The sequence below is a fragment of the Lactuca sativa genome, chromosome 3, assembly GCF_002870075.4.
Source record: "Lactuca sativa cultivar Salinas chromosome 3, Lsat_Salinas_v11, whole genome shotgun sequence".
Taxonomy (NCBI): Eukaryota; Viridiplantae; Streptophyta; class Magnoliopsida; order Asterales; family Asteraceae; genus Lactuca; species Lactuca sativa.
The window spans coordinates 78,330,329-78,402,417 of record NC_056625.2 but is presented as its reverse complement, the minus strand read 5'-3'; the positions used below and the strand labels follow the sequence as shown (position 1 = coordinate 78,402,417).

The 72,089-nt window shown below is 37.1% G+C and overlaps 2 protein-coding genes and 1 long non-coding RNA gene across 3 annotated transcripts; 1 reads left to right on the top strand and 2 right to left on the bottom strand.

Annotated features, from left to right (window-relative positions):
- Positions 1-16,640: 16,640 nt before the first annotated feature.
- On the bottom strand, positions 16,641-24,117 carry LOC122197019 (uncharacterized). The gene is made up of 4 exons (XR_006189798.2): positions 23,877-24,117; positions 23,544-23,790; positions 23,350-23,462; positions 16,641-16,858 (listed from the first exon to the last, which is right to left on the bottom strand). It is a non-coding gene; the product is annotated as an uncharacterized LOC122197019 (long non-coding RNA).
- A 225-nt stretch (positions 24,118-24,342) lies between these two features.
- LOC111907560 (transcription factor ALC) lies at positions 24,343-29,698 on the bottom strand. The gene is made up of 6 exons (XM_042900203.2): positions 29,294-29,698; positions 28,959-29,060; positions 28,058-28,123; positions 27,865-27,930; positions 26,645-26,838; positions 24,343-26,517 (listed from the first exon to the last, which is right to left on the bottom strand). Exons 1-5 carry the CDS (start codon positions 29,567-29,569, stop codon positions 26,653-26,655), a joined length of 696 nt encoding a protein of 231 aa, XP_042756137.1. The 5' UTR covers positions 29,570-29,698; the 3' UTR covers positions 24,343-26,517; positions 26,645-26,652.
- Positions 29,699-38,110: 8,412 nt separating this feature from the next.
- LOC111909171 (protein FAR1-RELATED SEQUENCE 5-like) lies at positions 38,111-49,177 on the top strand. The gene is made up of 6 exons (XM_052769735.1): positions 38,111-38,267; positions 38,675-39,506; positions 39,618-39,876; positions 47,835-48,277; positions 48,325-48,403; positions 48,566-49,177. Exons 1-6 carry the CDS (start codon positions 38,111-38,113, stop codon positions 49,175-49,177), a joined length of 2,382 nt encoding a protein of 793 aa, XP_052625695.1.
- The last annotated feature ends 22,912 nt before the right edge of the window (positions 49,178-72,089 follow it).

Genomic DNA, 72,089 nt, shown 5'->3' with positions numbered 1-72,089 from the left:
ATAATCATCATGTTAGTGGGAGCATGATAATTATGATAAGTATTGCAAGTTAGCAATGTTAATTATAGAAAACAAAAGTTTCAATTGGGAAAGAGTTGTTTTGCTATAATTAAGGGAGAGGAAATTATACTTCATCTCAAATCTAAAAGCTTAGATTGAGGTTTTAATTGTATTTAGTCAAGGATATATATATATATATATATATATATATATATATATATATATATATATATATATATATATATATATATATGAATTTCATGTTGGAATGGCTCAACATAAGGAAATTCTGTATATGGGTCCATTATTTGCGTTCTAAAATTCAATTATGATTACGGCATCCCTTTTCATAATCTGAATTGTGAGAACTTGGCAAATAGAAATGGAAATGTTATAGCAAAAGACCGGTTTGGTCTTTATGTGAGACATCATGAATCATGTCCCATATGCTTCGAATTTAGGATCGATTACATGTGCTATATTCATCCTTTCTAAAATTTACCAAATGCCTGGGGCATTAAGAAGGGAAAAGGTCTAGAATTGGATATGACTAAAAGGATTAATCAATTGTCGAGGACAACTAAGGTTTACCAAAGATTGGGTGCTCAAGGACAGTTGGAAGTATAGTGATAATTCTGGAAGGACCATATTGACATAATCTATAAGGAGGCAACTCTTTTTCAGAACTGATAGTCAAAATGGAATATGGAAATGTTTCAAAGTTAGAAATTATTCAATCTGTGTAAGATTAGGAAACTTAATGCAAGAAGGATGTTTCCAAGGAGCTGATCTCCTTTGGAATACTCTGTAATGATTGTTGTCAAGTCTTTCTAACTTTGTGCATAATCATTACAAGAGGATCAATGCATATAAATTTAGAATCTAACAGATTTCAGTAAATGACATGAATTTGGAATTCTTGCATTCGTAGTGAAGATTTGGGACTGTGAAAAGAGGATCATTGGAGTTATGTTCAATTGATCTATTTCACAAATTAAAGATCATAGACAAACATAGTATGCATACTTGGTGTATGGCATGACTAGTGTTTAGAAAACATAGTGTACATACTTGGAGCATGGGACAACTATTGTTTTAAATTCAAGAATAAAGTTGATAGCTGAAACAGTATACAATGAATAATGTGTAATCATATGGTGATAAATAAAAGGTGTTTTATTTATGTTCATAGGTTTTGATACCATATTGGATTTAATTATTCTTGTGTTTCATTTTTCATGTTGTGACTTCCAAAATAAACTAGGTTATTCTTCCGGGATGAGTAAGTTATTCAAATCATCCACAGTCGGTCATATGTTGGAAGTAGATATGAATTAAGACTGTCGTGGGTTGGCTTGTAGAGGTCTAAGATGTTGGACAAAGGGCTACAACACTCATGAGTGCTCATAAGTTCTGAGTATTGGATTCAACCCGCGCTCATTGGAATCACTTCATGGATTTTATCATGAGTGATCATGAGATGATAATATCTTATATTTTTCAAACCTAGAGATATGAGTTGTTACTATGAGTTGCTTGTACATTGATTGCACGAAAACACACTCGGTAACTCGGTGTTATAAAACGTGCCTTTATGTATGATTCAACAAGTAGTAGAACAATCCATATGAGTCGAAGTTTATCCATTCCTTTTACCTTCGGGATAAAAGTGATATATGTGGGCCCCTCGATGATTTGATGATGACAAATGGAAGTGCTCGGCCGGGCCAGGACTGATTTGATTTGTTCAATTAGTCAGTCGTCATAAATCGGAAATCGGGAAACAACAAATCGACAGAGAGAATGATTATAATCCATGTCTCAGTCCAAATGATATCTAGAATGGAGGAATATATGATCCCTTATCTAATGGACAAGTCACTGACAAAGGTCAGAGTTCATCTACAAGGTCAGAGTTCGACAAAAGCTTTTGAGAGCTACGATTGTCTGACGGTTCTTCAAGTCATACGCAATAATAGTTTTAGACTTATCCAAGTGGGAGACTATTGGATTAATGTCTAAGTCCATAACTATAATTGGTAAGACTTGACTCGACCCGGCATGGTCCATTTGGGTTGCATGGCATCGTGCATTTGGATAAACTATAATGAGAGAAATAACACTTAAGGTTGGTTAATATATTATAAGTTCTAATATATTAATAAGATTATTTAATTAGTATTGATCAAGAATTAATCTAGGATTAATTAAATGATCAAAAGAAGACTAATTAAATATATGGGTTAATTGTGTAAATCATCCATACTTATATAGTGGGCTAATGCTCCATGGATTATCTAGTTGGGCTAAAACCCATATGATGCTTCATGGATGCTCCATGGTGTTTTTGTACCCATGGATCATGGAAATGAAAGGTCATGTCAATTAGGGTTTACATGGTGTAACCCTAACTATATATGCATCTTATTCTTGACCAAAATCGGTACTAGTATGATTCTAGAGAAGGGCTAGCTGATTTTTCAAGAAGTGTAGAATTCTCTCAAGTTATTCCAAATGTATTTGGTGTTGTGTGAACCATTTGAGGTGTCACACTTGGGGCACTAGGCACTCAAGCTTCATGAAGACTTTCTACATAAAGAGGTATGTATTCTATATTGTTATATTCATTGTTTTGTATGCTAGATTAGGATAATACCTTGAATGTTCATATTTGCATGTATAATAGAGAAAACATAGATCCAAGGTATTTAGGGTTGCATGTACACTTAGGAGTGTTAGAATGCTCAAAACCCAACAAAAACAACTCCAGGTAGTGATCTCAGATCTCTTATTTCGGCTCCCATGTCCATTCGGAGCCTCTTCAGTGCTGCCATTGCACCTTTATTAACCTTATTTCCTTGTTCTGAAGAACCTTGGTCTTCCTATCTAAAATCGCAATCGGTATTTCAATGTAGTTTAGGCTCTTGTCCACCATAATGTCATCCAGAGAAACACCCGCGGCCTCGTTTGTGACACACTTTCGAAGCTGAGACACATAGAAGGTGTTGTGTATCTAGGTAAGCTCGTCCGGAAGATCCATACGATAGGCCACCTTGCCCGCCCGGGCAATAATCCTGAATGGTCTGATATATTGGGGACCTAGCTTGCCCCTCTTCCGAAACCTAATGACACCCTTCCATGGTGACACCTTCAACACGAAGAAATCCCCCACCTGGAACTCAAGATCTGATCGGAATCGGTCAACATATATTTTCTGATGGCTCTATGCAACTCGCAGTCGGTCACGCACCTGCTGGATCGACTCAGTAGTCTTAAGCACCACCTCGATGCTCCCCATGACTCGGTGCCCTGCCTTACCCCAACAAGTAGGGGTCCTACACCTCCGTCCGTACAACATCTCAAATGGTGGTCGGTCGATACTAGCATGATAACTATTTTTGTATGAAAACTCTGCTAGTGGGAGGTATGTATCCCAACTCCCTCCGCAATTCAAAACACATGCCCGAAGCATATCCTCCAGTGTCTGGATCGTCCTCTTGCTCTGGCCATCTGTATGGGGGGTGGTAAGTCGTGCTGAAGAGTAACTGTGTGCCCAGTTCCTCGTGGAACTTACTCCAGAATCTAGATGTATATCGGACATCCCGGTCAGAGACTACTGTTACTGGCACCCCGTGCCTAGCCACCACCTCTCGCATGTAAATGTATGTTAATTTCTCAGCGGAGATGCTCTCGGAGATTGGAATAAAGTGGGCACTCTTCGTCAGTCTATCTACAATAACCCATATGGCATCCGCAACTCTCGCTCTCCTCGGTAACTTCGTGATGAAGTCCATAGTGATCTCTTCCCACTTCCACATTGGAATGGGTAACGTCTGAACTTTGCCATAAGGCCTCTGATGCTCGACCTTGACTTTCCTTGCATCTCAAAGCAATTGCCACCACATTGGCCATCCCTGGATGGTACAAGATCTCACAATCATAGTCTTTTAGTACCTCCGATCACCTCCTCTGTCACATGTTCTGGTTCTGCTGATCCATCAAATACTTCAAACTTTTGTGATCAGTGAAGATGGTGCACTGAACTCTATACAAGTAGTGTCTCCAAATCTTGATGGAGAACACCACTGACCCAATTCCAGGTCATAAGTGGGGTAGTTTGTCTCATGAGGCTTCAACTACCTCGAAGCGTACGCGATCACATGTCCTCTCTGCATCAGAACAACGCCTAAACCCGTGATAGACGCACCACAGTACACCACCAAATCATCCAACCCATTAGGTAGTGCTAAAATTGGAGCCTCACATAACCTTTGTCTTGAGGTCTCGAAAGCCAACTATTATTTAAAATTTAATCTAGAAGTTTTGAAAGTTTTAAAATTTTCCCTCAAGTTTTGGAATTTAAAATTTTGATTAAAAGTTTTAATTTTGAAATATTAAATTCTAAAACCCTAGTGCTTTAAAAGTTTAAAATACAACCCTTATTCTATTATAATATTAAAAGATTAATATGTATATATATATATATATATATATATATATATATATATATATATATATATATGTATAAGATGAGTCAGTCTTACGTTAGTAGGCCTCATTCACGAAGCCGATCTATAAGGGGGTATAAGGAAACTACCTATAAAATGGCACTCTCACCCACCACTTCCTTGATTGGTGGAGGGTCATTAGCCGAACAGGTAGGATAGGAGACTAATTCCTCATTAATAAGTATAATGAATATTATAAAGTAACTAAATGTTTTATAAATTCCCAATCTTAGTTACTTTAGGAAAATGTGAAAATGATGCTAGTCCATGAAATTGCACTTTGCACCTTGTCAAGTCGTTAGTGGAGCATGTGTGGTTAACTGACACACTAACTTGGACTAACAAGGGTGGCAAATGGTAGCTCGAGAATTGCCATAGATTAATGAACCGTGTGTTGTCAACCGACACATTGATTAGGTGGTAAATGACATCGAGAGTGCCAAGCTAATATGCATGGTTATTCACACCTTGTTGGTGTTCCTTGGTATCCCAGTCACAAACTTAAAGGGCATAATCGTGATTAAACATGCCATTGAAAAGTTCAATGAATCTCAAGAGAATCTAGGAATTTCATTTCATTTAAAACCTAATTCCTCATTTCATTTTTCATGGTGGAATTGGCAAATCGTTATTTACCTACCTTCAAATAATTTGCAATTGGATTACGCATCCCTCTTCCGAATTGTGAATTTTATGTTGGGTCCTAGCCTTAATATTTCATTTGGGTGTTATATTAAGAATTTTTTTAATCTAATAAAATAAAACTTTGTTCGTTTTCTTTTTCAGATGTCTGGTTTAAACAACGTTTCCGGCTTGTACTCCAACTCCTCAAGCTCCTTTTCTCTTTTGAACATTTGTAGGAGGGTCACCTTCGATGGATCAAATTTCAATGATTGGATTCGCACCAATTGAATGGCCCTTCGCTACAAGGAGAAAGAATACATCCTTGAAAAAGAACTCAAAGAGATAGATGAAACCAAAGCTAATGTTGAACAAATAGTTGAGTATAGGTCTCACGAAAAAGACGCGACAGAGGTGGCGTGTGTAATGGTAGCCACTATGACTGCTGAGCTGCAACGATTCTACAAGGACTACTGGCCTTATGAAATGTGCCAAGATTTTATGGAAAAATACCATCAAAGCGCGCGTCAGGAAAGGTACGAGATTGTCGCCTTGTTGATAACAACCAAAATGAAAGATGGAGACTCCATCACGAGCCACTTGCAAAGGATGCAAAGGTATGTGGATCGTCTGTTCAAGTTGAATGTCAACTTTGACGAAGAGTTAGTGATTGATATTATCCTACACTCTTTACCTCCTTGTTATGATCAGTTCAAGATAACTTATCATATGAACAAGGAGGAACTCGCCTTGAGCAAACTTCAAGGTTTGTTGAGAACTACTGAAAGTGGACTTAAAGGCAAAGATGTCGAGTCCACCCTTACTGCTGCTGCCCCCATCCTCGCTATAGGACATGGAAATGGGAAGAAGAGAAAAGCTCCCTCAAAGAGCCACAAGAAAAAGTCTCATGATGGATCCTCTTCAAATGGATCCAAAGGTAAAGCCGGTTCTGCCACTCCCTCATCCGATCCTAAAGAAGCAACGTGCTTCTATTGTAATGAAAAGGGACATTGGAAATGAAGCTACCTGAAAGACTTACAAGACATCAAGGATGGGAAGATAAAGCCCTCCTTCGCAGGTATTTATACTATTAAATCTAATAACTCATCACATGCTAGTTCTTGGGTCCTTGATACATGATGTGGTTTTCACATTTATTCTAAATTTGTAGGGGCTAAGAAGAAGTAGGGATGTGGAGCATGGGAAGATGAACCTAATAATGGAAAATAGGAAATCGTCACCTATCACCAAGATCAAGATTTACTCTTTAGTGCATAATAGTGGGATAGAGTTAGATTTGAATGAATGTTGCTACTCGTTAGAAATGAAGGGGAATATTATTTCTTTTCATGGTTTGTACAGACAAGGTTTTAGATTTTTATTTAATAATGAATTTGGTTCTATTAATTCTTTCTATAATGATACTTTATATTTTGAAGCATTGCTTTGTAATGGTGTATATTAAATTGTGATGGTTGTAGACAACTTAGGAAATAATGTGTTGCATATCGATTCGTCTAATGGTTTAGACAAGGCATGCATGCTTGTGGCATTTCCGTCTTGGATATGTCAACAAGAAGCGCATAGCCCAAGTCCAAAAGGATGGAGTCCTGGAGTCATTTGACCTAAATTCAGATGACACGTGTGAATCATGTTTACTTGGAAAGATGACTAAATCACCTTTCACTGGTACTTGTGTGAGGGATTGTTGGATCTCATACACACAGATGTGTGTGAGCCCTTTAGATCCACCACAAGGGATGCTAACCGCTTCTATGTTACCTTCACCGATGGTTATTGCAGGTATGGGTATATCTACTTAATCAAGCACAAGTCAGAAATCTTTGAAAATGTTCAAAGAGTTTAAACAAGATGTGGAGAATCAATTGGGCAGGAAGATAAAGACGCTCAGATCCGACAGGGTGGTGAGTATCTTAGTATCAAGTTCCACGACTATCTTAAGGAATGTGGAATTGTTTCACAATTAACGCCACCTAGGACACCGCAGCTCAATGGTGTGGCTGAGAGGCGCAATCGAACCTTGTTGGACATGGTTCGTTCCATGATGAGTCGATTGGGGGCATGCCTTAGACACTGTCACACGCCAAAACCAATAACGGCGGAATATGTTTCGGGGTGGATGACGTAGCGAACAATATCATCACAATTGCATAATAGTAGAAACAAGAAACATACAACCATAGTATTACATAGTGAGTTTAATTACAAGCGTGTTTTGTAATATTTAACAATCACCCAAAAGTAAATAAAAAATAAGAGATGGGTCTTGTGTGCTCCATCTTCTCCAAAAACGCTGCGTCTGTACCTGTTTATCTTTGACCTGAAGATACAAGTTATTTTGGAAAACGATTATCAACATAAAGCTGGTGAGTTCATAAGAGTTTAGTGTGAGTTTTTGTATATAAAGCATTAGTGTTAAAAATGTATCATAACGTTCATAAGTAGTAGAAACTTAGAAAATCCCATATTTTCCAGGAAAAACATTGTAAGTGACAATCTGTGAAAAGTATGCATTCTTTATTCCTTTGAAAACAGTTTATTTTATAAATACATTGGCAATCTCCAAATAACAAGTGTGATGGAATAGGTTGAGCCTGTAAATCAGTGATAGAGGTGCAAGCTTCCTTTAGTGATAGATACTTACTTACTTCGGGATGCAGTTTAGCATTTAGTGTAGTATTTTAGAGTAGTTGTAGGGTGTTCCTTGTATATTACCAATAGTGAGGATAATAGAGGACCCCATGACCTTCCCGGTCATGCATAGTATAGTGAAGTAGTGGCATCCCTGGGCCTGTACGGCGCGGACTGAGATTAACAGTCGGGATGTAATAGCGTCTGCCCCGTATAGATCTATACATGAAGAGTCGTCTCCTGCTGGAACACTCCGGGCGTAGTGAATAGCAAATAGAGTATCTCGTAGCGGGTTAGTGTATTATTGTTTGTTTAGTGTTTTCTCTATGGTTATAGTGTAGTAATCTTTTAGTATTGATCATAGTGTATTCTCTTACTAGTGTATCATCTAGTAATAGTGAGTATTATAGTGTAGATAGTCATAACTTTAGCGAGTAGTAGCGGTAGCGACCCTAACCATACCTATTATGGTTATCTTAGTGGGGATGTTTCTTAGCACGTTAGTGACTTTAGCATTAAGTGAAAGCAGTAATATTCGTATCCCATACTGATATACAGATTTTATATAAGTAAGAAATCAACGACAGTCGGACGGATAACTACTACCCTAAGTCCACAATCAAACAAGAACAGGAAATAAGGCGAGATATCGGTCCTAAGTCCTCCAAGTCTTATTTATATAAATATATCAGAGTGGTTACCTTTTATAAGCAAATTGATTAAATAAAAGTATTTTTCCAAAAGAACATTTAAATTCTGATTCACTGTTTAAAAATAGTTTGTAAAGGGTAAAACCCGTTTTTAAGGCATAGGGACAAATCACATGTGATTTGAGCTAAGAGTAGTGAATCACATGTGATTAATCCTTGTAACTCGGAAATCGTTTTGTAAAACTTTACATAAACATTTACAAGCAACTTGTATCTCCCCCCTAAAACATGTAAAACACTTGAAAGGTTCATTAAAGGGGTATGAACTCACCAGAAATCGCGGAAATCGGGTGAATCGGGTAATAGTGTCGATTGAGCGTTTGGTACAAAATAACCACTTGAGCACCTTTTAGGACCCTAATGTCATATGAAATATGTATTTTACAAGAAGTTAATCATCTTATGCTTTTCATTATAGTAATTGGACATTCTAGTGTCGTTTTCGGGGTTTTAAGGCCTAGAAAGGGTTCCCGGGAGTGGTACAAGGCCATGGATGATTTACGGGAGGGTCCATGAGTTCACTCTCTTAGAGTTTATGGCCTAAAAGCCACCCATTGGGAGTTTACGGCCGTAAGCCTCCTAGGCTTGGCCGTAAACTCAAGTGGTGTCCCAAAGTGTATGTTTAAGGCCTTATATCACTTCCTTAATTTAGTGGTGGGTGTTTTGGACCAAAAGAGAAGGATTAACATCATAATTTGTGACATTTTTGGGGAGTTTACGGCCAAGACTTGATCTTGGGCCGTAAACTCCTATAAATCCTTCAAGATGAAGGTTTTACTTGTACAACATTGTCCCATATGTCTTAGAAAAATCCTAGAAGGCCCTATAGTGAGTTTGGAACAATTTGGCATACATTTTTGGGGAGTTTACGGCCCAAGAACATCCTTGGCCGTAAACTCTCCATTTTGTTCCCAAATGTGAAGTTTAATTGTACAACACACTTCCATAGGCCTTAGATAAATTCCTTTCATGCATTAGGGTAGTTTAGGGACTTGTTTGACACAAAAATTTGGGTGTTTACGGCCCAAGCTTAGCCTTGGCCGTAAACTCCTCTTTTTGTGTTCAAATGATTATGTTTAATGCACTTAAGCCTTCCTTGTTGTTATGCCTAAATTACCAAACATCCTAGAAGTGTTTTTGGGGCTTAAAACATAGATTTATGGGGTGTTTGAGGTGTTTACGGCCTAAGCACAAGCTTGGGCCGTAAACTCCTTTTTAAGCATCAAATCCTTGTGTTTTAGAGTCCAAACCCTTCTAGATATATGCCTTAATTAGTATACTAACTTAAGAGAAGGAAAAACTTGGCCTTGGGCATGAATTTGGGGGTTTACGGCCTAAGGAGCTTCTTAGGCCGTAAACTCCTTTATGGTCCTTGATTTCTTTGATTTTTGGCCCTCAAATTCAATGATGCATGTCTAGAATAAGATAGAGGATGAGTACTTACGTTTGGAAGTCGGAAATTAGCGGAAATCGGGGTCATTTTCGAGTCTAGAGAGAGAAAGTAGAGAGAGAAAGTGGGTGTGTAGTAAATGAGTGTTCAAATGTTGTGCACACCCATTGCATATGTCTCGGGAATCGCACCCGATACACGGCTACCCGATGTTTAAAGTTACCTGGGTTAAAACTTTTTACCCGGGTGAAGTGGTTGAAAAGGTAATACAACTCTATTAGGTTAAACGGGGTTAACACATACGAGTTATATTTCTTATGATAATATTAAGCCATGCATAAATTTAGATATTCGGATATTGACGATTCCAAATATTGCATAAAATAACGTATAGTGACACGTTCCGTTAGTGAAAATGGGATTTGTAACGGAATTAGATTTGGGGTTGTCACATCATCCCCCCGTTAGGGGAATTTCGTCCCGAAATTTAGAATACACACAGATACGATGTTACAATACTACTAAGCGAAGAGATGAGGGTATTTGAGTTTCATTTGATCCTCGTGCTCCCAAGTGAATTCCGGTCCTCGCTTGGCGTTCTACCGAACCTTCACCATTGGGATGCGGCTTTGTTTCGTCCGTTTTACTTGACGATCCAAAACCTCAGCAGGTTCTTCCACGAAGTTGAGGTTCTCATTGATCTCGATCTCGTCGAGGGGGATCACGAGAGTCTCGCCGACAGACATTTCTTCAAGTTTGAGACGTGAAAGGTGGGATGTATGTTACTTAGCTCGCGGGGTAAGTTTAGTTTGTAAGCTACGGGGCCGATTCTAGCAATAATCTCAAAAGGCCCTATGTACCTTGGGTTTAACTTTCCACGCTTCCCGAAGCGTATCATGCCTTTCCAGGGCGAGACCTTCAGAAGAACTCGGTCTCCGACCTGGAATTCCAAGGGTTTTCTTCGTTTGTCGGCGTAGCTTTTCTGTCGATCCCTAGCGGCTTTTAGTCGTTCACGTATCTGTACAATCTTCTCGGTCGTCTCTCGAATGATCTCTGGACCAGTGAGGGCGCTATCAGGAACTCGTCCTTTAGCTAACTGAGTGTCTCCCACCTCGGCCCAGCACAAAGGGGATCTGCACTTTCGGCCGTAGAGAGCTTCGAATGGAGCTGCCTTGATGCTCGTGTGATAACTATTGTTGTAGGAAAACTCCACAAGAGGTAAGTGTGTATCCCACGATTTCCCGAAGTCGATCACACAAGCTCGCAGCATGTCTTCTAATGTTTGGATCGTCCTCTCACTTTGTCCGTCAGTCTGCGGATGGTAGGCTGTACTCATATCCAGCCTCGTCCCTAGTGCCTGTTGTAATGATTGCCAAAATCTAAAGGTGAATCTACTATCTCTGTCTGATATGATAGATATTGGGACGCCATGCAATCGCACTATTTCTTTTATATAAGTCCTAGTGATCCTTTCCATCTTATCCGTCTCTTTGATGGGTAGGAAGTGGGCGGACTTGGTCAACCTGTCAACGATGACCCAAATGGTATCTAATCCACCTGCTGTCTTGGGCAGCTTGGTGATGAAGTCCATTGTGATTCGCTCCCACTTCCATTCTGGTATTTCCGGTTGTTGGAGGAGTCCTGATGGCTTTTGACATTCTACTTTGACCTTCACGCAAGTAAGGCACTTACCTACAAAGGTAGCGATCTCTGCTTTCATGTTTGGCCACCAATAAAGCTTTTTGAGATCCAGATACATCTTATCCGAACCCGGGTGGATAGAGTAACAAGTGTTGCGTGCTTCCCTCATAACCAAATCTCTGAAACCTCCATGGCGTGGAGTCCAGATTCGTTCCATAAAGTAATAGGCTCCGTCACCCTTAACCTCCAGATTTTTATCCATTCCACGCAGGAATTCTCCCGTCATGTTTCCAGGCTTTAGAGCTTCCAGCTGAGCCTCTTTGATCTGCGTGGATAGGTGTGAGTGTATAATCATTGTCAACGACTTGGTCCTTCGTCCGGAATATTCTTTTCTGCTCAGGGCGTCTGCTACTACGTTGGCTTTCCCCGGATGATATCTAATTTCACAATCGTAATCGTTAAGTAACTCGACCCATCGACGCTGTCTCATGTTGAGTTCTTTCTGGTTTAGTATATGTTGGAGGCTTTTATGATCAGTGTACACCACGCTCTTCGTCCCATACAAGTAGTGTCTCCAGATTTTTAATGCGAAGACAACCGCTCCTAACTCGAGGTCGTGAGTAGTGTAGTTCACTTCATGGTTCTTTAGTTGTCTCGAGGCATAGGCAATAACCTTGCCTCGCTGCATCAAGACACCACCGAGCCCCTGATTGGATGCATCACAGTATACAACGAAATCTTCTATCCCTTCGGGAAGGGATAATACTGGTGCGGTGCATAGGGCTCTCTTCAGGGTCTGGAATGCCTTCTCCTGTTTCTCTTCCCAGTCGAATGGCACACCCTTCTGTGTTAGCATGGTGAGGGGTTTCGCAATCCGAGAGAAATTTTGGATGAACCGACGGTAGTAGCCAGCGAGGCCTAGAAATTGACGAATTTCCGTAGGCATCTTTGGTGATGACCAGTTCTCAATAGCTTTGATTTTGGAGGGGTCCACGTGGATTCTGTCTTCACTGACCACGTGCCCTAAGAATTCTACTCTCCAGATCCAAAACTCGCACTTAGAGAACTTCGCATACAACTTCTCGGATCGCAGGGTTTCCAGGACTAATCGTAAATGGCTTCTGTGCTCATCCTTGCTCCGAGAGTAGACAAGTATGTCGTCAATAAAGACGATGACGAACTGATCTAGATATGGACGACATACCCTATTCATCAAGTCCATGAATACTGCAGGGGCATTAGTCAGTCCAAAGGGCATCACTACGAACTCGAAATGCCCGTAGCGGGTTCGAAAAGCTGTCTTTGGAACATCTTCCTGTAGCACCCGCAACTGATGGTACCCCGATCTAAGATCAATCTTGGAGAAGTAACTGGCTCCTTGGAGTTGATCGAATAGGTCGTCGATACGAGGGAGAGGATAGCGATTTTTGATCGTGAGTTTATTGAGTTCCCTATAATCGATGCACATCCGAAACGACCCATCCTTTTTCTTCACGAACAAGACCGGAGCTCCCCAAGGTGAGAAGCTCGGTCTTATGAAGCCCTTGCTAAGCAGTTCGTTGAGTTGACCGGATAGTTCTTGCATTTCGGCGGGCGCTAGTCGGTAGGGCGACTTAGCTACGGGGGTAGCTCCTGGGATTAGGTCGATTCTGAATTCAACCTGTCGTTTAGGAGGTAGGCCTGGGAGATCCTCCGGAAAGACATCAGGAAAATCGCATACTACTGGAATGTCTTTTGGATCTTTTGATTTCTGGTTAGTGTCGACGACGTGAGCAAGAAAGGCGCGATATTCCTTGTGCAAGTATTTCTGAGCCTGAATACTAGAGATGATACGAAGGTTTGTACTTGGCTTATCTCCGTATATCACTAGGGTCTCTTGATTCGGAAAGTTCAGGCGAATGGCTTTCTCGGAACATAGGATGTCGGCGTAGTGAAGGCTTAGCCAATCCATACCAACAATGACATCGAAAATTTTGATTGAGACTGGTATAAGATCGATTAAAAAGGGGTGATCATCTAACGTGAGAGTACAACCTATATAGATTTCATTAGAGCTTTCTGTCTTCCCATTAGCCATTTCTACAACGAATGTTTCTTTTAGTGGTTGAGGGGTTTGTTTGAGTAGGTGTTTAAAGTTTTGATTTATGAAGCTTCTTTCTGCACCACTATCGAATAAGACACAGGCATAAGAGTTGTTGAGAAGAAACATACCCATGACCACTGTGGGATCGGCTACTGCTTCATTGTGACCGATAGCAAGTAACCTTCCAGTTCCCCCAGCATTTGCAGTCTTCGGACAGTTCTTCTTAAAATGACCCGCTTCGCCGCAGCCATAACACGTCGGGGTCACTCCCGTACCAGGAACCTGTGTAATAGGTTTGGGAGGGGCCTTGCAAAATCGGACAGTATGGCCCTTCCGCCCGCAGTTGGAACACTGCAATTCACGGCATGGACCATTGTGGTGAAAAGGGCACTTGGGACACTTAGGCAAATTCCCACTGTAAGCTTTCGGTGGGGCTGGAGCAGCTGGTGCGGCTGGGATGGTGGCAGCATGGACCGCCACAATTTGCTGGTCCTTGGAGGCAGTTTGAGTCTTCTTGCCTTTCTTCTTATCCCATCGTTTCCTTTTTCTGTCAGATGATCCGGATGGTGCAGTGGTTGTTGTGGTTGTTGTTGTTGGAGTGGAGGAGATTTCGTGGTTGATCAGACTCTGGGCCAATTCCTTGGCGCTGTCGAAAGTGGTAGGGCGTGAGGCCAGAACATTTCCTCGATACGGGGGCACTAAACCCCAGATGTAACGTTCAATCTTCTTGTTTTCAGAGGGGATCATGTTGGGACACATAGCCGCCAAGTCGCAAAACCTGGCCGTATAAGCCGTTATGTCGGTCCCCTTCATCTTGAGGTTCCAGAGTTCTTCCTCCAGCTTCTGGACTTCGCCCCTAGGGCAGTACTCTCCTCTCATGAGATCTTTTAGAGTGTCCCAGCCCATGGCATTGGCTGTGACCAAGGAGAGTGCGTTGACATGGCCGTTCCACCATGACAAAGCCCTGTTAGTGAGGGTAGCAGTAGCGAACTTGATTTTGCTCTCCTCGGGACAAGAGCACATCTCGAATACAGCTTCGGTCCTTTCGAACCATTGGGACAACGCCAGAATTCCTCCGGTACCATTGAAGAAAGCAGGTTTACAATTCATGAAGTCTTTATAAGTGCATCCTTGCACTCGCTGGTGGACTTCACCAAATCTAGAATTTCCACCGCTCGCATCACTCGAGTTCATTTGGGCCATGGCTGCTGTTACAGCCGCAGTCACAACCGCTTGGAACAACACCGGATCGAACTGCGGAGGAGGAGGTGGTGGAGGAGGGGTTTGAGTTTCAGGTCTTCCTCTGCTGGGACGCTTTCGTGGACGCATCCTTCACTGGAAGATCATAGAAATGATAGCAATAGTAAGAGCCTATTGCGAATATGAATAGAGTGTCTCATGGATTAAATCAACATGATCCAAGATCAGGGTAAGAGCTATAGCAATAGAGAAATCATCTGCCAATACACTGGTATTAATGATGCAACAGAAGTTCATGAAAATTGACCTAGCAGTAGGTCTTACATCATACCATAGAGAAAATGTTGGCAGTTTGGAGGTTCAGATAGAGTACTTTTAAACTAGGAATGTTTACAGACAAGAGACCTACGGAACATAGAGATAAAAGGCTAGTCTTTTAAACAAAAGAGTGAGGTAACTAGATGTCTTCTACTGGCGACGGCTGCTTGTCGGGCGAATCCTCAGATCCTCCAGTTGACGCATAACTTCTTGAAGGTGTCGATCCTGAGTCCTTTGGCGTGCTCGGAGTTCCCTAACTTCAGCTCGGGATGCTGCCAGCTGATGCTGCAGAGCCTCGTTGGTCCTCCTTGTCCTGTCCATGGCTTCTTCGAGTTGGCGGATGCGAACCGTGTTGAGGTTTGAGTTGGCATCCACTTCCACAACTCGCCCAATAGCTGCTTGACCTTGCTCAACATTCCTGGCAATCCTTCGGATCATGATGGGCAGAACCCGATCCGCCGATCCTCCTTCGCTTATGTTGTAGAAGCTTCGGTCTCCATTGTAAGGCAAGGGTTGACCCTGCTCCTTGCTCCATCGATGCAACAACATTGCCCACATAGGAGTGGGGCCCTGAAATGCCGGTCGAGGGTTAGGGTTCGGGGCTTCAGGAGGTTGGTTGTTGACTTCTGGCTCGGAGCTCGAGCTATCCGAGAAGCCTTCAGCATGATGATCATCCAAAGGAATAGGGTGATCGTCGTCTGACTCCTCTTCGAGCCATCCTCCATTGCCCTGGTTCGGAAAGTACGGATCGCCGGGTAGGTGGAAGCCAGCCATGCTATCTACGCGAGAAAGGGGGAAAAGAAGATTAATAGACGTACTATTCTAAGATACTTATAGGGAGAATCATTATCAGTTGACCCAATACTTGCATAGTGCATACCGATTACATGTAATCGAAGCAAGATAGTCCTTCGAATAAACCACCCTAACTTCAGACCCCCAATCAAACAAGAACAAGGAATGAAGCAAAGGCTGCAGATTCTGAGTCTATAGCGCCCTAATCGCATGTAATCGTGGTGTATCCACTTAGCAACTATTGTCCTACTAGTAATGACCGTTTTTGTTAACACATACGTATAATCTAGAGATACAGAATACTCCTATAGTATTCTTATGGTAGCGTTATTGTGGTATTATTGGTAAGTCTTAGACTTGTTGCAACATCACAACCAAACTTAGGCACATGCTAGTCACTCCCAGGAAAACGTAGTTGATCAGGCTACATCATCCTGAATGTGACTATATGTCTCTAAACCCAATTGTGCTGCCCAACAGTCTTAATACTTTTGTTTTGTTTTAGGACGATACTGATTCCTGTGTTTCATAGTGATGTGTGTATATATATATATATATACTTAGTTAGATCTTTTAGATACTTAACAGTATATATTTTTATTCAGAGTGTTTTAGTCCCGAAGTGTTTATAGTTCGTATATCTTTTATAGGTTGATATACTTGATTCACTATAAACAATGCTCTGATACCAATCTGTCACACCCCAAAACCGATAACGGCGGAATATGTTTCGGGGTGGATGACGTAGCGAACAGTATCATCACAATTGCATAATGGTAGAAACAAGAAACATACAACCATAGTATTACATAGTGAGTTTAATTACAAGCGTGTTTTGTAATATTTAACAATCACCCAAAAGTAAATCAAAAATAAGAGATGGGTCTTGTGTGCTCCATCTTCTCCAAAAACGCTGCGTCTGTACCTGTTTATCTTTGACCTGAAGATACAAGTTATTTTGGAAAACGATTATCAGCATAAAGCTGGTGAGTTCATAAGAGTTTAGTGTGAGTTTTTGTATACAAAGCATTAGTGTTAAAAATGTATCATAACGTTCATAAGTAGTAGAAACTTAGAAAATCCCATATTTTCCAGGAAAAACATTGTAAGTGACAATCTGTGAAAAGTATGCATTCTTTATTCCTTTGAAAACAGTTTATTTTATAAATACATTGGCAATCTCCAAATAACAAGTGTGATGGAATAGGTTGAGCCTGTAAATCAGTGATAGAGGTGCAAGCTTCCTTTAGTGATAGATACTTACTTACTTCGGGATGTAGTTTAGCATTTAGTGTAGTATTTTAGAGTAGTTGTAGGGTGTTCCTTGTATATTACCAATAGTGAGGATAATAGAGGACCCCATGACCTTCCCAGTCATGCATAGTATAGTGAAGTAGTGGCATCCCTGGGCCTGTACGGCGCGGACTGAGATTAACAGTCGGGATGTAATAGCGTCTGCCCCGTATAGATCTATACATGAAGAGTCGTCTCCTGCTGGAACACTCCGGGCGTAGTGAATAGCAAATAGAGTATCTCGTAGCGGGTTAGTGTATTATTGTTTGTTTAGTGTTTTCTCTATGGTTATAGTGTAGTAATCTTTTAGTATTGATCATAGTGTATTCTCTTACTAGTGTATCGTCTAGTAATAGTGAGTATTATAGTGTAGATAGTCATAACTTTAGCGAGTAGTAGCGGTAGCGACCCTAACCATACCTATTATGGTTATCTTAGTGGGGATGTTTCTTAGCACGTTAGTGACTTTAGCATTAAGTGAAAGCAGTAATATTCGTATCCCATACTGATATACAGATTTTATATAAGTAAGAAATCAACGACAGTCGGACGGATAACTACTACCCTAAGTCCACAATCAAACAAGAACAGGAAATAAGGCGAGATATCGGTCCTAAGTCCTCCAAGTCTTATTTATATAAATATATCAGAGTGGTTACCTTTTATAAGCAAATTGATTAAATAAAAGTATTTTTCCAAAAGAACATTTAAATTCTGATTCACTGTTTAAAAATAGTTTGTAAAGGGTAAAACCCGTTTTTAAGGCATAGGGACAAATCACATGTGATTTGAGCTAAGAGTAGTGAATCACATGTGATTAATCCTTGTAACTCGGAAATCGTTTTGTAAAACTTTACATAAACATTTACAAGCAACTTGTATCTCCCCCCTAAAACATGTAAAACACTTGAAAGGTTCATTAAAGGGGTATGAACTCACCAGAAATCGCGGAAATCGGGTGAATCGGGTAATAGTGTCGATTGAGCGTTTGGTACAAAATAACCACTTGAGCACCTTTTAGGACCCTAATGTCATATGAAATATGTATTTTACAAGAAGTTAATCATCTTATGCTTTTCATTATAGTAATTGGACATTCTAGTGTCGTTTTCGGGGTTTTAAGGCCTAGAAAGGGTTCCCGGGAGTGGTACAAGGCCATGGATGATTTACGGGAGGGTCCATGAGTTCACTCTCTTAGAGTTTATGGCCTAAAAGCCACCCATTGGGAGTTTACGGCCATAAGCCCCCTAGGCTTGGCCGTAAACTCAAGTGGTGTCCCAAAGTGTATGTTTAAGGCCTTATATCACTTCCTTAATTTAGTGGTGGGTGTTTTGGACCAAAAGAGAAGGATTAACATCATAATTTGTGACATTTTTGGGGAGTTTACGGCCAAGACTTGATCTTGGGCCGTAAAATCCTATAAATCCTTCAAGATGAAGGTTTTACTTGTACAACATTGTCCCATATGTCTTAGAAAAATCCTAGAAGGCCCTATAGTGAGTTTGGAACAATTTGGCATACATTTTTGGGGAGTTTACGGCCCAAGAACATCCTTGGCCGTAAACTCTCCATTTTGTTCCCAAATGTGAAGTTTAATTGTACAACACACTTCCATAGGCCTTAGATAAATTCCTTTCATGCATTAGGGTAGTTTAGGGACTTGTTTGACACAAAAATTTGGGTGTTTACGGCCCAAGCTTAGCCTTGGCCGTAAACTCCTCTTTTTGTGTTCAAATGATTATGTTTAATGCACTTAAGCCTTCCTTGTTGTTATGCCTAAATTACCAAACATCCTAGAAGTGTTTTTGGAGCTTAAAACATAGATTTATGGGGTGTTTGAGGTGTTTACGGCCTAAGCACAAGATTGGGCCGTAAACTCCTTTTTAAGCATCAAATCCTTGTGTTTTATTGTCCAAACCCTTCTAGATATATGCCTTAATTAGTATACTAACTTAAGAGAAGGAAAAACTTGGCCTTGGGCATGAATTTGGGGGTTTACGGCCTAAGGAGCTTCGTAGGCCGTAAACTCCTTTATGGTCCTTGATTTCTTTGATTTTTGGCCCTCAAATTCAATGATGCATGTCTAGAATAAGATAGAGGACGAGTACTTATGTTTGGAAGTCGGAAATTAGCGGAAATCGGGGTCATTTTCGAGTCTAGAGAGAGAAAGTAGAGAGAGAAAGTGGGTGTGTAGTAAATGAGTGTTCAAATGTTGTGCACACCCATTGCATATGTCTCGGGAATCGCACCCGATACACGGCTACCCGATGTTTAAAGTTACCTGGGTTAAAACTTTTTACCCGGGTGAAGTGGTTGAAAAGGTAATACAACTCTATTAGGTTAAACGGGGTTAACACATACGAGTTATATTTCTTATGATAATATTAAGCCATGCATAAATTTAGATATTCGGATATTGACGATTCCAAATATTGCATAAAATAACGTATAGTGACACGTTCCGTTAGTGAAAATGGGATTTGTAACGGAATTAGATTTGGGGTTGTCACAGACACTGCCGCCCATATCCTTAGTCTATTTCCAATTAAGAAGGTTGCCAAAACACCTCATGAGATGTGGACAGGGAAGGTTCTCTCATTGGCACATATCAAGGTTTGGGGTTGCGAGGCTTTCATAAGTAGAGAGACTCACGACAAGCTTGAACCTCATAGTAAGTGGTGTATTTTCATCGGCTACCCGCATAAATCTTTTGGATATCTTTTCTACAGACCTAGTGACAACATGGTCTTCAGATCAAGGAGAGGGGTTTTCCGCGAGAGAGAACTAATATGCCAAGAGGACAGTGGAAGACAGATTGATCTTGAAGAGCTTCAAGATTCAAGTGATGAAAGAACCTCTAACACTAGCATTCAACCTGAGGAAGGAACTCCTGTTGAACTACTTGACGAGTCCTTACCTCTGAGACGTTCCACCTGTGTTGCATGGTTTCCATATAACTTCTGAAGGTGATATGTTTATCAGTGATAGTACACTGATAAATTTGGATGAACCTAACAACTACAAGGAAGCCATGTCAGGCCCTGATTCTACAAAGTGGAAGGAGGCAATGGACAGCGAGATTCAGTCCATGTATGACAATCAAGTTTGGAACTTGGTTGACAATGTACCAGGTCGTAAGATGGTCGGGTGCAAGTGGATCTTCAGGAAGAAGACCGACATGGATGGGAAAGTGCATACATTCAAGGCTCGATTGGTTGCGAAGGGCTTTACTCAAACCCCATGGGTTGACTATGATGAGACCTTCTCACCAGTGGCCAAGATCAAGTCTATAGGGGTTATGTTGGCCATAGCTGCATTTCATGATTATGAAATATGGTAAATAGACATCAAAACTACTTTCCTTAATGGGAAACTGTCTGAAGATATTTACATGCGAAGTACCCAAATAGAGTGTGCAAGCTTGAGAAATACCATTTATGGATTAAAGCAAGCGTCTCACAGATGGAATCTTTGTTTCGATGAGAAAGTCAAAGAGTTTGGATTTTTAAGAAGCGAAAATGAGTCTTGTGTGTGTGTCAAGGCTAGTGGGAGTATAGTTAGCTTTCTAGTTTTGTATGTTGATGACATACTGCTCATAGGAAACGACATCCCAACTTTGCAGGAGGTTAAGACCTGGCTTGGGAAGTATTTCACTATGAAAGATCTGGGTGAAGTTACTTATATTCTGCGAATAAGGATATTGAGAAATAGAAGTAGGAGACTGGTAGGACTTAATCAAAGTACTTACCTGGACAAGGTGCTAAAACATTTTAGCATGAAGAATTCCAAGAAAGGGGAACTGCCAATCCAAAGCAATACCAATCTGAGTAAGACTCAGAGTCCGAGTACCAATGCCGAGATAGCGAAATGAGTCGAGTATCATATGCTTTCGCTGTTGGCTCAATCATGTACGCTATGACATGTACTCACCATGATGTGGCTTTGCATTAAGCATGGTTAGCCGATATCAAGGGAACCCGGGTAGGGCTCACTGGACAGCAGTTAAGAACATTCTTAAGTACCTGCGAAGGACTAAGGACTGGGTCCTTACATTTGGTGGGAATGATGACTTGAGAGTGACAGGGTATAAGGACACCATCTTTATACAGACAAAGATAATTTCCGCTCTCAGTTGGGCTGGGTATTTACCCTAAATGGAGGAGCAATTACTTGGAAATTTCCAAGCAGGAGACCGTGGCTGATTCAACATGCGAATCAGAGTACATAGCAGCGAGCGAAGTGTTGAAGGATGCGGTATGATTGAAGAAATTCATTGGAGACCTTGGAGTTGTACCAGCCATAAAGGAGCCCATACAGATTTTTTGTGATAATGAAGGAGTGATTGCCTTAACCAAGGAACCAAGGGATCATGGTAGATCCAGACACATCGACATAAAATACCACTTCATTAGACATCGGGTAGAAGAGGGACTCCTCGTAGTCAAGAGGGTATCGTCGGAGGAGAACCCAACATATCTTCTCACAAAGGGTCTCAACAGGGTTAAGCACTTACAACATGTGAGGATCATTGGTCTGAAGGACGATATTAGTTTTAGTGATTAGATAGATGTTTAGAAACTTGTAATAGATAATTGTAATTGGCATTTGATGATTAAGTAATGGAGTTCTATTTATGAGTAAAGTTTACTATCTTGTGTCGATTGTTTACTATTGTTTCACTTTTGCATGTTTTACTTCCTGAAAAATTGGATTGTTCAAATTATCCCCAGTTGATCATACTTTGGAAGTAAGTCATGAGGCAAGACTGTTATGAATTGCATTGTAGATTGTCTAAGTTTTTAGACATAGCAAAGGTTTGCTGCAACGTTCATGAGTCTTTCTGAAATAAGATTTGAGTATTGGATTAAACCCACACTCATTTGAATCACTTCATGGAATTTACCACAAGTGATTGGGAGACGATAATATCGTATAATCTTTAAACTGAGATATATGAGTTGTTGTTTACAAGTTGGTTGTGCATCGATAATGTGTAAATGCATCAGTAACTTGGTGTTATAAAACGTGTTTTTGTGTATGACTTGACGAGTAAATAGTACAAGCATATAAGTCAAAGTTTATTTGTTCCTTTTATCCTATGAGGGTAAAAGCGATATCTTAGGCCCCTCGATGATCTTGTGTTGACTTACGTGCCAGGCCCAGTCAAGACTGAATTGATATATTTAATTAAGATCATTGTCAAACAAATCAGAACTCGGGAAACCAACTGTTGGACATTGAGAATGATTATGTTCCATATCTTTGTCCACACGATATCTTGCAGAATGGAGAGTTATATGATCCCTTATCTAAAGGACACATCATTGACTAAGTTAGAGTTCGACAATGGCTTTTGAGAGCTACAAATGCTAATCGGATTTTGTAGTCATACTTGAAGTTATAGTTATTAGACTTATCCAAGTGGTAGATTATTGGATTAAGTGTCTAAGCTAATAACTATAATTGGTGTGTACTTGACCCGATAGTAGCATCGTCCTTTTGGGTTGCCTTCACCATAGCAATTTGATAGGATGGGTTTTCAAGAAAGAGGATAATTAATGATTTGTTAATATATTATAAGAATAATATATTAATTGAGAAATCATATTATTAAATTAGTATTGATCAGAAATTAATTTGGAATTAATTTAGTGATAAAAAGAGACTGATTAAACGAACGGGGATTGATTATCTAAATCAGTAATAATTGTATCTTGGGCTAATGAATCCTCTTGATATGGGGTGGACGAAAATCTATGGGAAGCCCATAGAGTTTTCGTCCAAGGCCTATCATGTGGCTCTGTGGATTGCTTAGGAACTAAGCAAGGGAATTAGGGTTTCTAGTTGAAGAACCTAGCGACCTCAACTATAAAAGGAACCCCAAGGCTTCTAAAATCGACACTTGATTCCCTAGAAGAAACCCTGGCTGAAGTCTATAGCCGCCACCTCTCTCTCTTGTTCATCCAATTCTAAGTGGTGTTTGTGACTCCATTAGAGGTGCAACACTTGAGGCACTAAGCTCTTGAAGGTCAAGATCAAGAAATCAACAAGAAAAGTATTCATCTAAACCCTAATATGATTAGATTTCAGTTTTCATGTATGCTAAATTAGGGTTATTTCTTTGGAGAATTAGTTTACCTGCATAACTTGAGAAAAACCTAGATCCAAAGCAATTAGGGTTGGAAGTGCACCATAGGAATGTTGTAATGCTTAAAACCCATCAGTAACATCCCATCCAAATAAAACTTTGTCTACAAAATGAAAAAAAAGGTTAGCCAAGTAAAAACCAGTCATAATTAACCATATAAAATATTCTTATATAAATAATTTACCCTTTAATGGTGTTTTACAGTATCCTTTAGCACGGGGGGAATTTTTTTCCAAGTCCATTTATCAAAAGGGACCATCCGCCACAGTATTTTCCAACATTGCGTGCAAAATTGTCATTCGGCTCTCCTACGTGATCATATGTCATATTCCTATCAAAGTCCATGTCAATTGGTTTTCCATTATTCTGTAAGAGCGCTCTTTCGAGCTTTAGGTTTTTCGCTTTTCCTCGGACTCTCCTGTGTGGTACAACTACAAATATAATTAAAAATTATTAGAAATAATATTTTATAATAACCGAATAAAAATAGTAAATAAAAATTCATAATAAGACATACCATCTTTCTCATGATGACCAACACCTCCACCGCTAGGGAAACACCTCTACCACCTGAGAAAGGTGGGTCCTCTGCTCTAGGGGTGTAAACGAGCCGAGCCGAGCCCGAGCCTGACCAAGCTCGAGCTCGGCTTGTTTAATTTGAGGAAGCTCGAGCTCGAGCTTGAGCTCGATTCGAGCCTTAAAATGAAGCTCGAGCTCAACTCATGAACAATTTAGTGGGCTCGCGAGCCTAATCGAGCCTAAACGAGCCTCTCTCTCTCTCTCTCTCTCTCTATATATATATATATATATATATATATATATATATATATGTGTGTGTGTGTGTGTGTGTCTCTCTCTCTCTCTCTCTCTCTCTATATATATATATATATATATATATATATATATATATATATATATATATATATATATATATATATATATATATATATATATATATATATATGCTCGTTTAAGCTCGTTTAGGCTCGCGAGCCCCATTAATGAAGCTCGGCTCGAGCTCGTTTAGTAAACGAGCCTCATATCTAGGCTCGAGCTCGGCTCGAGTTCGTTTAATTCAATCTCGAGTTGAGCTTTTAACGAGTCGATCCCGAGTAGCTTACGAGTAGCTTGGCTCACTTACACCCCTACTCTGCTCCATCAACCCTATGTCCACGACCCATAACAACAACCTTGGTGTACAAAATTAAGATTCATATCGACACCATTTCCAACAAAATTATAAGATATACAAATACACTTTCTATTACAAATACAGAATACATTGTATACTTTTTTTAATTATTTTTGTTCTTTATAACATTCGTTTTTATTTTTTTTTTCAATTGTAACATTGTATTTAAAAAAATTATATTATGTTTTTTTTCTATTGTAGTGATTTACTATATTTTTTCATTGCTAATAATAGCATCCTACTTTATTTGTTTTTTTCATTGTTAACAACAGCCGACGGTAGTGGCGGTGGCTGGAAAGGAAAAAGCTTTTTGAGAAAAAAATTGCAATTAATCACAAATACTTATGGAAATCAACATTAAAATAGAAAGAAATGAAGAGATGAGGAATGAAACATGAACCTTGGAGGAGGAAATCGACAGCAACAACAACGTTGGTGGCCGGAGAAGGGAAGTTTCTGGTGGCCACCAGTATCTCTTCTACTATGGGTTGTTAATTGAGGGAGAATCAAGCTAGGGAGAGTCGTCAGAGAAAATGATCAAGAGAATGGAACAAAATGAGAGCAGACTGAAGCAGAAAGAGGAAGTGATTGGGTGTAATCTGCGGCGACATCCAATAGCAGCGACATATTAATCAATATCGGTGACACGAATCTTTAGTGCGACTTGAGAAGAGGGAAAAGAATGCACATTTTTTTCGACCTTTAGCGGCGACTTTGTGTCGCCGGTATTGGTTTTGTGTGTTCCACGAGTTTCCTAGCTATTGGATTAAAAAAACGATCGAACGGTTGGCGTTTAACAGAACGTGAAAATGCAGATTCGAGTAAGTAGGCATTACTGGCGACACAAATAGCGACAACAACACCTTTAGCGGCGACTTTTCAATTTGTCGGCGCAATTAGTGTCGCCGGTAATGGCTATATTTCTTGTAGTGGAAAACCCAAATTGGGAAAAAACCATGGGCGGAGGAAACCAAGAACCAATCCACTAAAATATTATAGTGTTTTTTTTAGCTTTCTTGATCAAAGAGATCACACTAAGCTAAAATGATTTGGTGATGAATGATTGAAACCTTACAAATGTCGATCAAAAGGGGAAGAAGAATTCTTGATTTTTGTTTGATCTCTTTAAATACAGAAAATGACATTCAATTGAGGCTAAAAAGAATAAATGTTTTATCAATTTGGTAAATTTGGCCTTTCAAGAATGGAGCATTTACATTTTAAGAACAAGTCTATTTTAGACCTCAAACACCTATTTTAGACTTTAATCCATTTTTAGACCTCAAACATCCATTTTAGATGGGTGCCCTTTTTAGACTTGAAATACCCATATTAGACCTAGATTGTTGGACAGAGAATATAGCCCTTGAACTAAACAGAACTTGTCAATTTTAGAAGGCATATTACCACACTTACAATAATGGTTTGTCTCGATGGAGGGCATAAACTTTGAAAGCTACCCATTTCAATGGAAAGAAGAAAAAAACATACCTTTCAAAAACAGTAGCCCATGAACTAAACAGAACTTGTCAATTTTAGAAGGCATATTACCACACTTACAATAATGGTTTGTCTCGATGGAGGGCATAAACTTTGAAAGCTACCCATTTCAATGGAAAGAAGAAAAAAACATACCTTTCAAAAACAGTAGGAACCATAAAAGCTAGGGATGGTGAACCACAAGATGTTCAAAACATTCTCCAATCATCACAAATCCTGGTTCTTTTTTCTTAACAACTCGTCATGCACATATCATGTATGGAAGGTTTTGTGACAGAAAAAACATGATCATAGAGGCTATTCATTGTTTCTTTTGCATACTGACACAACTAAAGTATTAGTAAATTTAACAACAACAAAATCTAAACTTTAGTATATGTAAGTAATGGAACACCATCAACCACGTTCCTAGAAACATGGCATTTTGTGGACTTGCTTGCACTCCATGTTGTTCCTACTTTGTCCCCTGTTAAGTGGCGCATACAATGATTAATTCAGGATCTAAAAAAAGATTCTAATATCAGTTGTAGCTAATACAATCATTTAACTGAGTTAGCTACTGTATTGTACAATAGTAGACAGCTAATGCTCACCTGACTTGTCACTGGCACATGATATAAAGGTTGACCAGGGACGGAGGATCCACCTTGGGAGGAAGTTGTTGGAATAATTGTGTCTGAAGAAGGTGTAGCAGAATACACAGACTGAGATGTCTGTGATGGAAACTGTAGCTGTTGAGGATATAGAACATGTCTTGGTTGGCCCCATGGGAATGATCGTGTGTCCACTTCAGTTGGTGGAAACAATGGTGAGAATCCGATGAAGGAAGTTGGAAATATAGGGTAGTTTATCGGAAAATAAGATCCAAATTGTGGCATTCCATGTTGCATACCAGTTAATGGGTTCATTGTAAAGTTAGGATCAACAAATTTTGGTACTTGCAAACTTTGTTCTCTTGCAAGACCTTGTGATATATGACCAATTCCCATAGATTGCACCATCTATTATATAAAGCTCAAATTATAGATATTTAAGTTATTGATATTTAAACCCTAGCATTTTCTTATGCATTGCTAAACTAGTTCTAATAAACATTATACTGTGCAATTAAAAAGTAAAAGTTGGAAAACCACAGTGACTTCGGAGTCCGAAATGCTCATTCTTAGAACATCTCCATGGGAATGCAAATACCCTTTCAAATGGTGCAATGTTCACTACCAAAAGCATTTTATTTGCTGAGTCATTTTCCAATGCCATGAAATCATTTTGGTTGTTATTTTATATTGTGATATTACATTATTTCATCACTTTTAGTATATTTATTACAATTTTATTATATAATTTTTGTGTATTTATTACACTATATTATTACATAAGTTTATTATTCTATAAATAAATTTTTGTATTAAAAACACAATTTATTTTTTTAAATTATATATATATATATATATATATATATATATATATATATTTTAAATAGATTTATTTATCAGCTCGATTTAAATTAAATAATTATACATTATGGAACTATTCAATTGTTACGCTACTTTGATGTTGGTTAGTTACTATACAAAGATAATTAATTATAAAATAAACAACTATTACATTCATGTTTTTTTCGTTGTTAGTTTGTATGCTTGAATAATGAAGATATGCATTAAATTAGTTGTTATATTATAATAATAATTTTATTTATTAAGTTATATGTTTTAACAATTAGGATATGTATTATAATTTATAAATTACTTGTATTGTATTGATAAGATTACATTACATTCATCAAATCAGGTGTTACTATGATAAGCAGAAATACCTGGAGTTGCATTTGCAGAAATTTGATATACTCAATGGCATCACCTAGAATACTTGCTTTGTGTTTCTGTAGATGCTGTAAGTTTAGCTCCTAAACATGAAAGGGAAAAGAAAGGAAAAAAAAAATACCCGAAAACAGCAGAAACATAATAAAATATTAATGTTGCTTGAAACCCATGTCATTTTGTCATCACCTTGTTGCAGTTGGGAACAGGTGTCTGGAGTGTTCTTATTCTTTCACTTATTTTATTCCTGCGCTTCTGCACACAAGTGACAAAGGAGATGTCATCATCTTATGCGGTCACCCCCTTAAAGCACCATTGGTATTGTGCCACGAAATTGTCATCATCACGTGGAATTTTTTAATTGGTAAATGATTTAAAAATAAATAAATACATGAAAACTAAGAGTTTATTTTTCCTAGATTTGAAAATACAATCCATTCCTGTCCCCGGTTTTAATCAAACCATTTGTTTGTTTAGAAGAAACATTTATATCATCTTATCAAATCTTCACAGATATATAACATTTAATAGTCATATGGTCTAAAATCTATGTGGCCCTTATGGATAAAAACCCTTGACATAAAACTGGCTAGGGACCTAGTTGAGCCGCATCTGCTACACAAAATAGAAATAATAAGATTTTTAAAGTCCAACCCCAGTAAGACTGTTATGACTTATAATCATCTTATAGTAAAATTAATATTAAAAAACCATCACTTGATAAGATGCAATACTAGAAATAAAATCTGTCCTTAATCTTTAGTATTTTCCTGATTTGTTTAGTGATAGAACTAATTTATTAGAACAAGGCCACCAAAAAAACTTAACGCACGAACTTTCTAAAATGTGACGGATACCCATTGTATCGTTAAGAGGTGGCGAATTTATGGCAAAACCACAGTAATAAGGCATATTAATCCAGTTTGTTGGTGCCATTTTCAAAGTGAAGCCATATGATATGAGGTTCTTTGAGTTGGGCATTTAAAGATAAGAGTAAGACACCTATATATGAATGTCATAAATTGCAAAACACAATGTAGTGGGACATTAGTTAATTGTATATAGTTGATTCTTTTAGTATATATCTCACCTTCTCCGTAATGTTTGATTTGGCAGCTTCCCTTACACTTCCAGATTGTTGACAATCACGTTGCTTACTCCTCAGTTCCCTTTCCTTTTCAATTATGTTTCCCTATAACCGAAAGAAATTAAAGGAGCAATAGTTGTAACATGAAGTAGCTAATTAGTAGAGCTTCAACAAGACCAGGAGCACAGCCACTACTCTTAGCTAGCTGTAACACTCTGCACTTTAGACTTTCAGTATTCTCCTTCCTCAACTATTTGAGTTTCACATTAGCTTGCATACTTGATTACTTGATATAGAAACATAGATATCTGAGGGCATTATTATATATGTAGTCTTACTTCAATATCATCAGACTTGTTCTTTGTGCCACTAGAGTACTGGCCCTGATGGAACCTATCGAAATAATCTTCTCTTCTTAATGTGCATGATGTTGCTTGCACGGGTGATGGAGAAGGAAGCTCTACTTCTGATAACACTTTCACCATGTCAAAATAGCTGCGGACCTCATGGCTACTTTCCAGAGAATTAATATGAAGTGCCTCGCTACATAAACTTCCACTAATCTCGCCAGATGTTCTTGGGGGGGCCTGTTGATTATTATCACCAGTCTTCATGAAGATCAATGTATTAATAATGCGGCTGATGGGTAGCACTAATGCTTCCAAGTCTTTATACTGTTAGGTGCATGGGACTCTGTTGCACGTTCTACGCTGACACAAGTTGTTGCATCTGGAACTTGTATCACAAATTTTTAGAAAACTCTGGAAACTTGTAGAACATTAATAAAATACATTTTTTTTTTTGTGTGAGTATTTATATCCCTATTGTTATTTGTATCCTTAACACTAGTCAAATTAATTAGTAAGGTCAGCTTAAGCCTTATCAAAATAGATGGTGCGATTTTTGATTTGACAAAAACCAAACAAAACCGGTGTGGTGCGGTATTATCCTAGAAACCAAACCGCAAACTATTATTATTATTATTATTATATTAAAAAGATTAGGTTATATAATGGATGTTTAAGAGCATGATATTTTTTGGTTGCGAATCAAAATATCAAATATATCATTATATCACTACAACAAGAAGATTGGGCAATAGCGGTGACGCTTGTCGCCGCTAATACCTTTAGCGGCGACATGTCGCTGCAAATACGTCGTCGGTATTGCTTCGTCGCTAATACGCTTCTTGTCGCCACTAATACTTCCAGTCGCCGCTAATACTACGTGTCGCCGCTAATAAGTACATGTCACCACAAAAGATGTCGCCGCTAATACTGTTTTGATTTTTTGATTTTTTTTAAATTTATTTATTTAACATTAAATTTATAATCAATCCAAATATTAATCCATATAGCATTTGAAAAATCTGATAACTTTTTATAGAAATATTAATACATATATAATCAATCCAAAATATTAATCCATACCACATTAAATATTCTTCCAAATTACAAAACATTTCATAAAATCCTAAAGTAACTACTCGTCCTTATCATCATTTCCTTCATTATTTGGTGGCGGCAATGAACGAAACCACTCTTCCAATGCTGCAGAACAGGCCGGGTCCTTTAGTATTGTTTGCGGCATTTCCAACTATAAAGAAAACAAAATATATTAACAACATATCATAATAACATTATAATTAATTATACCATTCTACAAAATATCAACATATCAACGTATCAACATATCAAATATGCTTAAACATACATCTACTTTCCATTATAGCATTTACTTTCCAAAATATTACCAAACTACAAGATATCAACATATCAAATCATAACCAACATATCATTATAACATTCTAGTTTCTATTATAGCATTTACTAACAATTACCTGTGATTGTGATTGTGGTTGTTCTTGTGTCATTGGTTGTTCCTGATCGTACATGGACACAACAGTAGGGGGTTTACGCCCAATGTCTCTGATATGTCCGCGTCGAACACCCAATATTCTTTCAAAACAATCTTTTATATCACTTGGTGCTAGACCTCTTGCTTCAAAAGTAGCTTGGGTTTGTTGGTTGATCTCCTCGAGTAAAGCATTCTGTATTTTTAAAAAATAATAAAAATCATAAAAATTAGATTACTAAATACCTTTGACGATATAAACACTTATATGAAAAATACAAATTAACCACTTACATATTGTTACTCGACTGCAGGACTATAAAATACCCTTGGTGATTGGAATTAGCCTTACGAAAAACTTCGATTCGACTGATATCCTATTAAACATTAAAAATTAGATTACTTATACTTTAAATAAATATTTAAATATATCATAACTTACTTCTTTAAAACATGCATTGTTGTATGAGCTCGACCCCCCTTTGTTTACAACTACTTGTTTTGCATGACATTCTTTGTTTGACGCCGAAGGCCTTAAAAATTCTGGCGTTTGAAAATGTTCGACTGCCTTCACCCAATTTTCATGTGACATACCATTCGGGGGGTTATTTACTTCGGCTGGGATATCTGCAGGCCCCCAGTTTCCTTAAAATAAGTGATCTCCCTGTCGAAATCCAAATCCACGGGCTTTCCCTTGTGTAAACCAATTACCACGCTTCTCGACAGGGGAATATGTGATCTCCCTGTCGAAATCGAAATCCACGGGCTTTCCTTTGTTTGCCCGTATCAACTTTCCCAGCTCGATATTTTTTTACATGCCCCTTCTTTTTTATGGAAGCTCAGCTGAAAAAATACAATTAAAAATACTAGTCACGATAACTTATTATAAAATAATAAAAATAGTTAATAAATATATCATAATAGAACTCACCATCCTGTTCGTGTTGACCACGACCAAAGCCTACTGGAGGTAGTGGATCCCCGGCTCCATCACCTCCATGTCCATGCCCCATAACATCAGCCATCATGGCCAAGAGTATCGCCCAAGTAAACCTCATCTGCAACCTGTAAATTACAAGATTTACAATATAGAAATACAATATGAAGAAAAGTTAGTTACCCTGCGAAATTGTAAGATATATAATATAGACAAACAACATAAATAAAAGTTAGACAAACAATATGAATTAAAGGTACATTTCAAATAAAGTTTCTATTACAAAAAAAAATTGATTTTTTTAATCAGAATCTTCATCATATACTTCAATGTCTTCTTCATCGGTATCATAATCAGAATCGCCATCATCATAATCAGTCTCTTCATCGGAAACATTATCGATTCTACCCGTTGGCGGAGATACTTCAGTCTCGTCTTCATCGTCATAATCATCATTGTTTTGAGCTACATCAACATTGTTTTGAAAGTATTGTGAGAAGTCGATAAAAAGTCTAGCTCCAGATGAAGAGTTGTTTTGAACTATGTCAACATTTTCAGCCTCCACATTGTCGACATCTTGGACAGAGTCACTGTAAGCATTTTGGACACGAGCATTGTCGGATGGTAGATCCCAAATATTTCGATGATTAACATGCTCGACGACACAACGAGGGTTGTTGTTTTGGTTTCTTCGATGACTAACAGGCTCGCGGAATGGACTTGATAATTTTGTGATGACTCATAAAATCATTACTAGTTAATGGCTTGGTTTATGCACATATGTTATAATTGTTATGCATGTTTGTGTTGTTTTATGTTTATGTTATTATTATTATGTTATGGTTGATAAATTAGTTTTTCAAATGCAAAATAATATTTGAACATAAATAAACATCACAATGAGTTTGGTTTTAATGAAATTTACCTTTTAACATAAGATGCTAAAAATTGTTTTACAATAAAACAAGCTTTATCGTTAAAACTAGTAATCGGTAAAATTTCAGGATTAAATTTGTATAAGTTTAAAATAGAGATTTGTAAACTTATCAAACTCCAAACCTTATTATATAAAAGGAAGTTTTATTAAAAGGTTTCCAAATGTTCTAAAGCGCTCAAACGATATAACTTAATACTAGTTATTAATTTAAAACTTTGATCGCGTCAATTATATAAACCGGGTTTTATATATAGAACATTGTTAAAATGTTATTTTTTCATAAAATAGGATTTTTAAAAAGGTGTACCATGGTTTATTAAATGAATGGAATAACCATGATATAACATGTTTTTTAAACTAGAATTATAAAAACATCAAATACCCCTTACAAACCTCAAATCTATGCAATCATTTTTAAAGAATACTCGCACGTCTCTTGTATGCACTAGTGGGATAAATGAAAGCTAACTATTTGGTATTATCTTTTGATGGCCGAGGTGTTTTCGTGATGTCTATAACCAAGTTATAGGCCGATTACACAAGTTTTTCAAATTGGATGATTTGATTGGAAATCTATTGTGATAAAGGATACCTAAGCAGGAGAGTTCCGAGGCATAGATGAGATCAAACATGTCTAATTAATTTGTTATTAGCGATCCCATAAATATAGGAATTATATGTTTAGATATAATTGATAATCGACATCTACCGGGTGAATTCGGATGAATGGGATAAAGGATACCTAACCATTTATTTTTTTTGCAACTTGGATCCTAGACTTTGATAATTAATGTTTTTAGAAACTAAAATGGTATTAATTATTAAAGATTAAATATTGAAAATACTCAATGAATTTTGTTAAAATTGTGTAGATATATAATCCACTTTCATAACCATGAATTGTCATTTCTCTTTAAATGATTTAATGAAACAATAACATTCAATTATATGTAACATCTCGAGAATTATAAGGTTCATATTGCAGGCATGGGCTTGATCTAATTAAGTGTGGATGTTTTTCAAACCTAGAACCTTTAATTGCTAGCTTGGTGTTGGAGGCAAGGCTCAAACACAGGGCGTTCATATCTTGAACACTCAACGTTCAGTGCATGAAGTTGGACGCGGAGGCCAAGTCGAACTCCGGGCGTTCCAGGGAGGAATGCATGGTTTTCGCCGTTTGCCATCAAAAACCGTTAGTGTGTACTATTTAAACAACTTAAGACCCAAGGATCTTCATTCTTTCATCCTCCACTATACCTTAAGCCTCATTTCAAAACCCTAACCCTAATTGTGAGTTTGTGAGCTTGGAAGACCATCTTTGAGTGTATTTTGGTGCTTTTAAAGAAGGTGTGCACTCTTGAAGATTCATTAAAGAAGATAGAGCTTTTAGATCAAGAACCTCATCAGCTTTTAACTCTCATTTGTGGTATAAAGTCTTAAACTTGGTGATTATTTCCTTAGATCTCTTGTGTTGGGTTTTGGGACCTTTTTGGTCCCAACGATGAAGCTTTATGGTTCAAATTCGTTTCCTAGGCTTGGGGTTTCCACCCTTGGTGCTATTTGAGTCCCTAAGATAGAAAGTCGCCATCTTGAAGGTCTTGATGTGTTCATGCATGAGTTAAGGTCATTTTTCTGAAATTTTATTGCTATTTCTGGAGATTGGAACTTTTGGGGGCATGCAAAGTGACCAAGTCCGTGACTTTATAGTTGTAGAGGTCCTAAATGGCTTGGATATAAGTTTTGGGTAGTATGGCTTAAGCATTAAGTGCTTAATGTTTTTTTTTGAACTCTGGACGAGAATGTGCTGAGTAAGGTCCGGGAACGCCTTGCGGTGTTCTGGCCAAGACCCACGATATGAATTGATGAGGAACACCCAACGTTCCACGAGGGAACGCCCTGCGTTCGATTCGGCAGTGGGCTTCCTTGGGTCATTTTCTTGGACTTTATTACCATGGGCGTTAGTGGATCATTATTTGGGGTTTATTGGACTATATCTCATTGTAGGTTTAGGGTAAGACCCATTAGAGGAGTTGGGCCCAATTTAGAAAATCGTGCCATTGGTGGGCCACTAGTGGGCTTGGGAAGGCTATCTGGGATTGGGCATTTCATGTTATGGTTTTGGGCTATAGGCATGGCCCGAATTGAACCAGGGGTAAAATGGTCATTTTACCCTAAGAAGGATTGTTGAGTTTTGACTAAGTGTAATTTTGGTACTGATAGTTGGGGGAGTCTTCAGAACAACTGTTAGAAATTCCTTCCTATGAGATTTAGCATTAAGGTGAGTTTGCCTCCTGTTTGAATGGGTCGAAGGCACCAATGTTGGCCTGTATTTATATCAGTAGGTATTCCGGACTATGGTCTGATGTCGAGCGGTGACCGATGTATGTTTATATGTTTTCCGGATTTCGATCCGATGTCGGGCGGTGCCCGAGGAATGTTTGTATGCTTGATGTCTTTTTGATTCTTGCATGTGCTTGTATTCGTATGCTTTCCGGATTAGGATCTGATGTTGGGCGATGCCCGAGGAATGTTTGTATGCTTTTCGGATTTCGTTCCGATGTCAGGCGGGGCCCGAGGAATGTTTATATGTTTATGTTATGTGATTTTTCTATGTTTATTGTTGATATGTTTATATGTATACCAAGCTTTGCTCGATGTCGGGCGAGACCCGATGCTAGACAATGTCTGATGCCGGGTGGGGCCCAATGAAGCGGTCGAGGCCCATGATACATTATTATGTGATTATGTGATTATGTGTATGGTATGTGGTAGTTTGGGGAAACTCACTAAGTGTCGTGCTTACGGTTTAAAGTTTTGGTTTCAGGTACTTTTGGTTTCAAAGGAAAGAGCTCAGGATGATTGCATTGCACGCACCATGATGTTTTAGCCTGCGATGTTTACTCTGATATATTTGACATATGTTTTGATGTGGATATACCGTCTATGATGTTTTGAGATACTATGACTTATGTTTTTACGAGAGGTTTTGATAACTATGGGTTTATTTAATAATTAAAAATGAAATTTTTGGTCATGAATTTTGGGATGTTTCAAGGTACAACTTCAATGAATGGGTTAACGTCTTAAGATACAATCACGTGAGATATGTGAAATTGTATAAACTTAACGGACCTATTCCTACACAAATTTATTTGAGCAATAAACCTGAATATGATACCTAGTAAATGCATCACGGTGATGCTCAAGATGCTTCTAACATCATCCTAGGAACAATTACTCATGACTTCTAGGAAGTTTTTGATAATTTAGATGAGTGTGTGTGTGTGTGTGTCTATATATATATATATATATATATATATATATATATATATATATATATATATAGGGTTAGGTTATATTGTTTGTAGTAACTATTGTGTGCCAGAATGCACAGATCTGGACCATCGGATGGAATATAATCAAAGGTCATGATTTGAGGGTCTATGATAGTAGAATAGGATAACATATACCATATAATCACACAAATTTCAGCATAAGGGCATTTTAGTCAATTAACCTATATTAAAAAAGGAAATTTTCGGATTTTTAGGGATAATTAATTCCTTTATTTTTAAAAATCTGAATATTTTAAATTAATTCAAAATTAAAAATTCGATTTTATTCTGTCAGAATGTTAGAATGTTAACAATAAACTAGTAAATATATTTTCCGATTTTATTCTGTCAGAATGACAGAATGCCAACCATAAACTAGTAAATACATTCTAAAAAGAATACACACAATCAATTCTTGAACTAATAATATACCAAATAATTATATTGTATGATTGTGATTCATTGAATAATAACAACATTCTGAAAGAAAAAAGAAAAAAAAACATCACAATCTCACAAGAACACTAATCTATTCTGATAGAATATTATTTTTTAGCAACATTATATACATTGTAGCATAACACTTTCTGGTATAATACACTCTCATTCTTTATGTTTTCTTCCTTCTCCACATCAATGTTAGCCTCTTCAAAACCTAAATCCACAAAGAAAACATAATCAAGATTCAAAAATTAAAAAATTCAATGCATTCTAAGAGAATAAAAACTATAAATTCTGACAGAATGTATTTGTTGTTGACAATTATTCTCAAACATTCTAACAGAATACATTTATATAAAATAAATTCTAATAGAATACATTACATAATTCAAGAGCTGTGATTGTATACATAATTCAATAGCTGTGATTGAATCATCAACACACATATGCATTCATTCCCAGTCATGAATTCAAGAAACAAACACACATTTACATTATCAATTTAGAAATATGAACACCAATTTTGACTTTTTCGAAACAAAATCCAACTTATGACTGTGAAGTGCAAGTTGTATCAGAATATTTCTTCAATCGAACAGAAATAAACCATTGAAGAAATCGAATTTAATAAGATGATGAACACAATCTCGATCTTGAAAAAAAATCGAGATTAAATCAATCTCGATTGAGGTAAATAATTTCCAGTTATATCCCTTAGTTGTTGGATTACCGGACCAAAGAAAGAAGAACAGGAGGATGCCGGAGGATACCTCCATCCAAGTACCTGCAATCGTCGGGATTTCCTGACCGTTTACTCCTCGCTTCTCATTCGTGTTCATAGACCCCACAACAGCGCCACCGCTCCTCCGCATCCCCTTCTTCAGCCTCATCGACCCCATAATCCATCATTGATTGCGAGACGAGAGTATGTGCTCCCTTTTGGATCCGTCGATTGTAGAAGAAGAAGTAGAATCGGTGATGATGATGGTGTTGATGTCGATGATGAAGTGTTCGGCCGCAAACATATCTAGGTCAAATATATTTAGTTTAATTCCTTAATTGAATGATTAGTTTATTTCCTTAATTGAATGATTTCAATTAAATAATTTCCTTAAATAAAAGTACAAAAGGTCCAAAATATCCTTTAATGATTTATTTAATTATTTATTATTTCTTGAATTCTCATTGGTGCATTTAGGCACACAATAGTTGCTAAAAACATTTGAACCTAGCTCTCTCTCTCTCTCTCTCTCTCTCTATATATATATATATATATATATATATATATATATATATATATATATATATATATATATATAGGAGTACGATCAAATGAGAACGCCTAAAAGGTTGAGAACGTGAGAACAATTATCAGCCAATCATTTTATTAGGGTATTTAAGTAAATTTGTATTTAATCTATTTTTAATTAATATAATACAATTAATAATCAATATATTATCCATTAATATTTTCCTATAATTAAGGGATATTCCATAGTTATCGTTCAATGAGATATTGAATTGAAGATACGATTTCCAGGGACGATTTCGAGTATAGCAATCGGAATTTCAGTCGAAATTTGTATATTGTTAATCATTTACATTTGAAGATAACAACGCAGTATAACATTCGTGATTCAAATCAATATCGATGTCGGACTGTTTTGATTACAGTAGCGATGATACAGAAGATGATGATCAATATGGCGAAGAAGACGTCAACTGTAATGAATATGACGACGACGATTTCTATAAGTCCGATGATCAATTCGACGGAAGAAATCAAATTTCTGATTATGCTAGTGAAGGTAAATAATGAAATCGTAATCAATATCTTGTAATTACAGTTCGTGTTTTTCAATAGTTATTGAATTTTTGTATATGTTGAATAAGACCGGAGTACATATTTGTATATGATTAGTCATATACGTTGCATGTATTAATTACGTAATGATGGTTTATATCACATATCGTTGTACTGGAGTCCCTCGTTGGTGATTTTTTCTTAAGTTTAATACAATGTTGATTAAGTTTGATAATCATTGGTGATTATGCGTTAATACGACTCAAATATGTAAACAATTCAACTCTGGTTACTGTTTCACAGACGTTTATTATGATTATAAAGTTCTTTAGTTTATGTATACGTAATTCATAGAATTTTATATCAGGTTTTGCATGTCGCATTATTGTTTTTTGTTGTCTTAAAAAACAGGTACAAATCGAACTGATTCTAAAGAGGAATCATTCAATAGTAATGTTGTTGACTCTCCTTGTGGGAAAACCAAGTTGTGGAAACCTATTGTTCCTAAAGATTTTATGCCAGATGTAAATGCTATATATCAATCATTAGAGGAGGCGGTTGAAATGTATAAATTATATGCAGATAAAGCAGGTTTTGGTGTCAGGTTAAATACAGTAACGAGGTTTGGTGACAAAACCATTAAAAAAAGGTATGTAGTGTGCAACAAAATGGGTAAAATACCTAACAGATCAACTGACACTTTGGATCCTGAGGGGAGTGGAAGGAATAAACGAAACTCAAACTTCAAAATTACGGACTGCAAGGCATTGATAAAGTTTGAAAGGTTACATATGCAAACTAATGCGTGTAAAATATATGAGTTTGAAGAGAATCACAACCACCCCCTAGAGACTAAAGAAGAAAGACGGTATTCCAAACGTGCACGACGACTTAGTTATAAAGACAAGGAGTTTATAGTGCGTTCTTCAACATCTAATATCGGTGCAACAAAGGCACACAAGTTACAAGCTAGTTTGCAAGGAGGTTATGAAAACGTTGGCCCTGAAGCAATTGATTACAAAAATTTCAGAAGGAAGGTGGGAAACATTATAGGTGACAAGGATGCACAGCTGGTTGTTGACAAAATGAACATGAGGAAAGATGAGTTTCATAATTACACATTTGAGTATAAATGTGTTGATAGTGTGTTAAACGCAATGTTTTGGGCGGATGAAACCGATAAGTTATATTACAAGGAGTTTGGAGATGTGATATCATTTGATGCTACATTCCGAACAAATAAGTATACGCTCTTATACTCATTACACATTTTTTTTATTTAAGTATGAATATTGATATTTTTTTGACTTCGTAATCAATATTGAATCTGTTTTTAATTACCTTTTTGATACAGGTATGGAATGATTTTTGTGCCGTTTACAGCCATTGATAACCACAAACGTTCAATAAACATTGGGGCAGGTTTGTTAAGCAACGAGTCAATAGAATCTTATCGTTGGTTACTCGAAGCTTTTTTGAAAGCACATGTAAAACACCCTCAATTAGTGTTAACAGACCAAGATCCAACAATTCTACAGGCCGTTGAAGCAATATTTCCTAATTCTAATCATCGTTTATGTATGTGGCACATTATGAAAAAACTACAAGCCAAGGTGTGTATATTTTGGCCTATGTTAACACGAAACATGTTTTATTCAACAATGATTTACACATTTTTACATATTTTTAATAACGACTAGCATACATATTGTTTATGTTGGAATAGTGTCTAAGGCTGTAACTATATCCGGTTATGCATGGTCCTTTTGGGTTGCCTTCACCATAGCAACTTGATAGGATGATTTAATAAGAGAGAGTAAATATTATTAATATATTATGGGAATAATATAATGAATAATATATTGTTATTTGATTAATATAAGTCATAGAATTAATTAGAATTAATTTGGTGACTTAAAGAAGTTAATTAAATAAAGGGGTATAAACTGTCAATTGGTTGATAGTTAAGCTTTAGACTATAAATCCTTATAGATATATAGTGGACGGATTCTAAGAGCTTTAGGAGAGCTAAAATCGTCCATATGAGTTATCTAAGAAGGATTTGGATAGCCTTAAGAGAAGATTATCCAATTAGGGTTTAGGTTGTAACCCTTAAGGAGTCTACAAGTATAAAAGGACCCTATGGCATGGGAATTCGAGATCTAACCTAAAGTAAGGAACCTCTGGTCGAAATTCCTCCCCTCTCCTCTCTCCTAAATCATCCTCCTTGCTATTGGTGTTTGTAAGCCATCAGAGGAGTGACATTTGTGACTCTAGAAGCTCCAAGACCTCAAGATCAACAAGGAACTCAAAGGTATGGTTCTAGATCTATTTCAATGTTGTTATTTAACCTAATTAGTAATTAGAAGTCTTGGATTCAAAGCATGTTTATTAGAAAGCCTAGATACGAGCATTAGGGTTTTGCATGCGCACATAGGAAAGTTCTTATGGCTAAAACCCATCAGTGGTATCAGAGCCTAGCTTGGTTTTCTGTAAATTGTTGCTTGATTAACTGAAACAAACCTGCAAAATTCGATTTTTAGGTTTCTGAGTCATGGACTCGGCGAGTCTCAAAGTGGACTCGGCGAGTAGGCCTGACTCGGCGAGTCCCTTTGTGCACTCGGCGAGTCCAGACGTCAGGAATGGCCAGATTCGGGATTTCTTTGTGTTTATCTTATCCAAACTTACCATAAACTAATTAGATCAATATTAATTCGTTTTTCTGATAAATATAATTGTTATCTTGATCTAATCAAAGGTAATTATCAACTAATTAAATATTTAATTTCCTTATATGATAATTAATTAATTATTTTGATTATTTTGGTAATTATCTTAAAAGAAATCTTGAATAAATCAAATATAGATAATTAGGATATTAATTGTTAATTGGAATTATTTGTTATTTGATCCTCCATGTTTTAAATGTTTAAAACTTGCCCTCAAGTTTTGAAATTTATACTTGTGATTAAAAGTTTTAATTTAGACAACTTAAATTTCAAAACCCTAGATTTTAAAAGGTTTAAAATACAACCCTATACTAATATGATATTACTAGTATAATATATATATATATATATATATATATATATATATATATATATATATGTATATGTATAACTAAATGCTAGTCTTACCGTTAGTAGGCCTCATTCACGAAGTCAATCTATAAGGTGGGTATAAGGTTGCGGCCTATAAAATGGCGCTTAATGGGTGTACACTCACACCCACCGCTTGCTTGATTGGTGGAGGGTCGTTAGCCGAACGGGTAGGATAGGGCAACCTCATCCTCTCATTAAAAGTATAATAAGAAATATAAAGTAACTACACATATTTTAAAATTTCCCAATCTTAGTTACTTTAGGAAAAGTGAATTGATGCAATCCCATGAAATTACACTTTGCACCTTGCTAAGAAGTTAGTGGAGCGTGTGTGGTTTACCGGCACACTAATTGGTTCTAAGCGAAGGTGGCAAAGGGTGATTCATTGTTTATCATAGTTCGATGGAGCGTGTGTGGTTTACCGGCACAGCGAATAGGTGATCGTTACAATGAAGGCACCATGTGAATTTGCATGGTTATTCACACCCGCTTTGTGATCCTCGGTATCCCAGTCACAAACAAGAGGGGCATATCGAGATTTAAACATGCCATTGAATAGTTTCAATGAATCTCATCCGAACCTAGGAATTCTCAAAAACACTTAGGACTAATAGTTTAGGTTTTTGTGATGGAGAATTAGTGAATCGTCATTCAGTTACCTTCAATTTATTTGCATGTTAGATTACGGCATCCCTTTTCTAATATGTAAATGTTATTGTTGGATCCTAGCCCTAATTTTTCTTATTGGGTGATGATTAGGGATTTATATTCTAATCCATCTTTGTCCTTTTCTAATTATAGATGTCGAACACAAACAACGCTGCTGCTAGTTCTTTCACGTTGATGAGCCTTTGCCAAAAGGTCACCTTCGATGGAATGAACTTTAGCGAATGGATAAGATACATTCGCACCATTGCTCGCTATGAGGACAAGGAGTATGTCCTTGATGAGAAGCTCGAGAAAATCAACACCGAAATCGCTACTCCAGCCGAAATCACCGCCTTTGAAACTCATGAGCGAGATGCAACGAAGGTACATTGCATCATGATCGCTACCATGAACTCCGAATTCCAAAAGTCCTACGAGGACATGTACCCGTACGAGATGCACCAAGACTTATTGGAGAGGTACCACCAAAACGCGAGACAAGAGCGGTATGAGATTTTCACTAACATGATTTCCGCGAAGATGGGTCATGGAGAATCTCTTACCGTGCACTTGCAAAAGATGCAAAGGTATGTCGACCGCCTTCGCAAGTTAAATGTTGACTTCGGGGAAGACTTGGCGATCGACATGGTGCTTCACTCTTTGCCTCCGATGTACAACCAATTTAGGATGACCTACCACATGAACAAAGAGGAGGTCACCCTAAGCAAACTCCAAGGTCTCTTGAGAGTCGCTGAGAGCAACTTCAAGGACAAGTCTGTTGCACCTACTCCCAATCCGCCCGCTGCTCCTGTCTTGGCTATTGGTCAAGGAAAGGGAAAGAAGAGGAAAGCTTCATCGAAGAACTATCGCAAGGCAAAAGCCCGAGATGGTGCCTCTTCTAGTGGGACCAAAGTTGATCCCGCTAAGCCCTGTCCTAACCCGAAGGAGGCAGAGTGCCACCACTGCCACAAGATAGGACATTGGAAGAGAAGCTGCCCAGAGTACCTGCAAGCAATCAAAGAAGGAAAGATCAACCCATCTTTCGCAGGTATATACACAATTAAATCTAACGATTCTAATCATGCCATTTCTTGGGTCCTTGATCCCGGTTGTGGTTACCACATTTGTTCTAATGTGCAGGGACTAAGAAGAAGTAGGGATGTGGAGCAAGGAAGGATAAATCTAATCATGGGGAACAGAAGATCGTCGCCTGTGACCAAGATTGGAGTGTATTCCTTAGTGCTTAGGAATAGTTTGGTTTTAGATTTGAACAATTGTTGCTATTCGCCAGAAATAGCTAGAAACATCATTTCATTTCATGGTTTGTATAGACAAGGATTTAGATTTTCTTTTAATTATGAGAATGGTTCTATTTTAGCTTATCTAAATGGTGTCTTTTACTTTGAAGCTATACCATGTAATGGAATATATGAAACCGTTATGATTGTTGATAACTTAGGAAATGATGTTTTGAATATTGATTCTTCCACTAGTATGGATAAAGCATCCTTGTGGCATTGTCGTCTTGGACATGTCAACAAGAAACGCATAGCCCAACTCCAAAAGAATGGAGTGTTGGAGTCATTCGACCTTAGGGAAGATGACACATGCGAATCTTGTTTACTTGGAAAGATGACTAAGTCACCCTTCACGAGTACATGTGAAAGGGGCGAGGGTCTATTGGACCTAATACATACCGATGTATGTGGACCATTTAGATCAACCACGAAGGATGGGAACCGCTTCTACGTGACTTTTACCGATGACTATAGTAAATATGGGTATATCTACTTAATCAAGCAAAAGTCAGAAACCTTTGAAAAGTTCAAAGAGTTCAAGAATGAAGTGGAGAATCAATTGGGCAGGAAAATCAAGATGCTTCGATCCGATCGAGGAGGAGAGTACCTAAGTCTTGAATTCCACGATTATCTCAAGGAGTGTGGAATAGTTTCGCAATTGACGCCTCCTAGAACACCGCAGTTGAATGGTGTGGCAGAAAGGCGTAATCGAACCTTATTGGATATGGTTCGCTCTATGATGAGTCGTGCTTCACTACCTATCTCTTTTTGGGGGTATGCCTTAGAGACTGCCGCCCATATCCTTAACCGAGTCCCTACCAAGAAGGTTGCCAAAACACCTCACGAGATGTGGATAGGGAAAGCTCCCTCGTTGGCACATATCAAGGTTTGGGGTTGCGAGGCTTTCGTAAGACGAGATACTCACGACAAGCTTGAACCGAGAAGTGAGCGATGTATTTTCATCGGCTACCCGCAGACATCCTTTGGATATCTCTTCTATAGACCGAAGGACAATGTGGTCTACGTTGCGAGGAGAGGAGTTTTCCGAGAGCGAGAACTCATAAGCCAAGGAGACAGTGGAGGCAAATCGAGCTTGAAGAGATTCAAGAGTCGATAGATGAAGGAACCTCTACCACTAGCACTCAACCCGAGGAGGAAACTCCGGTTGAACCAATTGACGAGTCCTTACCTCTTAGACGTTCCGATAGAGTTAGAGTTCTACCCCAGTTTTATGGTTTTCATATTACTACCGAAGGGGACACGTATATTAGTGATGGTACACTAATAAATCTTGATGAACCTAATAGCTATAAGGAAGCCATGGCAGGCTCGGAGTCTGCGAAATGGAAAGAGGCAATGGATAGCGAGATCCAATCCATGTATGATAACCAAGTTTGGAATTTGGTTGATTATGTGCCCGGACGTAAGACCGTTGGGTGCAAATGGATCTTCAAGAAGAAGACCGACGTGGATGGAAACGTGCACACATATAAAGCGCGATTGGTTGCGAAGGGCTTTACTCAAACTCCTGGAGTTGACTATGATGAGACCTTCTCACCAGTTGCGAAGATTAAATCTATTAGAGTGATGCTAGCTATTGCCGCATTTCATGATTATGAGATTTGGCAAATGGATGTCAAGACCGCTTTTCTTAATGGGAAGTTGGCTGAGGATGTTTACATGGCTCAGCCCGAGGGGTTTGTGGATTCGAAGCATCCGAATAGAGTGTGTAAGCTTGAGAAGTCCATTTATGGACTTAAGCAAGCGTCTCGTAGATGGAATCTTTGCTTCGATGAGAAAGTCAAAGAGTTTGGATTTGTACGAAGCGAAGACGAGTTTTGTGTATATGTCAAAGCCAGTGGGAGTATAGTAAGCTTTCTCGTTCTATATGTCGATGACATATTGCTCATAGGAAACGACATCCCGACTCTGCAGGAAGTTAAGTCCTGGCTCGGGAAGTGCTTCGCTATGAAGGACCTCGGAGAAGCTTCTTACATTTTGGGAATAAGGATAGTGAGAGAAAGAAGTAAGAGACTAATTGGACTTAGTCAGAACACTTACTTGGAGAAGGTACTGAAACGTTTTAGTATGGAAAACTCAAAGAAGGGAGAATTACCAATACAAAGTAATGCCAAGTTGAGTAAGACTCAAAGTCCGAGTACCGAAGCTGAGATAGCAGAAATGAGCCGAGTACCATACGCTTCCGCAGTTGGCTCAATCATGTACGCTATGACTTGTACTCGCCCTGATGTAGCCTTCGCTTTGAGCATGGTTAGCAGATATCAAGGGAATCCTGGTAAAACACATTGGATTGCGGTGAAGAATATCCTTAAGTACCTTCGGAGGACGAATGAATGGTTCTTAGTCCTCGGAGGGAGTGATGACTTGAAGGTGAGAGGGTATAGTGACGCCAGCTTTCAGACCGACAGGGACAACTACCGTTCGCAGTCGGGCTGGGTTTTTACCCTAAATGGAGGAGCAATGACATGGAAGAGTTCCAAGAAAGAAACCGTAGCTGATTCAACGTGCGAATCAGAGTACATTGCAGCGAGCGAAGCGTCGAAGGAGGCAATATGGCTAAAGAACTTCATCGATGATCTTGGAGTCGTACCTGCCATAAAGGAGCCCATGGAGATTTTCTGTGATAACGAAGGTGCGGTTGCCTTAACCAAGGAACCGAGGGATCATGGTAGATCAAGACATATCGACAGAAAATATCACTTCATCAGACATCATGTAGAAGAAGGACAACTCGTAGTGAAGAGGATATCATCAGAAGATAACCCAGCAGATCCGCTTACGAAGGGACTGAGTAGGGTTAAGCACTTGCAGCATGCTAGGAGCATTGGGCTGAAGAATGATATTTAGCATAGATTAGATAGTATTAGAAACGTATAATAGATAAATGTAATTAACATTTGATGATTAAATAAAGGAGTTTTATTTATATGTAATGTTACTATCTTATGTTAATCGTTTAACTATTGTTTCTCTTTGCATGTTTTGACTTCCAGAATAATTGAAATTATTAAGAATAATAGAATTGTTCAAATTGTCCACAATCGTTCATATGTTGGAAGTAGATATGAATGAAGATTGTCATGAATTGGTGTGTAGAATGTCTAAATGGTGTTAGACATAGCAAAGGGTTGTTGCAACATTCATGAGTGCTTATGAACTAGTTTTGAGCATTGGAACAAACCCGCGCTTGCTGGAATCACCTTATGGAATAAGATATAAAAGGGTGATCGCAAGACGATAATATCATATAGTCTTAAAACCTAGATATATGGTTTGTTATTTGTTAATTGGTTGTACATTGATAATGCGAAAACGCATCAGTAAATCGGTGTTATAAAACGCATTGTTGTGTATAGTTGGTTAATGAATAAGTAAATGCATATAAGTCGAAGTTTATCTGTAACTTTTATCTAAGAAGGTAAAAGCGATATCTCGGCCGCTCAATGATTTGATTTGACTTATGTGCCGGGCCCGGTCAGAACTGAATTGATGTGTTCGATTAAGTTTTATGTCAAATAAATTAGAGATCGAGAAACCTAAATGCTTGACTAACCATTCCATAGGATTGTCAGAATGATATCTAACAGAGGACTGTACGATCCCTTATCTAAAGGACAAGATTGATTAGATCAGAGTTTGATAGCGTCTTTGAGAGCTACGATTGCAAACCGAATTGTACTTGTATAGTTACTAGACTTATCCAAGTGGGAGACTGTTGGAATAGTGTCTAAGGCTGTAACTATATCCGGTTATGCATGGTCCTTTTGGGTTGCCTTCACCATAGCAACTTGATAGGATGATTTAATAAGAGAGAGTAAATATTATTAATATATTATGGGAATAATATAATGAATAATATATTGTTATTTGATTAATATAAGTCATAGAATTAATTAGAATTAATTTGGTGACTTAAAGAAGTTAATTAAATAAAGGGGTATAAACTGTCAATTGGTTGATAGTTAAGCTTTAGACTATAAATCCTTATAGATATATAGTGGACGGATTCTAAGAGCTTTAGGAGAGCTAAAATCGTCCATATGAGTTATCTAAGAAGGATTTGGATAGCCTTAAGAGAAGATTATCTAATTAGGGTTTAGGTTGTAACCCTTAAGGAGTCTACAAGTATAAAAGGACCCTATGGCATGGGAATTCGAGATCTAACCTAAAGTAAGGAACCTCTGGTCGAAATTCCTCCCCTCTCCTCTCTCCTAAATCATCCTCCTTGCTATTGGTGTTTGTAAGCCATCAGAGGAGTGACATTTGTGACTTTAGAAGCTCCAAGACCTCAAGATCAACAAGGAACTCAAAGGTATGGTTCTAGATCTATTTCAATGTTGTTATTTAACCTAATTAGTAATTAGAAGTCTTGGATTCAAAGCATGTTTATTAGAAAGCCTAGATCCGAGCATTAGGGTTTTGCATGCGCACATAGGAAAGTTCTTATGGCTAAAACCCATCCGTTTATTCATAGTTAATCTAATAAATTTCTATTTTTTTTAGGTTTCAGCCGTTTTTTTGAAAAACACTGATTTTCGCAAGCGTTTTACAAAGCTTGTTTGGAATGTCTATATCGAGCCTGAAGTGTTTGAATCAAGGTGGAAACTGCTTATGAGAAAATTCAAACTACAGGACAAAAGATGGTTCAAAGACATGTACAGGGATCGAAAACTTTGGAGTCCAGCCTATTTTAAAGACATGCCACTACACGGTCTGATGAAAACTACTTCAAGGTCTGAAAGCGTGAACTCATTTTTTAATAAATACTCTAACTCTGGTAATTTGCTTATCTATTTCATGATGAACTACGACACCGCAATTGGAAAGCAACGAAATGCTCAACAGAAACTAGAACATGATACAAAAAATGCAAAGCATGAAATGACGCTTCCAAGTGGCTTACTAGAACATGCAGCTGCGGTTTACACAAAAAAAATTTCTGTGAGGTCAAAAAGGAAATATTTAAAGCAGCCTGGTACTGTTCTATCGACAGTGTTGAAAAGATAGATGGGTGGCAATTTGTTATGATTACACAAACGGATAAGAGCAAACAGTTGAAGATAAAATGCAAGGTTATATTCATCGTTTAAATGCTTTTCATTAGTCATCATACAAGTATATTATATAATTATTTTTAAATTAAATATATTTTTTTCATTATTATGCAATAACCACCAACTAATATGTTACTTCAATCAGTTACTAACATACATTATTTTTATTATACAATGTAGGTTGAACTAAAGTTGCCTGAAAAAGAAGTTAAATGTTCATGCAATCACTTCATACGTACTGGCATTTTGTGTCGTCATATTTTTGCTGTATTGAAAAACAACCATAATGAAGAGATTCCAGAACAGTATATTCTAAGAAGATGGAGAAGGGATGCAATTTCCAGCCATTTATTTGCCATGAAACATGTTGCCATGGAAATAGAAGATGACACCTTTAAACTTTTAACAGAGGCATACAACAATATTGAATACTGTTTGGATCATTTCAAAAGAAGCAAAGAGAAATTGTTGGAGTTTGTTGAAAAAACACGTACGTTGAAGCAGGCAGCAATGGAGTTTGCCAGTTCCAACCAAACATCATCTGATAACGATGAAGAAGAAATTATTCGAATGCTTGGAATACGCAGCATTCCTGATGAAATAAATATCCATCCACCTGCATCTATACGTACCAAAGGTAGTGGAACTAAGAAAAGAATGGTTAGTGCTATTGAGAAAGCCGTTGCGGTTGCAAAGAAAAAAACCAGAATGTGCACAGGTTGCAATCAATATGTTAACCATAATTGGAGGACTTGCAAAGTAAGACTTGCACGAGAGTCAAAAGCAGCTTAAAATTGCCCAGTCATTTTCCCAATAGATTTTACTTTTCTATTACACTTATTAATAAGAATATGTTTCTATGATTTAGTAGGTTATGTTATCTTAAACCACTTTCATTACTTTTAACGTTTTTATTTTATGCATAGATGAATAATAGCAATGCCAAACTTGGTAATGTTTGTTAACAGATTAATGACAATATCTGGTATTTAAACCTCTTTTATTAGATTAAAACAGTTCGCACTTACAATAGATAAACTTGTGCTTTCTTGAAATTATAAAACCATCAATCACTTTAACTATTAAAAATTATGATTGTATGTTCATAGTAAAATAGCATATTAACAAATGTTTGTTGGTTAGAATCATTACTGAATATACAGTAAAACTATACCATCAATGTTAATCATCATTTTCTAAGATAACTTAATTATTCAAATGTTAATGTAAAAACATAAATACTAAAATATCACTAGTCCATTACTAGAATTAGCAAACCAAAAGTATGTATGTAGGTTGAACTAAAGTATAATATGTTAGGAATACTTCAAATAAGTGTTTAAGCTATTATTCAATATTTAAATAACAACATACATTAAGATATAAACCCACCAAAAATCATTATATAATATAGATATGTTCACTTTAACTATTAAAAATTCTGATTGTTTGTTCATAGTAAAATAGCATATTGACAAATTTTTGTTAGTTAGAATCATTACTGAATATACAGTAAAACTATACCATCAATGTTAATCATCATTTTCTAAGATAACTTAATTATTCAAATGTTAATGTAAAAATATAAGTACTAAAATATCACTAGTCCATTACTAAAATTAGCAAACCAAAAGTAAGTATTGTGCGTTCAGCAACCCAAGTTAACATCCTTAGCATACAAAAGCATTGTTTTTAATCCATCCAAAAGAAACCATTAAAGTCATAACTAAAATAACTTTTTTAAAACAACTAACTTAAAACATCCAATCTCCTGTGAATTTCTTCCTTTGCAATGGCCAACATTTGAGAACGTTGTTTTGAAGGAATCTTGTGGAATTCATCAACCTTTTGCAGCACATAATCCTTTTGCACATTATATTCATGAGTGAGGATTTTGTATAAATACTTTGTCCTCAGTTTAACAAGTTGATCATCTTGTGCAGAAGACTCGTTCTTGAATCCATCTTTAAACTCATTCATACCTCCACCCATATATGTTTCCATGTGACGCATCGTAAACACACCACAATCAATGCTGTTGTTTATTTTTCTCCAAGGCATTTCCAGTCTATGTGGCATCACATGTGAAAACATCTCAGCTTTTGGATGATTCTGAGATTTTAAGTAATCAACTATGTACTCTTTCTAAAAATGTAAAAAAAACATTGTCAACACATATTATATTTTATTAAGTATGTAAAGTAATTTTTATTAATCACTTACAATGATTTGGGGCAACTGACCATATCTCTCACCATCAGGATCATCAACTTTGCTGTTGTCAACGATTACAAACTCTGGTTGTTGTAGATTGATCACAAAAAGGAAAATGTGGAAGGAACGGATGATTGGTAGGAAAAGTTGCAACGTTTATTAATTACAATTGTATTCACTTTATTTAATATTCATATTTGATCAATGATAAATACACATGTAAGTAAACTGTGGAGATATATCTCTTACCAGTCCAACAAAACGTAGGCTTGCGTCCATATCTTCAATAGAAAGCACCAAATTCTCAATGAATTTATCTTTACGTTGACTTTCTGTTAAACCACTTTCTAGATACGAATTTTGTGATCGAAATTTAAAAACTCATTAACTTTTTTATATGTTTGTATTTAAAAAATAATATAATCAACATTGAACAATATTAACTTATACCGTCACGTCTGTCTTGCAATAAACTCTCAGGGGCGATTCAGGTGCACGCTTACTTTCATCAAGATTCAACACTTGACTCCAACAATCAATGACATGGCCAAATAGTTCACATGTTGGAAAGAAACTTTCCATATGAAACCTCTGAGCAGAAAACCCATCCAGAGTGTGGAAAACTATATCACTGCAATAGACGTGAAAAATTAATACTATTTTTAATAAGCAAACAATAAAATTAAGTAATTTTAAAAATATTTTAAATGCAACTTACTTTGGATCTCCCTGGAGAGAGAATATCCATTCTGCTACACGTTTTTCCTGCCGTGGAACTCCTTTGATGATATCAACAACCCGTATAACGTAAGGAGATTTCAGATATTCGGATTTCATGCGAGGCCTGTACCCTCTTCTACTAACCCAATGTTCATCTTTGTTGAATGGTACTACAGACAAAGGAATTGGCATTTCCATTTTAGATGGTGGTGTATTCTTAAAAGATTTTGTTCCAGATCTATTCGCGAAATCTGCATATTCCTGTGACATTTGAATACTACATTTTGCTATCGGGGAGTTGTCAAACTGTTTGTTAGTTGTAGCTAGAATTAGCGTACGTTCAATTTCAGCCTCGTTATCATACCACCATTGAGACTGTTCTGGTTCCTCTGATGCAGAAACTTCAGTAAACAAATCATTTACTTTGTTTTTCCATTCTTTGACCAACTGATTATCAGGATATTTCTTGACAGCATCATTTATTTTGTCTTCCAACACTTTCTTTTGCTGCAATATCATGTCGTACATCTCCTTTATTGTTTTAACAGTTGTCTAATTAGGTCACCACAATAGAATTATGTTACAAACCAAATAAAAATATTAATATGTCAGTTAGTATTAATTAATACTGTAGAAACTCATTATTCAAATGTGAATAGGTAGTTAACTACCTCAACACTTTCCCCACTTCCACTAAAAATATCATCTCCATGATTTCCCTACGAAAAGCAACACAATATTAGTTGTTGTACTAATAACTTATTATTTAGTTATGATTATATTATATTACTACCTTACACCTTACATCTCCTGCATCATTTCCCTGTCAATAATTTATGAATGTAATTAATTTATACTATACCAAATAAACAAATAATAAATTTCATATGCATTGTTCAATACAATAAAATATTACCTAAACCTTTTCTTGCCCTACATTACCAGTTCCCGATGCTTCATTGACGAATTGAAATGGATCTTGCAATTCACCCATACCCAGACCAATTGTCCTACACTCTACTCTTTCTCGCTCACGTAGTTTATCAACACTCCAACAACATATTGCTGGTTTGCATCGTACAATCTTCACTGAATCGCATCGAACACTTTCTACGTATAGCAACTACAACAAAGACAAATAAAAAATGTATTACTTAAATACACTTTAATGAATCTGCACACATAAGGCTACAAATATTGAATGACAGTTTAATTTAAAACAAATCTTACCAGCAGTAATACAATTGGCCCAACATAGAATCCTTTTTTGCTGTTTGGATTCCACACACTTTTTGTCTCCTTAAGGCAATCAAAAACATATCCACACCAATCAATGTCACTTAGATCCAGATCTTTCGTCACTTTTGATAACATCGACAGGTCACATGTGCCCATGCTCATCGACTGACCTAGTGTATTACACAACAGGACAAAGATGTTTACTTTAAACATTAAATCCGCACGTGTTGACTGCATAATAACTTGTTGAACTGCCCTTGGTCTAATATTATCTTCATCTTCGAATTGTTTTCTCCAAACAGTTATCGTGTCATCTGTGACTTCTCTATAAGGCATAGACTTTATTGTAACATGTTCTAGAGGCAGACCCAACATTTCGTGAATAACTTGCCGATTGATTGGTATCTCTCCATGATGAAGTTTGAGTACCATCCTATCTGCGTTAAAATTCCTGACAATATAATGCCCCATAATTGATGCACACCCATCCACTTTCATCTTCAACAAATGCCCCAGACCAATAGAAGAAATATAAGCTTCCTGTTCCTTGCTAAGGTTATGCATACAACTGTACAAAACATTTGGAGATGTCCGTACTTGTATTCGCTTAGCTTCTTCTGCACCACTTGCTACAACTTTAGGATGTTTTCTTGGCTTCAATACATTTCCTTCTTTATTCCTTTGTCTTTTAAATTTCTTCACATTTTCTTTGTCATCATCTTTGAATGAAGTATGATGCATTCTCTTTTTCCTTGTTACCACAGTTATGTCAGCTTCAAAATCAGAGTCTTCATCTTCGTCAAGGTTCTTGACAGTAACATTCTCTTTTCCTGTTAAGACAAATTTAACACAATAAATGATTATAAATAAATTAACAAACCAATGCCATACTAAATTTATTAAAGAAAATAACAATACCTGAAAATGAATTTATAACAACAACTTCATCACCTTTTGTTTTACATCTATCAAAACGTCTTTTTGTTCTCAATTCATTTTCCCTATTTAGTCCACTGTCTTCTGTCAAGTCATAACTTTCAATGAAACCTGTCAATAATTAGACAACATAATCATCAATGAGGATACTTTAATATACAAGTTACATTTCATGAAATCATCATTCATACCTTTTTTTTCTGTATATGTTTTTTAGCTTTAGAAAACCTTGAATTTCCTCCATCAAACTTCTTCACATTGACTTTGGGTTTCCTGTTTTTTTCTATTAATAAATACAAAACAAACAAGTTATTAAAACTAACTACAACATCAAACTCTAAATAAATTTATTTCTAAACAAGTACATTACTTGAATCTGAGCTCAAAACTACAACTTTAAGATCCCTTCGCATTGAATGAGCTGGTGTGCGATTAACACGTTCCCCCACACCTGTCCAAAAAATAAGACACATAATCACTATAGATTCAAATTGATATTTAAAATTTTAAATTTCAAATAATCATCATCACCACCAGTTTGATTTTTAGTTTTCTTCTTAGGTGTTGAAAACTTCTTCTGTCCTTCTCTTCTAATCTGAGGTTGTACTAGTTCGTTTCCTTCATTGTCTGCATCTTCAATATCAATAAGCAATGGATTGGATTCTTCATTAGTGAATTTGCTGAATGTCGTCTTTAGTAATATCCTCTCGCTTTTCTTTCTACCTAATAATAGCATTAATATACCTTAATCATTTATAACTCAGAATTGAATCATTAACAACTCAAATAATCATCCATTATACAGTCTACATTAAACACATACCCAAAAAACAGAGGAATGTTTACAATAATCATCAATAAACAAACAGTGTAGTTAACTTACTCACGTAAAACCGTTGGGACTCATACATCATTATTCTTTACATACAAAACATACTCAACAAAGTATATATTCACAAATGACTATGTCTTTAACAATATACAAATCATACAACCAACAACAAGGAATAATACTAGAAAAAGTACTTATGTCTCAAAAACAATCGGATTTTACATGTAATCAGTAGTAATAAATGACATTTATACCCTTCGTTATTATTTTTCTAATAAAGACCATTCACAATCGAATACTAACATCAATTACTCCTCTTCTCCCCAAAATCAGAGTAATGTTTACAACAATCATCAAGAAACAAACAGTGCAATTAACTTACCCACATAAAACAATTGGCACTCCTACATCATTAATCTTTACATACAAAATCATGTACAGGATCAAAACCACATACATACTCAATAAAGTACCCATTCACAACTGAATATCAATTTAACAATATACAAAACATACAACCAACAACAAGGATTAATACTAGAAAAGTACTTCTGTCGCACAATCGGATTTTACAAGTAATCATTATTAATGAATGACATTCTTACAATTCGCTATTATTTGTCAACTAAAAAACATTCACAATCGAATACTAACATCAATTACTCTTCCTGTGCTACTTATGATGTAAAAAAAGCCCTAATTTTTGGGTTTACGTAACCTTATTACACTTCAAAGTAGTCGACTCCGATTACACATTTATATGCATCTTATAACTATCAAACACAATCATAAACTACTGATTTTTAAGCACATTCAATATCACAATACTGTAAATTCGGAACTCATCTATAATTACCGTTTTCATTTTAACAATCAAATACACCAATGTGTTATTTGTGAAACAAAACATTTAAAACAACATTCATCAGAGATGAAGACTAACTACAGTTCATAATCGACGATATAAAGAAAAAACGAACGACCCAACTTCTAGGGTTTTAAGAACCATCAAATGTACACATTATAAAAACCTAAACACACTAATACACCCGTTTTCCAGTCAATCGACATTCAATAAAGATTAGAAAACTTACTTCTTCCACTTCGATTGATCAACGACGACATTCCTCCACCTACGACGCTTCACAAAGTTCAGAATACAAAATAACTCTTCACGGATGAACAGTATTAATCGAATGTGTTATAATCGTTTATTTGTGACGCTATTTTTCTTTCAAGATATGATCGAATCATCCAAAACATTAGAAGTTATCTATGATTACTAAAACATAGGAACGGTTTCTTTTAATTTTCAAACTTACCCGATATATTCAAATTGGATGACATCATAAAATTACTTGAATACCCTTTTATATTTTTTTTAATTAAAAAAACAATTAAATTCATTTATTAATTTCTTTAAATTAATGATTAATGAGATCCATAGATTATAAATATTTAATGTACCAGATTTGTTCTCGCGTTCTCAACCTTTTAGGCGTTCTCATTTGATCCTTTCCCTATATATATATATATATATATATATATATATATATATATATATATATATATATATATATATATATATATATATGATAATATAACAGGTTAAGCAATATTCCATTAAATATAGTGATATTTTGTTGGAATAATGCAAGGCTACAAGAGTCACCTTGTGTGATCTTAAAGGCCCATGTTTTATGGAATAAACACCTTTAAACCCAATAAATCTAATAAGGCCCACATAGATGGATCTTGTTTCTTTTGTGAAGAAACTGGACACTGGTAGAGGAACTAATCCTCTTATCTAGAAAGAAAGTATGAAAGAGACTAGTACTTAAGGTATCTACTGGATAGAACTCATACTTTTCGTATAACACTCAACTACTTGATACTTAAATGTTAATATAATATTTGTAACTTGATTGCAAATATTTACAGAAGAGTAAGTAGCTGAGCACAAGCAAGTTCGAACTACACTTTCGAAGTTTAGTTTATTATTTATGCTTATAAAATAAATTTCTTGTAATATAAAACATTGTTTGTTTTGGAACAATATATGTTTTAAATTTAGCATGTCTAAATATTTATGCCTTAGATAATTATTTAAATGTTTGATTATTTACTAGATCGTTTTTCATAACGATAATACTCATATTCAGAAATGGTTGACTTCTATTTCTCAGACTAGAACTCTTAATACAATTACAAAGCAAATATCAACATTTTATAAATAAAATTAAGTTCTATATGCAAGAACTTTCTACTTAAACTTGTTTTAAATCAAACTTATCCATAACATTGTTATCATTATTGTATAAATGAAATCCACATATTCCAACTTCAAGAAAGGGATACTTGAAGGCAAATAATGTAGTTTATTTGACATATGTGAATCTTATTTATATATAAAAGATTCCTAATAATTTTTCACTAAAGTTTAGAAAAAATAATTATTAAGGAACTATACACTTTGGTGTATGACTTCCTTTTTAGTGAATGTCTATGATTACACACAAGATACAACCCAGTAATACCATCTAAAGCCTTCGTGATGATAAAGGGTGAATTAAACTTTACTTGATATAATTTACTTTCTAATCGGTAGAAATGTCCTCATTCTTACCGTTTTGGGATTTTACTTCAATCACTATTAATTGTATCTAGAATAAAAATACCAACTAATTACATAATTGTTGAATATTCTAAAAGGGTATTTAGATTATTGTATACAAACGCACCAAGAATAAGTTCATTTATTCCTATGAAAGTTGAGTTATCAGAAAGCAAGCTTCTAATGACAATGCAAGTGGGAGGCACATGGAACTTGAAGCAACTCAACAACCATAGCCGGATGTAACAATTGTTGGCACTAGTTTTAACAAGAAATTGTTAAACATGAATAATAGCTATTCATAATCACAAATTGTTCACAATAATGGTAGAAATTATCTATGACTTTAGAAATGTGGAATCTCTCATTGATGAGTTCTTGATCGTTTCTAGTTAAACCATCAACTATCAAAATGTTATATCAGATCTTGGATTTGACAAATGACTTAGAATCATGATGTAATCCATGTTTAATAATCAAGTATGGGCTTAATTAATCTTTCTTTCTATAGCAAGGCTAGAAGGATTAAAAGATTCTTGTAGAAAGAATATATACATGGATATATATACACATTTAGTAATACTTGGTATCTAAGGATTTTCTCATACACATGTCATTGACTATAGTCTTTATCATACTTGTGAAATTGGCTGTAATCAAACCTTTTCACAAATAGCTATGATTAGATCAAAAAGGATATTATTTATGTGACATCCTCAAAATCTCGGCCAAAAAAGACCGATTTTCATTTATGCTTTTAAAATAATTTCAGAGTAAATCATTTTGATTTGAAAGAGTTGCGGAATTTGTTCCCAAAAACAAAACATGATAAAACAATGTTTACCAAAGCATTTCATAAAAGAAATGTATTTTCATTATAATCAAAACTCGGGGTGTCATGTTCCGATACAGACCAATAAGCATAAACGAATACATTACAAGTCATTCAACAAATATATACATATACAGACTTGTAAACAAAACAACTGATGGTTCATCCATCTCATGCCCTCGCGCCACTTCCTGTAATACAAATAAAACTGAGTGGGTCAGGCTTGGGAGCCTGGTGAGCATATAGGGTTTTCAACCCACAACAACAATAACCCAATTACCCATTCCCGTTATTCTCACTTTATGTCCCTAAAACAACTAACACAAGGGACCTAGTCTAAGAATATTTCATCGGGGCGACAACACATGCTTCGGGGGTACCTTAGCAATATAAGTCAAATAAGGCAACCATGAGGGGATGGAGTACAGCAAATGAACACCCAAGTTCATTAACACCTACAGGTGGCGAACCTGCTAATGTTCCACAAGACTGTCTAGAATAGCCAGTGGTCGTCATCTAAACTCCGCTAGATGACTAAATCAAACAACAACGAGGCCTCTCATCTGTTTATTACACACCAACTATCTACCCATGTTCTACCCAACATATTAGTAGATAAAATATACATTTTTATACATAGTTTTGAAAACCTGTATAGCATGCTTTAATCAACACATAATCCACATAACAGATGAGGCACACACACATAGCACATATCTCATAGAGAATAAATCATATCAATGAGATAGAAGAGAGTGAATATACATTCACACATATGACAACAAAATATATACACATAGCACGTATTTTATATAATGTATTGGAAGAAGGTAACTACACACTCACACTTATAAACAACAATATACTTAATACACTCGAACCAAACTTGTATTATTATCGTGTTTATGAAAGGTAGTATACACAAACTTTATCAGAAGATGATCGGACAGCACTACGACTTGCAGAAGTAGTAATCCTCAGCAGATCTGAAAGATCTTCACAAAAATCGAACTTCTCGCGGGCAGAGCTTCGGCTCGGGAACCGCACTTCTCGGGATCTTCGGGATCTCGGGACTTGCCTCGGGGCTTGAGTATGATACCGGGGCTTCGGGATATTTCTGGCACGCAAAACGATGCAAAACGGGAGAGAGAAGAGAGGAAATTGGCAAAAGACTCGGCTGCCTTGGGTTCCTATTTATAGGAGGCTGGAGCCTCGGAGTACGCGGGGCGCACGCCAGTACGCGGGGCGTACTGGTCCAAAGTCGTCACTGCATGCATCATCCGAAGCCACTTGCTGCGATGTCGACACCTTCGGAGTACGCGGGGCGTACCTCGGATCAGACCGGTGACTCGCCTTCGGATAATGCTTCCGAATTTCCATTTAAATTTAAATACAAAATAATTAATAAACTTCGGAAATTCATATCTTCTTCATACGAACTCCGTTTTCGACGTTCTTTATATCCACGCGAAGGTGAGACTACGCTCTACGACTTTCGTTTAGACTCCGTCGGCTAATTTCGAATTTATTTTTATTATTTATTTTTAATAGGCCGCGACAGAAAAACTTCGTTATAAATTCGTAACTTCTTCGTTTGACGTCCGTTCTCGCCTAACTTTTTATCGCTTTGATACCAACAATGAGATCTTCGATTCTCATTTAGATTACTTCGGCTAAAAACCCCTCGATCTCAAATTGAGTAAAAGAGGCTGCTCACCGCTAAGCCGAAACTTCGATAAATCATAACTTCCTCATACGAAGTCAGATTTGGGCGTTCTATATATATTCGGAAACCTCGTTTCAACTACTACAACATCAACCAAAGATATCAAGTTTATTTTACACTTTAATTTTGATGCTTATTTTTATTCTTAATTAATCAAACCACATAATTAAGCAATTAAGCACAAAACACATAATACTCAAATAATACAATCTTATTATTTTCAAAACGGGTTACAAAGGTTAACCTAGACTATTACATTGCTAAAAATGGCAAGCCCGGAAACACAGGTGTTACAATTCTCTCCACCTTAGAATGATTCCGTCCCCGGAATCACACATCAACAAACAAATGCGGATAGCGACTCAACAATTGCCTCTGGTTCTTCAATCAATCTTTTGTTCTCTTCAACTCTCAATTCAGAAATTGGAATTATATCGGGAACTTCTCCCGTGAACTTCCTCAAATAACACACATGAAAAGTGTTGTGAATTCCATTCAGTTCCTCGGGTAATTCGAGCTTGTAAGCTTGGTTCCCAATCCTCTGAAGAATTTTAAACGGTCCAATAAACCTTGGACTCAACTTTCCCCTTTTACCAAATCTTATAAGCCCTTTCCACGGCGAGACTTTAAGCAAAACCGAATCTCCAATCTCAAAAGTCATCGGTCTTCGCTTTTTATCAGCATAGCTCTTTTGACGATCTTGAGCTGCTAACATTCTTTCTCTAATTATTTTCAACTTTTCAGCAGTTTGATGAACCATCTCTGGTCCCATAAACTGCTTTTCCCCAGCCTCAAGCCAACAAGACGGCGTACGACACTTCTGTCCATACAATGCTTGATAAGGTGCCATCTTTATGCTCGAGTGGAAACTATTATTATAGGAAAATTCTACCAAAGGTAAATGTTCATCCCAATTACCTAGGAATTCCAAGGTACATGCTCTCAGCATATCTTCAAGTGTTTGTATCGTTCTTTCACTCTGACCATCAGTCTGCGGATGGTAAGCTGTACTTAAACATAACTTGGTACCCATTTCCTCTTGTAGACTTTTCCAAAACTTTGAGGTGAAACGGCTATCACGATCCGATACAATCGTTAACGGAACACCGTGAAGCCTCACAATTTCCCTCACGTAAGAATTCGCAAGCTTCTCCATAGACCACTTCTCCTTGGCCGCTATGAAATGCGCACTCTTAGTGAATCGATAAATGACCACCCAAATCATGTCGTGACCATTCTTTGTTCTGGGCAGTTTAGTGACAATGTCCATAACAATGTCTTCCCACTTACCCATAGGCACAGGCAATGGTTCTAAACTCCCGTAAGGTTTCTGATGTTGTGTCTTGACTCTCGCACAAGTCACACACTCAGCCACATACTTTGCAACATCAAGCTTCATCGTCGGCCACCAGTAGTAGGGTTTCAGGTCCGTATACATTTTAGTGCTACCAGGATGAATCGAGTACATGGTCTTGTGAGCTTCTTCCATCAGAAGATCCCTAATTCCTCCTGACTTAGGTACCCAAATACGATCTTGGAATACCTTCAGTCCATGACCGTTAGTACCAAACACCAACGTTTTACCCAAACGTTCCTCCTTTCGGTCATTTTTCTCAGAAACTTCCTCTTGAGCTTTCTTTATACTTTCCAAAATAGTCGAGACAACTTCGATTCTCAACGCTCTTGGCCTTTTCCTTTCAAGATTGACCTTCCGACTGAGAGCATCAACAACAACATTAGCTTTATTGGGGTGGTAAAGTATCTCACAGTCGTAGTCTTTAAGTAATTCTAGCCAGCGTCATTGCCTCATATTCAATTCCTTCTGATTAAAGAGATATTGGAGACTCTTATGATCAGTAAAAAGTTTGCACTTCGTGCCATAGAGGTAATGCCTCCATATTTTCAGAGCGAAAACTACCGCTGCCAACTCCAAATCATGAGTCGGGTAGTTCTTTTCATGCTCTTTCAGCTGTCGAGACGCATATGCTATCACCTTTTCTCTTTGGGTCAAAACACAACCCAATCCAACCCCAGACGCATCGCTATAAACAGCAAAGTCTTCAACTCCATCGGGTAGAGAAAGTATCGGTGCCTCGCATAGCTTCTTCTTTAACTTCTCGAATGCTTCTTTATGCTTATCACTCCAAGCATAAGTAGCTCCTTTGTGGGTCAAAGTTGTCAATGGACTAGCGATCGAAGAAAAGCCTTGGATAAACCTGCGGTAGTATCCGGCTAATCCTAAAAAGCTTCGAATCTCCGTGGGACTTTTCGGTTGTTCCCACTTCGTCACAGCTTCAATCTTTGCTGGATCAACCATTATCCCTTCTTGGTTGACCACGTGACCCAAGAATTGGACTTCACGAATCCAAAAATCACATTTGGAGAACTTCGCATACAGCTTCTCCTTCTTCAAAACTTCTAGCACTTCTCGCAAGTGTCTGCCATGCTCCTCCTGGCTTTTTGAGTAAATCAGAATGTCGTCTATGAACACTATCACGGATTTATCAAGGAACGGATTACAAACCCTATTCATCAAATCCATGAATGCTGCCGGAGCATTGGTTAGTCCAAACGACATAACCAAGAACTCGTAGTGTCCATATCTAGTCCTGAATGCAGTCTTCTCGATATCTTGCTCTCTTACTTTCAGCTAATGATATCCTGACCTTAGATCGATCTTCGAGAAATAGCTCGAACCTTGCAATTGATCAAATAGGTCATCAATCCTCGGCAACGGATATCTATTCTTTATTGTTGCCTTGTTCAGCTCTCTGTAATCGATGCACATTCTCATACTTCCATCTTTCTTCTTCACAAATAACACCGGAGCTCCCCCAGGCGATGAACTAGGTCTAATGAAACCTTTGTCCAATAACTCCTGAAGTTGCATCATTAGCTCCTTCATCTCCGTCGGTGCTAATCGATAAGGTGCTTTTGCTATTGGCGTGGTTCCTGGTAACAAGTCTATTCTGAACTCTACTTGTCTATCAGGTGGTAATCCAGGAAGATCTTCAGGAAATACTTCCGGATAATCACACACCACTGGAATACTCTGCATCACCTTCTTTTCTTTCTTAGCATGAATCACGAATGCTAAATATGATGTACATCCCTTGGTCAAACACTTTCTGGCTTTCATTAGAGAAATGATTCCAGAATTCACTCTGCGTTTGTCCCCATACACCATAAACGAATCTTTACCAGGCGGGTTTACTTTAACTATCTTCTTCTTGCATAAAATTTCGGCATCATTGGCGCTAAGCCAATCCATTCCCAACACGATGTCGAAACCATTTAGCTCGATAGGCAATAATTCCTCGTGAAACTTATTCCCATTAAGGTCGATTAAGATGTCTTTCATACAATGACTAACAGGTACAAACTTGCCACTAGCAACTTCGACTAATAAAGCATTATCTAGTCTATCAACAGGAAAATCTAGCTTCCTACCAAACTCATGCGAAATAAAGGAGTAGTTGGCCCCATAATCAAATAAAATTTGAGCAGGTAATTCGTTAACGAGAAAGGTACCTGAAGCGACATCAGCTTCATCTTTCGCAGCCTCAAGTGTCATCTGGAAGGCTCTCGCCTTCGGCTTTGGTGGAATGTTGGGCCTAGCTGCCTCCTTCTTCTTCGGACAGTCTTTCAAAATATGCCCCTCTTCATTGCAACCAAAACACATCCTTTTGTTTTTCGGACATTCATTGGCAAAATGTCCAACCTTCCCACACTTGTAGCAGGTCACATCCTCGCTACATTTCCCAAAGTGCTTTTTCTTACACTTATCACACCACTTCGCTTCGCCTCCTTTTCCTCCACCAAACTTTTTCGAATCAGATTTCGAAAATTTGCCCTTCTTACCGAAACCAGATGTTCCCTCAAACTTTCTTTTCTCACCAACCTCAACCTTGTCGGTGGTTCTTCCCTTTATCATGTTCTCAACAGACTTGGCAGCCCAGATAGCTGCCTCTAGAGTAAGTGTCTGACATACTGGCACCTCGTACTCCCATGGGAGTCCCTTCGCATACCGGTCCACCTTTGTCAGCTCGTCTGGGACGATACGCAAGGCAAACTCCATCTTATCGGTGAAGCTATTGGTGTATTCATCAACTAACATGCTGCCTTTCGTCAATGTCAGGAACTTGTTCTCCAACTCCAACAAATTTTGAGCCAAGCAGAATCTGCGCTTGAACTGCACCAAGAACTCTGCCCATGACAATTGCAGTGGCTCATTAGGGCTCAACGTCTTCCCTAGAGTGTTCCACCAACGAACGGCTCCACCTCGGAATTGTCGCACGGCATAGATAGTCTGCAACTTGCCTCTGCAGCCACATGTCATAAAGGCTAACTCCATTTCGGAGATCCAATCCATAACCCCAATCGGATCCTCCTTTCCATTGAAGGTCGATGGTTTGCAAGTTAGAAAGTCCTTGTACTTGCATCCCATTCCATCATTCCTTCCATCATGGTTATCTTGCCTAACTATCGGTGGGTTGGCTTGAACAATAGACCCACTGAAGTTTCCACCTTCCGAGTGCCCTTCATTTAATTCAGGCTCCTCCACACGAATTGACAGTTCTTCACGATTCTGTTGAAGCAACCGTCTAGTTTCATCCATCTGACGATCCAACATCGTCTGAATCATCATTTGCACACCAGCCATGGTTATTGGCTCAGGTGCTGCTGCTACGACAGGTACTTGCTCAATCACTAGTGGTTGATTCCTGTTTTCATCAGCATTTCCAACTCCACTTCTGGTTCTCACCATTTTGATCTATACACCAAATAAGGTGAAATTAGATCCTCAATCGTGATAGATATTCAAATCTTCCTTACCACTCCGAAACGTTTACATGCTAGTTCTAATACCGTAGACGTACGCTTAGAATCCTACACACATAAGGTTTCTAGATCCGGTTGGCAACAGACCATAGATCCGAACAAATCATTTCATATATGGCAACATATAACATTTAGCACATAAAAGCATTTTAGGCAACTTGCCTAAAATAAACCAGTGCTCGTGTCTAAAACACAACAGACACACATCTCAAAACTTCACTTAGCATTCTAAGTTTAAGTCTAGAAATCCTACAAATTCCTAGTTCGCTTAAACTAATGCTCTGATACCAACTGTGACATCCCCAAAATCTCGGCCAGAAAAGACCGATTTTCATTTATGCTTTTAAAATAATTTTAGAGTAAATCCTTTTGATTTGAAAGAGTTGCGGAATTTGTTCCCAAAAACAAAACATGATAAAACAATGTTTACTAAAGCATTTCATAAAAGAAATGTATTTTCATTATAATCAAAACTCGGGGTGTCATGTTCCGATACAGACCAATAAGCATAAACGAATACATTACAAGTCATTCAACAAATATATACATATACAGACTTGTAAACAAAACAACTGATGGTTCATCCATCTCATGCCCTCGTGCCACTTCCTGTAATACAAATAAAACTGAGTGGGTCAGGCTTGGGAGCCTGGTGAGCATATAGGGTTTTCAACCCACAATAAATAATCATATTTAATTTTCACCAACCAACAATAACCAAATTACTCATTCCCGTTATTCTCACTCTATGTCCCTAAAACAACTAACACAAGGGACCTAGTCTAAGAATATTTCATCGGGGCGACAACATATGCTTCGGGGGTACCTTAGCAATATAACTCAAATAAGGCAACCATGAGGGGGATGGAGTACAGCAAATGAACACCTAAGTTCATTAACACCTACAGGTGGCGAACCTGCTAATGTTCCACAAGACTGTCTAGAATAGCCAGTGGTCGTCATCTAAACTCCGCTAGATGACTAAATCAAACAACAACGAGGCCTCTCATCTGTTTATTACACACCAACTATCTACCCATGTTCTACCCAACATATTAGTAGATAAAATATACATTTTTATACATAGTTTTGAAAACCTGTATAGCATGCTTTAATCAACACATAATCCACATAACAGATGAGGCACACACACATAGCACATATCTCATAGAGAATAAATCATATCAATGAGATAGAAGAGAGTGAATATACATTCACACATATGACAACAAAATATATACACATAGCACGTATTTTATATAATGTATTGGAAGAAGGTAACTACACACTCACACCTAAAAACAACAATATACTTAATACACTCGAACCAAACTTGTATTATTATCGTGTTTATGAAAGGTAGTATACACAAACTTTATCAGAAGATGATCGGACAGCACTACGACTTGCAGAAGTAGTAATCCTCAGCAGATCTGAAAGATCTTCACAAAAATCGAACTTCTCGTGGGCAGAGCTTCGGCTCGGGAACCGCACTTCTCGGGATCTTCGGGATCTCGGGACTTGCCTCGGGGCTTGAGTATGATACCGGGGCTTTGGGATATTTCTGGCACGCAAAACGATGCAAAACGGGAGAGAGAAGAGAGGAAATTGGCAAAAGACTCGGTTGCCTTCGGTTCCTATTTATAGGAGGCTGGAGCCTCGGAGTACGCGGGGCGTACTGGTCCGAAGTCGTCACTGCATGCGTCATCCGAAGCCACTTGCTGCGATGTCCACACCTTCGGAGTACGCGGGGCATACCTCGAATCAGACCGGTGACTCGCCTTCGGATAGTGCTTCCGAATTTCCATTTAAATTTAAATACAAAATAATTAATAAACTTCGGAAATTCATATCTTCTTCATACGAACTCCATTTTCGACGTTCTTTATATCCACGTGAAGGTGAGACTATGCTCTACGACTTTCGTTTAGACTCCGTCGGCTAATTTCGATTTTATTTTTATTATTTATTTTTAATAGGCCATGACAGAAAAACTTCGTTATAAATTCATAACTTCTTCGTTTGACGTCCGTTCTCGCCTAACTTTTTATCGCTTTGATACCAACAATGAGATCTTCGATTCTCATTTAGATTACTTCGGCTAAAAACCCCTCGATCTGAAATCGAGTAAAAGAGGCTGCTCACCGCTAAGCCGAAACTTCGATAAATCATAACTTCCTCATACGAAGTCAGATTTGGGCGTTCTATATATATTCGGAAACCTCGTTTCAACTACTACAACATCAACCAAAGATATCAAGTTTATTTTACACTTTAATTTTGATGCTTATTTTTATTCTTAATTAATCAAACCACATAATTAAGCAATTAAGCACAAAACACATAATACTTAAATAATACAATCTTATTATTTTCAAAACGGGTTACAAAGGTTAACCTAGACTATTACATTGCTAAAAATGGCAAGCCCGGAAACACAGGCGTTACAATATACTATAAGTACATATTCTTAATATGAGATATAGCAAATAGATTTCAAGAAAGACCGCTTTTCTTAATAGACATCTACTAGAAGATATTTATATAGCTTATCCCGGAGGTTTTCTTAATCCATGTTATCCTAACCAAATGTGTAAGGCTTAAGATCTGCTTGCGGATATAAAGCAAACATCTCAAGGTTGGAATAGTCATTTTAATATAAAGATACAAGGTATGCTTTTATATCAAAATGAAAAAGAACATGTTTATATGTGTGTGTGTTTACTAAGAACTAGTGGGAGGATAGTGATATTCCTAATCTTGTATGAATGAGACATACTTAATCATTTGAAATGACATTCCGACTATGCAAGGTGGTTTTCACCTTGCCTCGGAAAGTATTTCTAAAATGAAAGACTTAGGAAAGAAAAGATACATTCTTGGAATGTAAGATCTATAACAGATAGATAAAGATGAATATTAAAGGTTTTAAAATTATATTTGCATGAAATGACAATATCTTGAAAAAGGTGAAGATACAAGATTCCTTTGGAAGATTTTTTTCATTGTCACATGACATCATCTTTGAGTTTATCTCAAATGGATCTAGCACATAGGTTTGAGTTAGATAAAATGATTTATATTCTATTTTCTTGGCAAATGAATCCATCATTTATGTCATATCATGAGATAAAATTGAATACATGGTTAAGTCACTAAATGACTGTGAGAACATTCTTAAAGTACTTAAGAAGAGATGAGAGAATGTATATGCGAAAATTAGTTTAGAATAAAATTTTAATGTAAAGAGCTACATAGGATTTTGATATCTAAATAAATATAGATAATTATGAATTATAATTTGATTATGACTTCATTATGGAATAAAGAGTAAGTTTAATTGGAATGAGATTCAAGCAAAACAAAATAGCTCTATATACTAAATAAGAATACACTACTTTTCAGAAGTTGAAATCAAATATAAATGGATGAACTAGATCATTGAAAAACTAGGTTGAATCCTTCCATTCAGGGATAACCTAGAAATCTTTTGTGAGTAATAGAGTGTACTTAATCAAGCTAAAAAAACTTTATGTCACATAAGAGAACTAATTATAGTCTCCAAAATATTTAACTATACTTAGAGTATTGACAAATATGGAGATGATTGTATTAGTAGAATTCACACAAATTAAATTTAGTCGAACCCATTAATAAAGTCTTTCCTTTTAAGCTAAGCATGAGTGGTCACGCTTCAGCCATAAGACTTTTATTATTCTAGTAATGGGATTTTTATTTGAATTTAGTATTTCGATATTGGAACATTATAAGAACAATCATTACATAATGTTTTGATATACTGGGATATGATCATTACATTAATACTTGTTGTGTTGTATATTAACATGTTTAATCCATGAATAATCTTATTATTCTAAAGGTTCATAGTTGGTCATAATTGTGGGAGCAATTATGAAGTAATACTAATATGAAATGGATTGGTTGAATCTCACTAGATGAAAGTAGGTAAGAAGTTGTAACCAAGCTTCATAGGTGCTTGTTAGAGAACCAGTACTGAACGGACCCGAATCAAGATCAACTCACAGATCGAAATTGTGAGTGACACTTGATTAAAAGGTACTATCTTTGTATCCTTAACACCTGAGATACATAGTAGGACTTAATTGTAGGGAGTGTTGTGCTTTGATATCGCCAAATGTTGTTCCTTAACAGGGCAGTTATAAAAGTCATTTTCGGGTATGGTGTGAACTATGCAAGAGGTTTATGTAGTTAAGATGGGATTTGTTCATCTTATGTGTTGAGAGTTAGACATCTAACGTGCGTTACGCAAAGTTGAATTACAAATGAGATTGATTGCAATCCAAGGCTCATGTTTAGCAGGATGTATGTAACAAATGGATAATTGATAAACTTACCTTAATACATCAATTGAAGCTTAAAGCTTTTGGGAAATGGATGTTGATGAATGGCATTCTTCGTCATAAGTTATTGGGGGCAGTGAAATGTTGCTAGACATTCACTATTGTCTATATCAATCTATGATGAGTCTTGTGTAAGTGTAAGATTGAAAGATCTAGTATTCCCAAGATTCATTATAGAATGATATTGCTAATAATATATGATCCTATAGGGTCACACCATATATCAAGTTACCATCAATTGATTATTTATTAGTATAATTTGATTATTAATAAATATATCAACACTTGTATTTAATTGTAAATTATTATTTCATGGAAATAATATTTTACTAATTGGGAATTTATTATTTGTGGAAATAATATTTATTGGAGAAATAATAACTTATGAAATATATCATAAAGTATGATTATTAATTTATACGTTATATTTATATCTTAATAAGCTAGTTACAATTTATATAAAAGATAGTTTTATATATAATAAGATATTTATATATGACTAGTTGTGTGTGTGTGTGTGTGTATATATATATATATATATATATATATATATATATATATATATATGTTGGGAAGTCTTTATAACGATGATTGATTTTTATAAAGATAACATGTATGTGTATATAAACTAGCCATGAGACAACTTTTGTCTACTTTTCTGCATGCCTTTTCTCGAAAATATGAAGGAAACGAAACATGGTCTGCTTTGAATTGTTTAATGTTACATGCCATGCTTGGAAGAGTTTTGTCCATGCTTTTGCTTGATGGTCTCCCCTTGCTTTTTAGCCATTGTATAAGGAAGTGCATGGAAGGTTGGAACTGAGTTCTTATGAGCAATCTTCTTCTTCTTCTTTGGATATTAAAACCAAAACTACAGAGCACCGTGAGGGTTGCCAAATTTCAAAATGTGAAGGCTCTTCTTCTCCTCCATTCTCTTACATTTTGATGCTAGACAAAGTTCCTTTGTTGCTTCACCTTTGAACATATATTTGGTATATATATCAAAGGCTTATGAACAACAAATTAGAAGTGAATACTAGCATGTTTTGATGGTTTTACTCTTGCTTGGTGGACACTTCTAGAGAAATCTTGTTTTAGAGTTTCATACCACACTTCATCAACTTCTAACCTCCCATGAGGATCAAAGTCTTCAAAGGTTGTTATGCTTTCCCTTCTATGGTTGTTTTACTCTTATTAACTCTTGCAAAATGATCCTTGGTGGGTAAAATAGTTTTAGTTTTATTCAACTTTTTTTAAAGTTTCCGTTGTCAGTTTCACTGGTTGTGAAAACGGATTTTTTAATAAAAACCTATCTAGTTCGCTCACTCTGAACAGCAGCCTGTGGGTGGAAACCCATGCTTAAATGCAGTCGAGTACCCAACTACATCTTTCCGTGAGGTCACTGATGATCGGCCTTGACTTTCATGCAATTCAAGCACCTCTCTACATACCAAGCTACATCCTGCTTCATATATAGCCACCAATAATCGATACAGAGATCTGTATACATCTTTGTCGCTCCAGGATGAATAGAGAATATCAACTTGTGTGCCTCCTCCAACAAAATCTTCCACACACCACCCCAATATGGAACCCACACCCTTCGATGAAGGGTCAACAACCCCCCGGCTAAGATAATCGATGGAAGCCACCTGACCTATAATGCACTCATTCTTTAAGTGCTCTTCCTTCATATCCTCAATATGAGCCTCTCGGATCCGCTCCAAGAGTGGAGTAATCACTATCATCCTCAAACTTAAATCCCTGATTAGTGCCATGACTGCCTTGCGGCTAAGAGCATCGGCCACCACATTGGCCTTCCTCGGGTGATAAAGGATCTTATAATCATAATCCTTCACCACATCTAACCATCAGTGCTGCCTTCATGTTTAGATTTGGCTGATCCATCAAATACATTAAACTCTTATGATCTTTGTAGATAGTAAGACAGACTCCATACAGGTAATGTCACCAAATCTTGAGGGAAAACACCTCTGTCCCCAAATCCAAATCATGTATAGGGTAATTCTCCAGATGAGGCTTCAGCTACCCCGACATGTACGTAATCACATGACCCCGCTGCATCGATACTGCACCTAAACTCATGATTGAAGCATCACAATATACCACAAAATCCTCCACACCTTCTTGAAGAGTCAGAGTCGGTGCCTCACACAATTTCTGTCTTAAGGTATCAAAAGCCGCCTGCTGTTCAGGCCCCCAACAAAATATGACAACCTTCTTTTTTAGTCTGGTCAAGGGAAGTGCTAGCTTGGAGAAATCCTGAATGAATCTTTGATATTAACCTGCTAATCTGAGGAAACTTTGAATCTCAGATGGAGACTTTGGAACCTCCTTCCTCATCACCTCCTCAATCTTGGTCGGGTCGACCAGAATACCATTTTGGTTGACAAGGTGCCCTAGAAACTGCACCTCACGCAACCAGAACTCACTGTTAGAGAATTTTGCGTACAATTTCTCCCTCCTCAGAGTCTCCAATACCGCCCTCAGGTGCTCCTCATGCTACTCCCGGGTCTTGGAATAGACAGAATGTCATCAATAAACACAATCTCAGACTGATCCAATATAGGTCTGCATACACGATTCATGAGATCCATGAATGCGGCTAGACCATTGGTGAGACTGAAAGACATCACCACGAATTCGTAATGACCATAACGAGTTCGGAAGGCCGTCTTCAGCATGTCCTCCTCCCTGGCCCTTATTTGATGATAACCCGCACGCGGATCAATCTTGGAGACCAAGATACGCCCTGAAGCTGATTGAATAAATCGTCGATCCTCGGGAGTGGGTAATGGTTCTTCACCGTTAATTTATTCAGCTCCCGGTAGTCACTACATATTCGATGCGTTCCATCATTTTTCTTCACAAATAATATCGTCGCTCCCCAGGGTGAACTACTCGACCAAATGAATCCCTTGTCTAGCAGTTCCAGCAGTTACATAGACAACTCCTACATCTCTAGAGGTGATAACTGATAGGGTGCCTTGGCTATCAGAGCAACACCTAGAACCAAGTCAATATGAAACTCCACCTTCCTGTCTAGAGGCACTCCCGAAAAATCCTCCAGAAACACATTTAGGTATTCCCGAACAATCCGTACATCAACAATGAACACCACACCCTTCTACCGGACATCCATCACATTGGCCACAAACCCAAAACATCCTCGCTGAAGATAATGTCTAGCCCTAGCTACCAAACAGAGAGTTGGCCCATGCTGAACACCCTCACCATGGATCACCAACCCTCCCCCACTTCGAGTCCGAACACGTACCAACTGAAGTCCACAATCAATAATCACTCCATTGGGGATTAACCAATCCATCCCCACAATGACCTTTGT

Bases quoted from the DNA above. Each gene is read 5' to 3' on its own strand.
- LOC111907560 (XM_042900203.2), bottom strand. From the start codon at position 29,569: ATGAAGACTGGTGATAATAATCAACAGGCCCCCCCAAGAACATCTGGC. The intron at 29,061-29,293 runs GTAAGACTACAT...TTTCGGTTATAG, and splicing joins ACAAGTCTGATGATATTGAA to GGAAACATAATTGAAAAGGA. The intron at 27,931-28,057 runs GTGATGACAAAA...CAGCATCTACAG, and splicing joins CTGTTCCCAACTGCAACAAG to AAACACAAAGCAAGTATTCT.
- LOC111909171 (XM_052769735.1), top strand. From the start codon at position 38,111: ATGTCGGACTGTTTTGATTACAGTAGCGATGATACAGAAGATGATGAT. The intron at 39,877-47,834 runs GTGTGTATATTT...TATTTTTTTTAG, and splicing joins TGAAAAAACTACAAGCCAAG to GTTTCAGCCGTTTTTTTGAA. The intron at 48,278-48,324 runs GTCAAAAAGGAA...TTCTATCGACAG, and splicing joins ACAAAAAAAATTTCTGTGAG to TGTTGAAAAGATAGATGGGT.